Below are 72,089 nucleotides of genomic sequence, written 5' to 3' on the forward strand. Positions count from 1 at the left end.
TACAGCTGTGGTTTAGAGTGGCTCCAGCTGCGGTTTAGGGTGGCTACAGCTGTGGTTTAGAGAGGCTACAGCTGTGGTTTAGAGAGGCTACCGCTGTGGTGTCAATGGCCTGAAATAGTGTCTACCGCTGTGGTTTAGAGTGGCTACAGCTGTGGTTTAGAGAGACTACAGCTGTGGTTTAGAGTGGCTACAGCTGTGGTTTAGAGTGGCTACAGCTGTGGTTTAGAGTGGCTACCGCTGTGGTTTAGAGTGGCTACAGCTGTGGTTTAGAGTGGCTCCATCTGCGGTTTAGAGTGGATACAGCTGTGGTTTAGAGTGGCTCCAGCTGCGGTTTAGAGTGGCTACAGCTGTGGTTTAGAGAGGCTACAGCTGTGGTTTAGAGAGGCTACCGCTGTGGTGTCAATGGCCTGAAATAGTGTCTACCGCTGTGGTTTAGAGTGGCTACAGCTGTGGTTTAGAGAGACTACAGCTGTGGTTTAGAGTGGCTACAGCTGTGGTGTCAATGGCCTGAAATAGTGTCTACAGCTGTGGTTTAGAGTGGCTACAGCTGTGGTTTAGAGAGGCTACAGCTGTGGTGTCAATGGCCTGAAATAGTGTCTACAGCTGTGGTTTAGAGTGGCTACAGCTGTGGTTTAGAGTGGCTACAGCTGTGGTTTAGAGAGGCTACAGCTGTGGTTTAGAGTGGCTACAGTTAAGGTTTAGAGAGGCTACAGCTGTGGTTTAGAGAGGCTACAGCTGTGGTTTAGAGAGGCTACAGCTGTGGTGTCAATGGCCTGAAATAGTGTCTACAGCTGTGGTTTAGAGTGGCTACAGCTGTGGTTTAGAGAGGCTACAGCTGTGGTTTAGAGAGGCTACAGCTGTGGTTTAGAGAGGCTACAGGTGTGGTTTAGAGAGCCTACAGCTGTGGTTTAGAGGGGCTACAGCTGTGGTTTAGAGTGGCTCCAGCTGCGGTTTAGAGAGGCTACAGCTGTGGTTTAGGGAGGCTACAGCTGTGGTTTAGAGTGGCTACAGCTGTGGTTTAGAGTGGATACAGCTGTGGTTTAGGGAGGCTACAGCTGTGGTTTAGAGTGGCTACAGCTGTGGTTTAGAGTGGATACAGCTGTGGTGTCAATGGCCTGAAATAGTGTCTACAGCTGTGGTTTAGAGTGGCTACAGCTGTGGTTTAGAGAGGCTACAGCTGTGGTTTAGAGAGGCTACAGCTGTGGTTTAGAGAGGCTACAGGTGTGGTTTAGAGAGCCTACAGCTGTGGTTTAGAGGGGCTACAGCTGTGGTTTAGAGTGTCTACAGCTATGGTTTAGAGAGGCTACAGCTGTGGTTTAGGGAGGCTACAGCTGTGGTTTAGAGTGGCTACAGCTGTGGTTTAGAGTGGATACAGCTGTGGTGTCAATGGCCTGAAATAGTGTCTACAGCTGTGGTTTAGAGTGGCTACAGCTGTGGTTTAGAGTGGCTACCGCTGTGGTTTAGAGAGGCTACAGCTGTGGTTTAGAGTGGCTCCAGCTGCGGTTTAGAGAGCCTACAGCTGTGGTTTAGAGTGGATACAGCTGTTGTTTAGAGTGTCTACAGCTGTGTTTTTTTGTGGCTACAGCTGTGGTTTAGAGAGGCTACAGCTTTGGTTTAGAGAGGCTACAGCTGTGGTTTAGAGTGGCTACAGCTTCGGTGTCAATGGCCTGAAAGAGTGTCTACAGCTGTGGTTTAGAGTGGCTACAGCTGTGGTTTAGAGTGTCTACAGCTGTGGTTTACAGTGGCTACAGCTGTGGTTTAGAGTGGCTCCAGCTGTGGTTTAGAGAGGCTCCAGCTGTGGTTCAGAGAGGCTACAGCTGTGGTTTAGAGTGGCTACAGCTGTGGTTTAGAGTGGCTACAGCTGTGGTTTAGAGTGGCTACAGCTGTGGTTTAGAGTGGCTACAGCTTTGGTGTCAATGGCCTGAAATAGTGTCTACAGCTGTGGTTTACAGTGGCTACAGCTGTGGTTTAGAGTGGCTACAGCTGTGGTTTAGAGAGGCTACAGCTGTGGTTTAGAGTGTCTACAGCTGTGGTTTAGAGTGTCTACAGCTTTGGTTTAGAGAGGCTACAGCTGTGGTTTAGAGTGGCTACAGCTGTGGTTTAGAGAGGCTACAGCTGTGGTTTAGAGTTGCTACAGCTGTGGTTTAGAGTGGCTACCGCTGTAGTTTAGAGTGGCTACCGCTGTGGTTTAGAGTGGCTACAGCTGTGGTTTAGAGTGGCTCCAGCTGCGGTTTAGAGTGGATACAGCTGTGGTTTAGAGTGGCTCCAGCTGCGGTTTAGGGTGGCTACAGCTGTGGTTTAGAGAGGCTACAGCTGTGGTTTAGAGAGGCTACCGCTGTGGTGTCAATGGCCTGAAATAGTGTCTACCGCTGTGGTTTAGAGTGGCTACAGCTGTGGTTTAGAGAGGCTACAGCTGTGGTTTAGAGTGGCTACAGCTTCGGTGTCAATGGCCTGAAAGAGTGTCTACAGCTGTGGTTTAGAGTGGCTACAGCTGTGGTTTAGAGTGTCTACAGCTGTGGTTTACAGTGGCTACAGCTGTGGTTTAGAGTGGCTCCAGCTGTGGTTTAGAGAGGCTCCAGCTGTGGTTCAGAGAGGCTACAGCTGTGGTTTAGAGTGGCTACAGCTGTGGTTTAGAGTGGCTACAGCTGTGGTTTAGAGTGGCTACAGCTGTGGTTTAGAGTGGCTACAGCTTTGGTGTCAATGGCCTGAAATAGTGTCTACAGCTGTGGTTTACAGTGGCTACAGCTGTGGTTTAGAGTGGCTACAGCTGTGGTTTAGAGAGGCTACAGCTGTGGTTTAGAGTGTCTACAGCTGTGGTTTAGAGTGTCTACAGCTTTGGTTTAGAGAGGCTACAGCTGTGGTTTAGAGTGGCTACAGCTGTGGTTTAGAGAGGCTACAGCTGTGGTTTAGAGTTGCTACAGCTGTGGTTTAGAGTGGCTACCGCTGTAGTTTAGAGTGGCTACCGCTGTGGTTTAGAGTGGCTACAGCTGTGGTTTAGAGTGGCTCCAGCTGCGGTTTAGAGTGGATACAGCTGTGGTTTAGAGTGGCTCCAGCTGCGGTTTAGGGTGGCTACAGCTGTGGTTTAGAGAGGCTACAGCTGTGGTGTCAATGGCCTGAAATAGTGTCTACCGCTGTGGTTTAGAGTGGCTACAGCTGTGGTTTAGAGAGACTACAGCTATTGTTTAGAGTGGCTACAGCTGTGGTGTCAATGGCCTGAAATAGTGTCTACAGCTGTGGTTTAGAGTGGCTACAGCTGTGGTTTAGAGAGGCTACAGCTGTGGTGTCAATGGCCTGAAATAGTGTCTACAGCTGTGGTTTAGAGTGGCTACAGCTGTGGTTCAGAGAGGCTACAGCTGTGGTTTAGAGTGGCTACAGCTGTGGTTTAGAGTGGCTACAGCTGTGGTTTAGAGTGGCTACCGCTGTGGTTTAGAGTGGCTACAGCTGTGGTTTAGAGTGGCTCCAGCTGCGGTTTAGAGTGGATACAGCTGTGGTTTAGAGTGGCTCCAGCTGCGGTTTAGAGTGGCTACAGCTGTGGTTTAGAGAGGCTACAGCTGTGGTTTAGAGAGGCTACCGCTGTGGTGTCAATGGCCTGAAATAGTGTCTACCGCTGTGGTTTAGAGTGGCTACAGCTGTGGTTTAGAGAGACTACAGCTGTGGTTTAGAGTGGCTACAGCTGTGGTGTCAATGGCCTGAAATAGTGTCTACAGCTGTGGTTTAGAGTGGCTACAGCTGTGGTTTAGAGAGGCTACAGCTGTGGTGTCAATGGCCTGAAATAGTGTCTACAGCTGTGGTTTAGAGTGGCTACAGCTGTGGTTTAGAGTGGCTACAGCTGTGGTTTAGAGAGGCTACAGCTGTGGTTTAGAGTGGCTACAGTTGCGGTTTAGAGAGGCTACAGCTGTGGTTTAGAGAGGCTACAGCTGTGGTTTAGAGAGGCTACAGCTGGTGTGTCAATGGCCTGAAATAGTGTCTACAGCTGTGGTTTAGAGTGGCTACAGCTGTGGTTTAGAGAGGCTACAGCTGTGGTTTAGAGAGGCTACAGCTGTGGTTTAGAGAGGCTACAGGTGTGGTTTAGAGAGCCTACAGCTGTGGTTTAGAGGGGCTACAGCTGTGGTTTAGAGTGGCTCCAGCTGCGGTTTAGAGAGGCTACAGCTGTGTTTTAGAGTGGATACAGCTGTGTATTAGAGAGGCTACAGCTGTGGTTTAGAGTGTCTACAGCTGTGGTTTAGAGTGGCTGCAACTGTGGTTTAGAGTGTCTACAGCTATGGTTTAGAGAGGCTACAGCTGTGGTTTAGAGAGGCTACAGCTGTGGTTTAGAGTGGCTACAGCTGTGGTGTCAATGGCCTGAAATAGTGTCTACAGCTGTGGTTTAGAGTGGCTACAGCTGTGGTTTAGAGTGGCTACCGCTGTGGTTTAGAGAGGCTACAGCTGTGGTTTAGAGTGGCTCCAGCTGCGGTTTAGAGATTCTACAGCTGTGGTTTAGAGTGGATACAGCTGTGGTTTAGAGAGGCTACAGCTGTGGTTTAGAGAGGCTCCAGCTGCGGTTTAGAGTGGATACAGCTGTGGTTTAGAGTGGCTCCAGCTGTGGTTTAGAGAGGCTACAGCTGTGGTTTAGAGTGGCTACAGCTGTGGTTTAGAGTGGCTCCAGCTGCGGTTTAGAGTGGCTACAGCTGCGGTTTAGAGTGGCTACAGCTGTGGTTTTTAGTGGCTACAGCTGTGTTTTAGAGAGGCTAAAGCTTTGGTTTAGAGAGGCTACAGCTGTGGTTTAGAGTGGCTACAGCTTTGGTGTCAATGGCCTGAAAGAGTGTCTACAGCTGTGGTTTAGAGTGGCTACAGCTGTGGTTTAGAGTGTCTACAGCTGTGGTTTACAGTGGCTACAGCTGTGGTTTAGAGTGGCTCCAGCTGTGGTTTAGAGAGGCTCCAGCTGTGGTTCAGAGGGGCTACAGCTGTGGTTTAGAGTGTCTACAGCTGTGGTTTAGAGTGGCTACAGCTGTGGTTTAGAGTGGCTACAGCTTTGGTGTCAATGGCCTGAAATAGTGTCTACAGCTGTGGTTTACAGTGGCTACAGCTGTGGTTTAGAGTGGCTACAGCTTTGGTTTAGAGAGGCTACAGCTGTGGTTTAGAGTGTCTACAGCTTTGGTTTAGAGAGGCTACAGCTGTGGTTTAGAGTTGCTACAGCTGTGGTTTAGAGTGGCTACCGCTGTGGTTTAGAGTGGCTACCGCTGTGGTTTAGAGTGGCTACAGCTGTGGTTTAGAGTGGCTCCAGCTGTGGTTTAGAGTGGATACAGCTGTGGTTTAGAGTGGCTCCAGCTGCGGTTTAGAGTGGCTACAGCTGTGGTTTAGATTGGCTACAGCTGTGGTTTAGAGAGGCTACCGCTGTGGTGTCAATGGCCTGAAATAGTGTCTACCGCTGTGGTTTAGAGTGGCTACAGCTGTGGTTTAGAGAGGCTAAAGCTGTGGTTTAGTGTGGCTACAGCTGTGGTTTAGAGAGGCTACAGCTGTGGTTTAGAGTGGCTCCAGCTGCGGTTTAGAGAGGATACAGCTGTGGTGTAGAGTGGCTCCAGCTGCGGTTTAGAGTGGCTACAGCTGTGGTTTAGAGAGGCTACAGCTGTGGTTTAGAGAGGCTACCGCTGTGGTGTCAATGGCCTGAAATAGTGTCTACCGCTGTGGTTTAGAGTGGCTACAGCTGTGGTTTAGAGAGGCTAAAGCTGTGGTTTAGTGTGGCTACAGCTGTGGTTTAGAGAGGCTACAGCTGTGGTTTAGAGTGGCTATAGCTGTGGTTTTGAGTGGCTACCACTGTGGTTTAGAGTGGATACAGCTGTGGTTTAGAGTGGCTACAGCTGTGGTTTTTAGTGGCTACAGCTGTGGTTTAGAGAGGCTACAGCTGTGGTTTAGAGTGGATACAGCTGTGGTTTAGAGTGGCTACAGCTGTGGTTTAGAGAGGCTACAGCTGTGGTTTAGAGTGGCTACAGCTGTGGTTTAGAGTGGCTACCGCTGTGGTTTAGAGTGGCTACCGCTGTGGTTTAGAGTGGCTACAGCTGTGGTTTAGAGTGGCTCCAGCTGCGGTTTAGAGTGGATACAGCTGTGGTTTAGAGTGGCTCCAGCTGCGGTTTAGAGTGGATACAGCTGTGGTTTAGAGTGTCTACAGCTGTGGTTTTTAGTGGCTACAGCTGTGGTTTAGATTGGCTACAGCTGTGGTTTAGAGAGGCTACAGCTGTGGTGTCAATGGCCTGAAATAGTGTCTACTGCTGTGGTTTAGTGTGGCTACAGCTGTGGTTTAGAGTGGCTACAGCTGTGGTTTAGAGAGGCTACAGCTGTGGTTTAGAGTGGCTACCACTGTGGTTTAGAGAGGCTACAGCTGTGGTTCAGAGTGGCTACACCTGTGGTTTAGAGTGGCTACAGCTGTGGTTTAGAGTGTCTACAGCTGTGGTTTAGAGAGGCTACAGCTGTGGTTTAGAGTTGCTACAGCTGTGGTTTAGAGTGGCTACCGCTGTGGTTTAGAGAGGCTACAGCTGTGGTTTAGAGAGGCTACCGCTGTGGTTTAGAGTGGCTACAGCTGTGGTTTAGAGTGGCTACAGCTGTGGTTTAGAGAGGCTACACGTGTGGTTTAGAGTGGCTACAGCTGTGGTTTAGAGTGGCTACAGCTGTGGTTTAGAGTGTCTACAGCTGTGGTTTAGAGTGGCTACAGCTGTGGTTTAGAGTGGCTACAGCTGTGGTTTAGAGAGGCTACAGCTGTGGTTTAGAGTGACTACAGCTGTGGTTTAGAGTTTCTACAGCTGTGGTTTAGAGAGGCTACAGCTGTGGTTTAGAGAGGCTACAGCTGTGGTTTAGAGTGGCTACAGCTGTGGTTTAGAGTGGCTACCGCTGTGGTTTAGAGTGGCTACAGCTGTGGTTTAGAGTGGCTCCAGCTGCGGTTTAGAGTGGCTACCGCTGTGGTTTAGAGTGGCTACAGCTGTGGTTTAGAGTGGCTCCAGCTACGGTTTAGAGTGGCTACAGCTGTGGTTTTTAGTGTCTACAGCTGTGGTTTAGATTGGCTACAGCTGTGGTTTCAATGGCCTGTATGACGACAGTAGCCATGTTTTTGTTAACTTGTCCAGGGATATTTTGTCGACATTTAGAAAGTTTGCATAAAAAATAGATACGACAATATCCTGCTAGGGTGTGTTTCCATTTAACTATCTTGTGTTGATAAAAACAGCTGGACGTTACAATGTCACAACAAACAAACAAATCTCAAAAAACCTAGTGTCTAATAAAAATGAAGTGGTTGAACTGTTTCCATTACCCAGTTAGGCAAATTATACATTAATAAATTGGGGACAGTCTGTATGCCAACCGACCATCTAATTCATGTTTCAGGTAGCCCGCAAAAGCCAGCATGGATGGAATGCAATAACTTTTCTGCAAAAAAATAGATTTAGAGTTAGATCAACTTGGACCAATAATGGTTACTACCATCTACAACATAACCTTCACTTTAAATCAAAACTCCAATCTTACAACCTGGATTTTGGACAACATTACCTGGTGTCACACCCTGATCTGTTGCACCTGTCTTGTGCTTGTGTCCACCCCCCACCAGGTGTCTCCCATCTTCCCCATTATCCCCTGTGTATTTATACCTGCATTTTCTGTTGGTCTGTTGCCAGTTCGTCTTGTCCTGTCAAGTCCTACCAGCTTGTTTTCCTGTTTTCAAATTTTTCTAGTTTTCCTGGTTCTGACCATTCTGCCTGCCGTTCTGTACCTGTTTAAAGCCGCCTTGGATTACTGACCTCTGCCTGCCCTGACCCTGAGCCTGCCTGCCGTTCTGTACCTTATTGACTCTGCCCTGGATTACTGACCTCTGCCTGCCCTGACCTGTCGTTTGCCTGCCCCCAGTTTTGTAATAAACATCTGTGATTCGAACTGTCTGCATCTGGGTCTTATCCTGAGTCCTAATACCTGGAAGGATTCTACTACCAAGGACTATTCAGGACAATCCAGAAAAATGTATAGTAAACCAACATCCAGCAGAAGAAACACAGCAGAAACCTCCAAATACCATCCAACCTGGAACTGAGTGAGTAATGTTCAATCTGAAGCTACTTCTACAGCCAAGAAGTAAAAGACATTACAATAATTGCTAGATATTTTACTTTATAAAGACTTAATGATAAATTAGGGCTACAGAGCTACCAAGCTTGCTAGGACAGAACATACCTGGCTGCAACTTCAATTAGCACTGAAGTGTGAAGTGAGAGGTGTGAAAGCCCTTGAACCCAACAATTGCAACAGAGAATCACAACTGCCCCCACCCAAATGCAGAGGCCTCTGAGCCCCCCTTCCCCATGGATTCCTTAAACCCTGTGCAGAGGCTATCATAGTACAGTTCCCCTCAGAAATTAAAAAATGACTGCACAAAAAGACTACAAACAGAAGCTCCTTAGGGACAGTCCAGAGACACTATTTGTGGACTGTTACAAGACTGAGAACACAGTGCTATAAGAGCACACTATCCCTCTGTCGAGAGAGGGTATTGGCCCAGGGTGGAAACAGAATACTGGAAAACGAGGACCCTGAGACTGAGACGGCCTCTGTCAATTTGTACAAGGTTGGAACAGTGGTGGTGCAGGGATACTTCAAAGAGGACCTTTACAGAATCAAAGAGAGCACAGCAGGAGAAACTCTCTTGGTGACGACTCTCACACATTGAAATTAGTGATACATTCTCCCAGCTGGAGGTAAGGCAGGTGGAGCAGGAACAGCAGGTCAACACACTCCAATCAGCACAGATCCAGACAACAGTTCAGCACAACACCCCCTCAACTAGACCCAAAGAGCTGGAGGGGGAGAGAGATGTGTCTGCACTCTGGACTTTTTCAACAGGAAAAAGAGGAGGAGCGGAAGGAGGAGGCCCAGCTGAAGGAGAAGATGAGAGCAGTAGAGAAGGAGGAGAAAAAGCTGAAGGAGAAGATGAGGAAGAGAGACATTCTTAAAAGGAAGCAATGCCAACACATTCAACCACAAAGCCCTCTCCTACAGAGAGATTAACCAAGAGAAGAGTCCCCTCAGCCAGCTGGTTCTGGGGCTCTGTTCACAAACACAAACAGGACCCACAGAGCCCCAGGACAGCAACACAATTAGACACAACCAAATTCTGAGAAAGCAAAAAGGTAACTATTTGACACACTGAAAATAACCAATCCAAAAAACAGAGAGTACACAGTGGCAGAATACCTTGACTATGTACAGACTCAGTGAGCATAGCCTTGCTATTGAGAGAGGCCACCATAGGCATGTGCTCACTGCCCACAAAATGAGTTGGAAATTGAGCTGCACTTCCTAACCTCTTGCCAAATGTATGACCACGTTGGAAATACATATTTCCCACAGATCACACAGACCCACAAAGAATTTGAAAACAAATCGAACATTGATAAACTCCCATATCTGTTAGGCGAAAAACCGTAGTATGCAATCACAGCAGCAAGATTTGTTTCCTGTTACCATGAGAAAAGGGCAACCAGTGTAGCATAAACATCATTGTAAATATCAGCAATATGTATATGTTTATTTATCTTCCCCTACTATTCGTACTACAACTATTTGCACATTGCTAAAACACTGTACATAGCTGATAATATAACACTTGAAATGTCTTTATCGTTTTGAAACTTTTTTGAGTGCAATATATTAACTGTTAAATTCTAATTGTTTTTTGTTGATTGTTGTTTTGTCTTCTCACTTTTGTTAATTTTTTATTTCACTTGCTTTGGCAATGTAAACACGTTTCCCCTGCCAATAAAGCCCCTTTGAATGGAATTGAATATAGAGTGGTGAGGAGGAGGATGAGCTCCGCGGACCCTTAGTGTCCGGAAGTAATTTAGCCATTTATTGTAGTCATTGTGATCTGTAGAGTTGCTATTTTCTCGAGTTTTCTTGTGTCAATTAACTTGTGACATTCCTGGATTACTCATTATATTAATAAAGTCCGATTTAATCAACAAATACAATAGTCAGTTGAAAAAAGGTTAAGGATACAAGACTGTGTGTATATATATCTGGCTATGTTGGCAAAATCCCTACATTCCTCATTGAGCCAAGCGGGGAGAGGCTGCCCATTGTCACAGTTCCAAGACCAGTCAGAAACATCCAGCTAACCCTACGCCAATGACGCTGGTGGATCTCAAAACTGAACTTGGATCTGCGTTAAGTAGCAATGATATCCTCAAACCAGTCATTACTATTCAACAAAACAATTCAACAATAAATAATTTTCAAGTTTCTTTCCAACAAATGTCTTAGTTACATGACTGTATAAGTAGCAAATGAGTTTTGAAGTTGAGGGTGCAGTATTTATGAAGTTTGGCCAGCTAGTTTAGCCAGGGAAAACAAGCTCGGGTCTACTGCGCTTGTGTGCCAGCTGGGCGCACATGCGCATTAGGCTAATTCAGGAGACAGACTGTAGTTTTTATGCCCTGATATCAGGAGCTGGCGGCGAAAAGTTTGATTAAACAATTCAGAGGCTGAAACAAATGAATCAGATGACTTATATTTAAGGAGAGCAAATCGATATACAATCCCGAAATCAGCTGTAACTGTCAATAGTAAAACAAAGCTTAAAACAATGTTTGCGTAACCCCTGACAGAAAATCAATGGTAAAATTGCTTCCGGACACGGTAGACTCCTCCACCTCACCACCCTATTGGCCATATTGTCATGTACCAACGTATCGCCACAGTCCGTGCCATGGTGAAACTTGCATTCCTGTAGATCTGAAATAATTGGATGGTGAAACTTGCCAGCCAAAGGCAAAAGTCAGGACAATCCTTGTCCTGAAAAGAAACATTATTTTTATAGCTGAACAAATTGATTTTGCAAGCAGTAGGCATTTAGAATTAAATGTGGAGTGGAGCTTTGTAGTTACGTGATGACATCACGTGCCCCGCGTACCATCAAAATTATTCGGCAATCATCATTTATTCTAAAAACACAGTTTCCAACATCATTTGTCGCAATAAAGAAAGTTTGACAAAATAGAAATCCACCCGTTGAACGAATAAAATGTTTGTCGATCTTTAGAAAATGTCTCCTGTATCTGCTGTTTCCATTACACATGTTGAAATATTTTTTGGCGTGACCTGCCTAGTGACAGTGGCTCATTACCTATACTTTGTCATCCTCCTTGTGAACAAAGGACAGTGTCACTTGTCTATCTACACCTGGGCCAGCTATGACCAACATAATTCATTTTACTTAACATAATGGACCATGTCATGGGGCTAAGCTATAGAGTAAGAAGTACACTAAATAATAAGTCTATCTCAGTTGCATCATGAAGGCACACATCCGTTAACATGTTTGTAATACACTGAGTGTACAAATAATTAAGAACACCTGCTCTTTCCATGACATAGACTGACCACTTGAATCCAGGTGAAAGCTATGATCCCTTATTGATGTCACTTGTTAAATTCACTTTAATCAGTGTACAGTAGATGAAGGGGAGGAGACAGGTTAAAGAAGGATTTTTAAGCCTTGAGGCAATTGAGACATGGACTGTGCATGTGTGCCATTCAGAGGGTGAATAGGCAAGACAAAATATTTACGTGCCTTTGAACAGGGTATGGTAGTAGGTGCCAGGCGCACCGGTTTGTGCCAAGAACTGCAATGCTGCTGGGTTTTTCATGCTCAATAGTTTCATGTGTGTATCAAGAATGGTCAACCACCCAAAGGACATCCAGTCAACTTAACACAGCTGTGGGAAGCACTGGAGGCAACATTGGCCAGCATCCCTGTGGAACGCTTTCGAACACCTTGTAGAGTCCATGCCCCGACAAATTGAGGCTGTTCTGAGGGCAAAAGGGGGGGTGCAACTCAATATTAGGAAGGTGTTCTTAATGTTTTGTACCCTCAGTGTATATCTCTATTGTTTGCGTTGCTCACATAATCCATGAATCTATGCACTTTATTTCATGGTCATTTTTGTAGCAGGCCTAGGCGATTTGTAGGCAGGAAAGGCCTACCGGCGCCTAATTAACTTAAAAACCTTCTACTGCAGTGGGTTAAATCAGGGTCACAGAGTGATTCTTGGTAGTCTTAAACAAAACAAAAGTATACACCTCACACACATGGTTATGGGCTTTTTTTTTAAACACCTGTACCATGTCAGATATAGAGTTTATATTTTTTCAATTGAAAAAAGTTTGCATCCCAAAATTACAATTACAAAACTGTTTGACATAGAAGCACCAGAATTTCATTGTAAAAAAAAATTAAAAGGATGTGAAAAATATTAATACAATTCCACCCATGAGGCCAAAGAGGGCACTTTTGGTCATTGACTGCAGGAAAGGGCTACACCAGAGATATGGATATAATGACAAAATACTTATGTCTCCGCCCTGTCAATGGGATTCGTTGTCCACAGAGCGGAACGGCAGGCTGTCAAGCTCCCGCCTATTCCTCTCTTTGGATTGGTGACTACATCTCCATATTTGAATAATTAGGGTGTTGACGTCAACCGCCTGTATTCAATAGAGAGTGAGATGCAATGCAAGCCTAGTGAATATGCATAGACTATCTCAACAGGGACAACGCCGATATAAAGTGTTTTTTCTCAAAGTTTCCGGGATGCCACGTGCATCACACATATCAGTACACTCGTAACATCCTAAGCATTACAAAACTTATATTAGATTAAATAAGCCTCACGTATCAAAACAGCAATTCATGTTGATCTTCACTAAATTCGACACTCTCTCATCACCCCCCCTCCCCCCCCCCCCCAAACACCCCACCCCCCCATACAGGGTGGAGGGCCAGGAAAGAAGTAAGGTGTGTATATATATATATGTATTTATATGTATGTATGTGTATGTAAATATATGTATATGTGTATATGTGTGTATATATATATACAGTTGAAGTCGGAAGTTTACATACACAGCCAAATACATTTAAACTCAGTTTTTCACAATTCCTGACATTTAATCCTATTAAAAATATCCCTGTCTTAGGTCAGTTGCAGTGCTATGGAAAAGCATTTGCTCCCTTTATAATTTTCTCTACTTTTGTATATTTGTGATACTGAATGTTATCAGATCTGTGGAATGCAGAGTTTGGTTTTCGCCAGGCATTACTGGAACCATGTCGTCCAAAAAGTTATACTTTTGAATCATCTGTCCATAGAACGTTCTTCCAAGAGTCTTGATGATCATCCAGGTGCTTTTTGGCAAACTTGAGTCAACCTTTTGGACGAGATGGGTCCCATTATGCCTGGCGAAAACCAAACACTGCATTCCACAGTAAGAACATCATACCAAAGGTCAAGCATGGTGGTGGTGGTGTGATGGTTTGGGGATGCTTTGCTGCCTCAGGACCTGGACGACTTGCCTTAATAGAAGGAACCATGCTCTGTATCAGAGAATTCTACAGGAGAATGTCAGACCATCTGTCTGTGAGCTGAAGCTGAAGCGCAGCTGGGTCATGCAGCAAGACAATGATCCAAAACACACAATCAAGTCTACATGAAAATTGCTAAAAAGCAACAAATTGAACGTTTTGGAATGGCCTAATCAAAGTCCAGACCTAATCCAATTGATATGTTGTGGCAGGACTTGAAACGAGCAGTTCATGCTTGAAAACCCACACGTCACTAAGTTAAAGCAGTTCTGCATGGAAGAGTGGGCCAAAATTCCTCCACAGCGACGTGAGAGACTGATCAACAACTACAGGAAGCATTTGGTTGGAGTCATTGCAGCTAAAGGTGGCACAACCAGTTATTGAGTGTAAGGGGGCAATTCCTTTTTCACACAGGGGAATTGGGTGTTGCATGACTTTGTTTATGAAATAAATATGTAATTGTTGTGTTATTTGTTCACTTATGTTCCCTTTATCTAATATTAGATTTTGGTTGAAGATCTGATAACATTCAGTATCACAAATATGCAAAAGTAGGGAAAATTAGAAAGGGGGCAAATACTTTTTCATAGCACTGTAGGATCACCACTTTATTTTAAGAATGTGAAATGTCAGAATAATAGTAGAGAGAATGATTTATTTCAGCTTTTCTTTCTTTCATCACATTCCCAGTGGGTCAGAAGTTTACATACACTCAATTAGTATTTGGTAGTATTGCCTTTAAGTTGTTTAACTTGTGTCAAATATTTCGGGCAACCTTCCACAAGCTTCCCACAAGAAGTTGGGTGAATTTTGGCCCATTCCTTCTGACAGAGCTGGGGTAACTGAGTCAGGTTTGTAGGCCTCCTTGCTCGCACACGTTTTTTCAGTTCTGCCCAAAAATGTTCTATAGGATTGAGGTCAGGGCTTTGTGATGGCCACTCCAATACCTGGACTTTGTTGTCCTTAAGCCATTTTGCCACAACGTTGGAAGAACTTGTCCATTTGGAAGACCCATTTGCGACCAAGCTTTAACTTCCTGACTGATGTCTTGAGATGTTGCTTCAATATATCCACATAATTTTCCTTCCTCATGATGCCATCTATTATGTGAAGTGCACCAGTCCCTACTGCAGCAAAGCACCCCCACAGCATGATGCTGCCACCCCCATGCTTCACGGTTGGGATGGTGTTCTTCGGCTTGCAAGCCTACCCCCTTTTTCCTCCAAAAATAACGAGGTCATTATGGCCAAACAGTTCTATTTTTGTTTCATCAGACCAGAGGACAATTCTCCAAAAAGTAAGATCTTTGTCCCCATGTGCAGTTGCAAACCGTAGTCTGGCTTTTTTATGGCGGTTTTGGAGCAGTGGCTTCTTCCTTGCTGAGCGGCCTTTCAGGTTTTGTCGATATAGGACTTGTTTTACTGTGGATATATATACTTTTGTACCTGTTTCCTCCAGCATCTTCACAAGGTCCTTTGCTGTTGTTCTGGGATTGATTTGCACTTTTCACACCAAAGTACGTTCATCTTTAGGAGACAGAACGCGTCTCCTTCCTGAGCGGTATGACGGCTGTATGGTCCCATGGTGTTTATACTTGCGTACTATTGTTTGTACAGATGAACATGGTACCTTCAGGTGTTTGGAAATTGCACCCAAGGATGAACCAGCCTTGTGGAGGTCTAAAAAAAAATTTCTGAGGTCTTGGCTGATTTCTTTTTATTTTCCCATGATGTCAAGCAAAGAGGCATTGAGTTTGAAAGTAGGCCTTGAAATACATCCACAGGTACACCTCCAATTGACTCAAATGATGTCAATTAGCCTATCAGAAGCTTCTAAAGCCATGACATCATTTTCTGGAATGTTCCAAGCTGTTTAAAGGCACAGTCAACTTAGTGTATGTAAACTTCTGACCCACTGGAATTGTGATACAGTGAATTATAAGTGAAATAATCTGTCTGTAAACAATTGTTGGAAAAATTACTTGTGTCATGCACAAAGTAGATGTCCTAACCGACTTGCCAAAACTATAGTTTGTTAACAAGACATTTTGTGGAGTGGTTGAAAAATGAGTTTTAATGACTCCAACCTAAGTGTATCTAAACTTCCGACTTCAACTGTGTATATATATATATATACACTGCTCAAAAAAATAAAGGGAACACTTAAACAACACAATGTAACTCCAAGTCAATCACACTTCTGTGAAATCAAACTGTCCACTTAGGAAGCAACACTGATTGACAATACATTTCACATGCTGTTGTGCAAATGGAATAGACAACAGGTGGAAATTATAGGCAATTAGCAAGACACCCCCAATAAAGAAGTGGTTCTGCAGGTGGTGACCACAGACCACTTCTCAGTTCCTATGCTTCCTGGCTGATGTTTTGGTCACTTTTGAATGCTGGCGGTGCTTTCACTCTAGTGGTAGCATGAGACGGAGTCTACAACCCACACAAGTGGCTCAGGTAGTGCAGCTCATTCAGGATGGAACATCAATGTGAGCTGTGGCAAGAAGGTTTGCTGTGTCTGTCAGCGTAGTGTCCAGAGCATGAAGGCGCTACCAGGAGACAGGCCAATACATCAGGAGACGTGGAGGAGGCCGTAGGAGGGCAACAACCCAGCAGCAGGACCGCTACCTCCGCCTTTGTGCAAGGAAGAGCAGGAGGAGCACTGACAGAGCCCTGCAAAATGACCTCCAGCAGGCCACAAATGTGCATGTGTCTGCTCAAACGGTCAGAAAAAGACTCCATGAGGGTGGTATGAGGGCCCGACATCCACAGGTGGGGGTTGTGCTTACAGCCCAACACCGTGCAGGACGTTTGGCATTTGCCAGAGAACACCAAGATTGGCAAATTCGCCACTGGCGCCCTGTGCCGCACAGCCCTCCATGTGCTTGCCAGAGGTAGCCTGACTGCCATTAGGTACCGAGATGAGATCCTCAGACCCCTTGTGAGACCATATGCTGGTGCGGTTGGCCCTGGGTTTCTCCTAATGCAAGACAATGCTAGACCTCATGTGGCTGGAGTGTGTCAGCAGTTCCTGCAAGAGGAAGGCATTGATGCTATGGACTGATGCCGTTCCCCAGACCTGAATCCAATTGAGCACATCTGGGACATCATGTCTCGCTCCATCCACCAACGCCACGTTGCACCACAGACTGTCCAGGAGTTGGCGGATGCTTTAGTCCAGGTCTGGGAGGAGATCCCTCAGGAGACCATCCGCCACCTCATCAGGAGCATGCCCAGGCATGGTAGGGAGGTCATACAGGCACGTGGAGGCCACACACACTACTGAGCCTCATTTTGACATGTTTTAAGAACATTACATCAAAGTTGGATCAGCCTGTAGTGTGGTTTTCCACTTTAATTTTGAGGGTGACTCCAAATCCAGACCTCCATGGGTTGATAAATTTGATTTCCATTGATAATTTTTGTGTGATTTTGTTGTCAGCACATTCAACTATGTAAAGAAAAAAGTATTTCATAAGATTATTTCATTCATTCAGATCTAGGATGTGTTGTTTAAGTGTTCCCTTAATTTTTTTGAGCAGTGTACATATATATATATATATATATATATATATATATATATATATATATATATATATTTGCGAGAGAAAAAAAAAAAGGGAAATTGGAAGTGATGCAGACAATTACATTGATGGAAGTTACAATCTATCTGCATTATTAAAGCTGATCTACCACCCCCCCCCCCCCCCCCCCAAAAAAAAAGAAAAAAAGAATAGAAGAAGTAAGCTAATGTGGTGTGGGGATTTTAATGCCTACAACACGCTTTGGGGGGAAAACGGATGGATGGAAATGGCGAAGTGATGGAACATCAGATAGAAAAGAAAGATCTGGTGTGCCTGAATGATGGCCGAGGGACCAGGATTGATGTAGCCACAGGGAAAGAGTCTGCCTTTGACCTCACTCTGGTATCTAGTACGATGGCAGGAATATGTGGGTGGGAGGTATGGGAGGAGTCGACAGTAGGGAGTGATCATTACCCCATAGTATGTACAGTAGGCTGAAGGGAGGAGGTGTCAGTGGATGGAGTAGGCAGGTGGGTGTTTGGAAGGGCAAAGTGGGATCAGTTTCAGGAGCTGAGTGAGTAGATGATGGCTCTGGTGGATATGAGAGGGGATGTGGATAGTATGAATAACTGGGTGAGAACAGCATTAGTGGGGGCAGCTACTGAGGCTATACCTAAGAGTTCAGGGAGGAGGAGGAGGAAAGCAGTCCCATGGTGGACGGAGGAATGTGGGGCAATGGTGAGGAACAGGGCATTTAGAGTACTGAAAAGGACGCATAACTTCCAACATCTGATTCAGTATAAGCAGGCCCAGGCCCTTGTGAGGAGAACTATCCGTCAGGCAAAGAGGTCATGTTGTCATCGGTTCTATGACACCATTGGAAGGGCGACACCTGTGGGAGAAGGGTGGGGGATGATTAAGTATATTACTTTATACTATTCCAGGTATTCCTTAAAGAGGTAGGGTTTCAAGTGTCTCCGGAAGGTGGTCAGTGACTCCGCTGTCCTGGCATCATGGGGGAGCTTGTTCCACCATTGGGGTGCCAGAGCAGCAAATAGCTTTGACTGGGCTGAGCGGGAACTGTGCTTCCGTAGAGGTAGGGGAGCTAGCAGGCCAGAGGTGGATGAACGCAGTGCCCTCGTTTGGGTGTAGGGTCTGATCAAAGCCTGAAGGTAAGGAGGTGCTGTTCCCCTCACAGCTCCATAGGCAATCACCATGGTCTTGTAGTAGATGTGAGCCTCAACTGGAAGCCAGTGGAGTGTGTGGAGGAGCGGGGTGACACGAGAGAACTTGGGAAGGTCGAACACCAGACGGGCTGCAGCGTCCTGGATAAATTGTAGGGGTTTAATGGCACAGGCATGGAGCCCAGCCAACAGTGAGTTGCAGTAATCCAGACGGGAGATGACAAGTGCCTGGATTAGGACCTGTGCCGCTTTCTGTGTAAGGTAGGGTCATACTCTGCGAATGTTGTAGAGCATGAACCTGCAGGATCGGGTCACCGCTTTGATGTTGGCGGAGAAGGACAGGGTGTTGTCCAGGGTCACGTCAAGGTTCTTTGCACTCTGAGAGGAGGACACAATGGAGTTGTCAACTGTGATGGCGAGATCATGGAGCGGGCAGTCCTTCCCCGGGAGGAAGAGCAGCTCCGTCTTGCCGAGATTCAGCTTGAGGTGGTGATCCGACATCCACACTGATATGTCTGCCAGACATGCAGAGTGATGTGTATTTTTTAATGGATTAGGAGATAGAACTGGGTTAATCACGAACATTGAGTTAGAATTATTTGTTAGTGGGCAAAGAATTTAATTGGGGCATTTCACTGTGTGTGTGGGGGAGTAGAGAGGAAATCTGCCCTAGGGTCAAATTGCTTGCTCTTACTTCAATCCATGGCTGTCTTATCCGATGAGAGACTGAAACTAGCTTGTGGCCTTTTGTCTCTCTCTTCAAACACCATGAAGGGCGCGGCACCCGGGTTGAATGGAGTTTGGGCTAGACCTTTGTCTCCTTGGTATCTTCTTGATTGATTACAGCATGATGTGGTGAGGTTTGTGTATGTTAGGGCCTTGTCATGTTTAAACTAAACATGAGTGTGTGTGCAAGACAGGGGAGTGAGTGATTGGTTGGAGTATTATGTGCATAATAAAAGTCGAGTTTAGCCGCCCTCATAGACAAAGGAAGTGGGCGTGGAGTGATAAAGAGCGGGAAACTGAAGAGGGAGGGATTTAGAGCTAGGAGAGTTGGGGATGATGGTATATAATGTGACGTGAGAGAGAAAGAACGGGGTGCCACTCTGCAGACTGGTATCGGCTTTGTTGAAACTTTAATAAAGTCATTTCTTGATGCAACAAAAACTCTGTAAGACCTTATTTGTAATAAAGTATAGTGGTTATTTTCCACAACAAGCGATGCGATTCCCCACCTGGTTATCAGAAGGGTGAAAGGAGAAAATTAATTGTGTGTGGTCTGTGTAGCAATGATAGGAGAGACCATGTGAGGATATGACAGAGCCAAGTGACTTGGTGTATAGAGAGAATAGGAGAGGGCCTAGAACTGAGCCCTGGGGGACACCAGTGGTGAGAGCACGTGGTGCGGAGACAGATTCTCACCACGCTACCTGATAGGAGCGACCTGTCAGGTAGGACGCAATCCAAGAGTGAGCAGCGCCGGAGATGCCCAACTCGGAGAGGGTGGAGAGGAGGATCTGATGGTTCACAGTATCAAAGGCAGCAGATAGGTCTAGAAGGATAAGAGCAGAGGAGAGAGAGTTAGCTTTAGCAGTGCGGAGAGCCTCCGTGACACAGAGAAGAGCAGTCTCAGTTGAATGACCAGTCTTGAAACCTGACTGGTTTGGATCAAGAAGGTCATTCTGAGAGAGATAGCAGGAGAGTTGGCTAGAGACGGCACGCTCAAGAGTTTTGGAGAGAAAAGAAAGAAGGGATACTGGTCTGTAGTTGTTGACATCGGAGGGATCGAGTGTAGGTTTTTTGAGGAGGGGTGCAACTCTCGCTCTCTTGAAGACGGAAGGGACATGGCCAGCGGTCAAGGATGAGTTGATGAGCGAGGTGAGATAAGGGAGAAGGTCTCCGGAAATGGTCTGGAGAAGAGAGGAGGGGATAGGATCAAGCGGGCAGGTTGTTGGGCGGCCGGCCGTCACAAGTCGCAAGATTTCATCTGGAGAGAGAGGGGAGAAAGAAGTCAAAGCATAGGGTAGGGCAGTGTGAGCAGGACCAGCGGTGTCATTTGACTTAGTAAATGAGGATCGGATGTCGTCAACCTTCTTTTCAAAATGGTTGACAAAGTCATCCACAGAGAGGGAGGAGGGAGGGGGAGGAGGAGGAGGATTCAGCAGGGAGGAGAAGGTGGCAAAGAGCTTCCTAGGGTTAGAGGCAGAGGCTTGAAATTTAGAGTGGTAGAAAGTGGCTTTGGCAGCGGAAAGAGAGGAAGAGAATGTAGAGAGGAGGGAGTGAAAAGATGACAGATCCGCAGGGAGTCTAGTTTTCCTCAATTTCCGCTCGGCTGCCCGGAGCCCTCTTCTGTGAGCTCGCAATGAGTCGTCAAGCCACGGAGCAGGAGGGGAGGACCGAGCCGGCCGGGAGGATAGGGGACATAGAGAGTCAAAAGGTGCAGAAAGGGAGGAGAGGAGGGTTGAGGAGGCAGAATCAGGAGATCGGAGGGAGAAGGATTTAGCAGAGGGAAGAGATGATAGGATGGAAGAGGAGAGAATATGGAAGATTATGGAACATATGATTACGAAGAGGCTAACTTACTTCATGTAGAGCAGAGGGCTAGTATTGCCACATCAGAGTGGGTTCAGGAAGGGTAGGGGAACTATGGATCCAGTGCTCTGCTTAGAAGCAGAGGTCAGGAAGGCTCAGGTGAACAAGGAGACTGTTGTAGCTGTCTTTTTTGATGTGGATAAGGTGTATGATATGATGTAGAAGGAGGGGTTGTTAATCAAGCTTGATATTATGGGGGTAGGAGGAAGAACGTACAACTGGATAAAGGATTTCCTGTTTGGAAGGTCTATCCAGGTGAGGGTGGGGAAGTCTTTATCAGGTAGCTACCTGGTGGATAACGGTACACCACAGGGGAGCGTGATTAGTCCTCTTTTGTTCTCAATCATGATCAATGATGTTTACTCTCAGGTACAGCTGGATATAGGGAGGTTGTTATTTGCAGATGATGGGGCCTTATGGAAGAGGGGAAGAAATGTGCCACACATAGTCAGGAAGGTACAGGAAGCAATTGATGAGGTAGAGTGGTGGGCATTAATGTAGGGATTCAGGTTCTCTGTAGAGAAAACTCAAACAGTGTTCTTTACCAGGAGGAAGGTGGGAGATGAGGTATGCTTGAGGTTATATGGGAGAAACTTGGAGAGGTTGGGGGCCTTCAGGTTCCTTGGGGTATACTTTGACACTAGACTGACCTGGGCAGAACACATTGAGAGAGTGGTGGGAAAATGTAAGAAGGTGCTAAATGTGATGCACTGTCTGACGGGGAAGGAGTGGGGGGCTGGGTGTTCCTCATTGAATGTATGTTACATTGATCCGATCTGTAATAGACTATGGCAGTATAGCATATGGTTCGGCAGCCCGGACCTCATTGGAAAGGCTAGATGTCATACAGGGGCAAGGACTCCGAATATTCAGTGGGGCGTTTCGGACATCCCCAGTGGCTGCACTACAGGTGGAGATGGGGGATATGCCATTGCAGATTAGGAGACAGCAGCTGGCAATTAATTATTGGGTCAACCTACAAGGACATCGGGTGTCTCATCCTGGGAAAGCGATTTTACAGGCATGCTGGGAACATGAGTGAAGACAGAACATGAGCTTTGTGTGGGTGGGTAATACCCAGGCGAAGGAGATGGGACTGTATGGAAGGGAGTTTAGTCCAATGGTAGCTATTTCTGTAAATCCACCATGGCTACTCCCGCCTCCAGTAGTTGATCTAGAAGTGTTGGAGAGACTACATAAAGATAGAGTGAGTGTTGATCCATCTGATTTGTTTAAGAGACGTCTGGATACTGTGTATCAGGATTATGTGTCCATTTACACAGATGGTTCAAAAGATCCAAGGACAGGACGTACTGGGTCAGCATTTGTGGTGCAGGAATGTGGGGTGGAAGTCAGGAAACGTATTACAGATCATCTGGCTGTATATACAGCGGAGCTGATGGCCATACTGTTGGCCCTGCAGTGGGTGGAGGAAGTCAAACCAGACAGAGTAGTTATTTGCTCTGATTCATGTGCAGTGTTAATGAGTCTTCAGTCCTTTAGCTCACGTAGCAGACAAGACCTGCTTTATGATGTACTACAAACCCATGGCAGGATTAGACAGATGGGTATACAGATAAGATTTACTTGGGTCCCAGTCCATGTGGGGGTGGAGGGGAATGAGGCAGTAGATGTACTGGCTAAACAAGCACTTAGTAGTGGGGATGTTGACGTTGAAGTTTCAATGAGCAAGGCAGAGGCAAAAAGACTGATATATACAGTGATGGTGCAGAGATGGCAGGAGCAGTGGAATAGAAATAATAAGGGAAGGCATTTATTTTAAGTACAGGGGAAAGTCTGGGAGGGAAGGATGGCAGGAAGGGACAGAAGAGAGGAGGCTATTTTTACAAGACTAAGGTTGGGACACAGCCAGTTGAATAAGACATTAAATGTGATAGGAAAGCATCCAACAGGAAAGTGTTATTATTGTCAGGAAACAGAGACCGTGGAGCATGTATTGCTACAGTGTGGGCAGTATCAGAGGGAAAGAGAGAGGATGAGATCTAGTATGAGGGAGAAGGGGATACAGGAAATTAGTTTAAAGAGTATATTGAGTAGAACGTCATTAGATATAGTCTCAAATATTGTATCTTTTTTAAGAGCAACGGGGCTGGTAGGTAGGATTTAGATTCTCCCTGTCTCTGGCCCACACTCCAGTACAGTAGGTGGAGGTAATGCACAATGACGTTGGATGCCAACCGCCGATAAACCCCACTGAAGAAGAAGAAAGAAGGGAAATGGTTCCAATAGTTTTTCCACCATTCCCTTTTCCCATAGGGGATTTTAGAAACACTTAAAATAAGGGCTTTATTGATAAAAGTCACCTTGTCCGAGAGAGATTTACATGGTTATCAAAATGTCACGCCAGGGTAAGGCTACATGAAACACAGGCCTTATTTTAAGTGTTTCTAAAACGATTGGAACCATTTCCCTGTTTGACCACTAGGTTTTGTTGGTATTATGACACCTCCAATGTGGGGCTCTATTGTCTTCATCATTCTAAACAGGAAGTAGCAACCCTGAGTTGGTCGATTCTAAGCATATAATTAGAATTAAGCATATAATTAGATAATATAATTATTAATTAGAATACATTAGGAATTAGAAGAAATTTGAATAGTAATTTAATAAGCTCTCTATTATTCTATGGACATTGGTAAATGTTAATGCTATCCGGGCTCCTTGGGACGTCCCTACCCTAACCCTAACCCTTACCTAACCTGTACCTTAACCTTTTTATATTTAAACGGGTAGGGATGTCCCAAGGATCCCTGAGAGAAAATACCATTTGTAAAGTGGCACCCTCAGTGGAGTAGAATTTTCAGGGGAAAAGTAGAAATTAAGTGAAGCCTGAAAATCTGTTTCTTCTGGCTGCTTTTGGTTTTCTTCCACCCCACTCAGGCGTTTATTTTATGCCTGCTATGTTCCAGAGGATTATACCACAGTGTTTATCAACCCAGAGGCGCAACATCGCGAGACTTCCGGGAACGCTTGCAAAACAGACCAAGCAGACAAGGCCGGGGTTTGAGAAGTCAATGAGAGAAGTGAAAAATGATTCCTTAGTTGTTCATTTTCTCTAAATCTAAAATGCACAACCTAGATTCGAGCCAATGTCGTAAGTGGTTGAACATGTTATTACTCCAACCTTGTGAAAGTGAAAACTGACACGTTTTAATTTGAGTAAAAAACTGCTTTATATCGAAGGAATGCTATTGATTTGACGGCCTGCACATGCCCAGTTCCGTTCGAGACGACCATTAGACCGGATGATGTTTCTGAGCATGTGCTTAGCTAGCCAATGTAGCCATGACATCGCCTACAATTGTGATCAGGATTTCTATTGGAGAAGCAGTTTCTGCCTATATTCATCCTGTAATGTCTGTCTTTGATTATACTATACAAGCATCACTAGCCTAGCCAGCTAAAAAAGTAGTGCTATGCATTATGGTGAGCTTCAATTGGTCACTCGCGTAGATTTGAATAATGTTGCTTTCCCCAACTTTAGTCCCACCCTCTTCAGCTCCCTGGCCCATGTTCACATTGCTCAAGGGTCTACTGCTTCTATTGTTTTCATTTAATTTGAAAGTGTAGTATGGAGCCAGATAGCTGCCAAAAGGTTGAACGGATGTATCATTAGGATCGTAAGAAAATACATACGTGAATTGTTAGGATCTTAAGAAAAGACATGCGTGAAACATGAAACGTAAACATGAAATTTAATCTGTAAACATACAAACACCATGTAACGATTACGGTCTAACATTTTAGGCTTGAGCAAATCTTGTGTTGCAATTCTGACGTACAATAATACCTTCAGAGTTTTGGCAGTTTCATCTCACCAACAAACAAAAAATGTACACCAAACGGCCTGTGAGGACTGCTACGCTAACAAGCATAACACAGTATTTAAAAAAAACAGAAGTCAGGGAAACCGAAAGAGGTATCCTGCACGTTTTCAAGTTAAAAGTCTCCATTCTCTACATTTTTTACATTTTAGTCATTTAGCAGATGCTCTTATCCAGAGCGACTTACAGTTAGTGCATACATTATTTTTGTTATTATTATTATTTTATTTATTTATTTATTACTCCTCAGTTGAGTTTACTTCCCATTTAGGTAGTGAATGTAATGGATTTGTTTGCCAGCGCAAGTCTAGATAGCACTAGCTGTATTATGCCTTCAACAGTGAAGTTTCAGTCCGCTAGGTGTATCTCTAAAGCATGGGCATATCTCTGGGTCACATGGACATCCCCATGCATGCACCTTATCAAAATATGACTAATTCAATATTGCACCATCCCATTCTCTGGGCTCTGTCTGCAATCATAACCAGTAGTATATACCAGGAATAATGAAACATAGAATAATAATAATAGATGTTTGTGAATCTATGAATTATGTATGACCACTGGAGTCTTTGCCACTCACAATATTTTTGAAATGTATTTTATCACTCAAAATCTTGCCAAAGCATATTCTGTAAAAGGGGTTAATATGAATTTAAAATAATTTGACATGATTTATATGAATCGGGTCATGAACATATGGACTTTGAAATGAACAAGGGAGAGGTTAAATGTAGGCTAAGCTTATTCCGACACTTTACAATAACTCTGTTGAAGTGGTCTTAGGTAGTCTCCATATAGGCTATTCCCTCCATCGCAACACTGCTGCCCAGTTGAAGAGCTTGTGATCTCCATGCAGCGCCACAGCACCATGCGCCTTCGGAAAAGCACCTCTCAGCCTCAGAAGATGCCCTTCTGGAGGCATGCAGCCATAGAATCATTATACCTTTATTTAGGCCTATTTGCCTACTAGCCAAATAATGTGCAGAGCATGCATGATGCGTGCAACTCATCTTTCCAACATATTTGAACATTTAATTAATCCTTCATTCAGTTCAGTCAATCAGTATGTCATCCATTCTGTCATTTACAGTTGCAATAGGAACTAAATCAAACACAATAGAACAGTCTTATCCATTTGTTTATTAAATACATGTGTGCATTCAAAATTATGTAAATTCTCCAAAGTTCTTTAGCCTATCACTTTAATAATGCAATGTTTAATTTAGGCCTATCCAAATAAAAAAAATTGGCCTTCAACTTGTAGGCATTACAATTTAGGCTATCATTTTGGGTGTCTTACGGAATACTTGTTGAACTCTATTTGTGTTTTATAACTGTTTTTATTATAGGCCTTCCCTTAAAGAGACCCTAGCTCACAGGCCTCTAAATATAACCTCTAAATATATTTTTAACAAAATAGTTTAAGCACATACAGTGGCTGATAGGGAAAACAGATCTGGCAATAAGAATAGGCTGTAGATAGTCGTGACCATTTGGGACTCCTTGGCTATTTACAGTGGCTTGCAAAAGTATTCACCCCCCTTGGCATTTTTCCTATTTTGTTGCCTTACAACCTGTAATTAAAATGGATTTTTGGGGGGTTTGTATCATTTGATTTACACAACATGCCGACCACTTTGAAGATGCAAAATATGTTTTATTGTGAAATAAACAACAAATAAGACAAGAAAACAGAAAACTTGAGCGTGCATAACTATTCACCCCCCAAAGTCAATACTTTGTAGAGCCACCTTTTGCAGCAATTACAGCTGCAAGTATTTTGGGGTATGTGTCTATAAACTTGGCACATCTAGCCACTGGGATTTTTGCCCATTCTTCAAGGCAAAACTGCTCCAGCTCCTTCAAGTTGGATGGGTTCCGCTGGTGTACAGCAATCTTTAAGTCATACCACAGATTCTCAATTGGATTGAGGTCTAGGCTTTGACTAGGCCATTCCAAGATATTTAAATGTTTCCCCTTAAACCACTCAAGTGTTGCTTTAGCAGTATGCTTAGGGTCATTGTCCTGCTGGAAGGTGAACCTCTGTCCCAGTCTCAAATCTCTGGAAGACTGAAACAGTTTTCCCTCAAGAATTTCTCTGTATTTAGCGCCATCCATCATTCCTTCAATTCTGACCAGTTTCCCAGTTCCTGCCGATGAAAAACATCCCCACAGCATGATGCTGCCACCACCATGCTTCACTGTGGGGATGGTGTTCTCGGGGTGATGAGAGGTGTTGGTTTTGCACCAGACATAGCGTTTTCCTTGATGGCCAAAAAGATAAATGTTTGTTTCATCTGACCAGAGAACATTCTTCCATATGTTTGGGGAGTCTCCCACATGCCTTTTTGGCAAACACTTATTTTTTTATTTTTAAGCAATGGCTTTTTTCTGGCCACACTTCCATAAAGCCCAGCTCTGTGGAGTGTACGGCTTAAAGTGGTCCTATGGACAGATACTCCAATCTCCGCTGTGGAGCTTTGCAGCTCCTTCAGGGTTATCTTTGGTCTCTTTGTTTCCTCTCTGATTAATGCCCTCCTTGCCTGGTCTGTGAGATTTGGTGGGCGGCCCTCTCTTGGCAGGTTTGTTGTAGTGCCATATTCTTTCCATTTTTTAATAATGGATTTAATGGTGCTCTGTGGGATGTTCAAAGTTTCTGATATTTTTTTAGAACGCAACCCTGATCTGTACTTCTCCACAACTTTGTCCCTGACCTGTTTGGAGAGCTCCTTGGTCTTCGTGGTGCTGCTTGCTTGGTGGTGCCCCTTGCTTAGTGGTGTTGCAGACTCTGGGGCCTTTCAGAACAGGTGTATATATACTGAGATCATGTAACACTTAGATTGCACACAGGTGGACTTTATTTAACTAATTATGTGACTTCTGAAGGTAATTGGTTGCACCAGATCTTATTTAGGGGCTTCATAGCAAAGAGGGTGAATACATATACACGCACCACTTTTCCGTTATTGAATTTTTTGAAACAAGTAATTTTTTTCATTTCACTTCACCAATTTGGACTATTTTGTGTATGTCCATTACATGAAATCCAAATAAAAAAAGGGGGATGAATACTTTTGCAAGGCACTGTAGCTCAGGACAGGTTATAGCCAAGACTTAATCAATATTTTGTTTTGTCTCATTTCTTGATATGGATATAGCCTCTGCGTGATGGGGTTGTGCAACGGAAATGGCTATAACAAGCCTACACACAGAGTGGAATTCGCAAATACAACAGTCAAAATGCCTAATATAAGGCCTACAGTCCGTGTTCCCAAATACTGGAAAAAGTGTGATTCATTAGGTTACATGATCACCACAGTAGTCCCACGCGGCTATAAAGATAAATTATGCAATTATATGGTCATTAAATAACATGGCATATTTAGATAGTGTGATAGGCCTAGCCTAAATCATATTTACTTTCTATTTTGCAGCTCAGGAGGTTATTCTAGACTCTCTCTTTATAGTATAATTATCACACAAATAATTTGCTGAAGGCCCAAGCCTATACTACGCATCTACTGGTATAACGTCATTATCGAATGCCGTTCTAAAACAAGCTCTAGACTTTTATTTTGGAAATGAAACCGGAAGCTGCAAAGCAACTCTAACGTCTGGGCTAGAGTTGCTTGATTGACTAGCTACGTTCGGTTCATGTCCTTTGCAGATGCCACATTCCTGACAAAAGTTTGTATGTATAAAAAATATCTGTAAAGGGAGATGTAAAGTAAAAATTGAACATGTAGATCGGAGAGGTTGAGGGTAGAGGAAGTTCAGGAGTAAAAACAAACAAAACAGAATTCTTGTAAAAATTGACTGTGTCCATAAAATGTATATAGTATGTATAAGCTGGAAGTAGAGGCCTAAAGCATTGTTGTTCACTACTTTACTCCAATTAGGGAAGGGGTGGTGGGGTTGGAAAGTAATAAAGGGAAATATATATATTTTTAAGAAATGTTTATGTGTATATATATATTTATTTGCGAGAAGAAAAAAAAACATATGGGGGATTGGAAGTGATGCAGACAATTACATTGATGGAAGTTACAATCTATCTGCAATATTAAAGCTGATCTACCCCCTAAAAAAAAGTATTTAAACATAGGGTTTGTACATTTACAGATCTAATCTAATGGTTACGTTTAATGTTTCACGCATGGCTTTTCTTAAGATGATAACAATTTACATATGGATTTTCTTATGATACTAACGATATGTACATTCAACCCTTTGGCAGCTATCTGGCTCCATAGTGTAAGGCCCTGTTCGAGATTATCAAACCCGTAATGTATAACGGGTGAATTGTGACTGACTGATCTACAAATAATAATGAGTAGTTTATGATAATTCATGATGCCAGGTTTTTTGTAGATCAGTCAGTCTGCAGTCGCCTGCACTGTTGGCTGCAATGTCGAACACACCAAATGGCTCCCGATGTTTTACCACGCGATGCCGCTTCCTAGTGTACAGGCCGTAGGTTAGTAAAAGGGCTCCACCCCTAGGGTTCAGATCATTTTGGAATCTTATTTTTTAGGCCAAGGACATTTTTTAGCAGGGAAGAAATTACCACTAGATGTCCGCATAGTACAGGCTTCTGCCATCAACCTACTGAAATTGGGGCACATATAGATTAGGTCAAGTTTCAACTTTATTTACCAGGCGAAATCAATACATTGGAAAAGTTACTGACCCGACATCTAAAAAAGAAAAACAATAGTCTACTATGCACTGCACTGAGGTGACGCCAGATTAGACTGGCGAACCTGTTCTTAGAAAAGGGACATGTAATTGAGGGTTCAAAGAAGTACAACAAGAAGATAATTATGATGTGACGAGTGGAGGATGTTTACTAGTCTGAAACATATTTTTATCCCCCAGTCATTAGGACCCACCAATCGGCCATGCAGTATCCTGCTATCCCTGGAATAGAAGTGTCCAGCCCTGTGTATGGAAATAGCAAGTTATTTATGTGGCCTGTTGTAAAATGTTTTGTGAACAGTAGACAATTTTGTGAAATGAAATACTCAAGTAAAAAATTAGTTATTGTCACGGATATAGTTTTTTAAAATGAAAAACTACAAGTCATCATAATGATGACTCAACTGGTAATGAATCCAGTTCTGTAGCATTCCTTCTTAGCCGAATTCCAATGTTACATTTACATTACATTTTAGTCATTTAGCAGACGCTCTTAACCAGAGCGACTTACAGGAGCAATTAGGGTTAAGTGCCTTGCTCAAGGGCACATTAACATGTTATCAACTCAGACTTCATGTCTGAATGTTTCACATTCGTACGGAATCAACTAGTTCAAAAGTAGTATCCTCAATACTTATGTATTCCTTGTTGCCCCTGAAATATTTGTGTCAGTTAGTTGAACTGTTCCTCTGTGAATATCTGACAAATTCCATTACCCTCAAGATAAACATTTACTGTAAACTATGCGTTGCACTGACGTGACGTCAGCCTGGACTGGCCAACCTGTTCTTAGAAAAGGGACATGTGATTGAGGATTTGAAGAAGAACAACAAGACGTCAAGGTGCGCGTGTGTTTAGTGACAGTGCCGCCTCAGGAGACTAACATCTACACTCTATAAAGCTATGTGATCTCTATTAAATATTGTAATTTTTTTATTATTAAAATATTCTTTCATCCCCTTGGATAAGGGAAACTTTGAGTTCTCTGTTTGCGCACTGACCTTGTAGTTGGAGCACCACATCTTGTGCTCGAGGAGAAGCTGCTGTTGCTTCAAAGCCAAAGGTCTGTTTCTCTGATCTATATTTAATGTGACTAAGTATCGAACTAGGCTATTACTTATTGCACTGTGTTGTAATGAAACATCATACCATGTTTCCAATCTATCACTGATCTATGTACACTTTTGTAAAATAAATTGTGAATTTATTAGAGCCAGTCTACTGCTGTAATAATTATACTGCTACAGGCTACTACTGTACTACATCTAGTACAATCTGTAGAGTTAGTAGGCTAGTAGTAGGCCCACCGTACTACTACAATATTCTACTGTACGTTGAACTGGGCCATGACCTACAGTAAGAAAGGAAGATAATTATGATGTGAAGAGTGGAGGATGTTTACTAGTCTGAAACATATTTTTATCCCCCAGTCATTAGATTCCACCCATCCGCCATGCAGTTTCCTGCTATCCCTGGAATCCAAGTGTCCACCCCTCTGTATGGAAAGAGTAAGTTATTTATGTTGCTTGTTGTTAAATGTTTTGTGAACAGTAGACCATTTTGTGAAATGAAATACTCAAGTAAAAAAAAACAATTATTGTCACAGATATCGTTTTTTATTTAAAACGACATGTCATCATAATGATGACTCAGCTGGTAATGAATCCAGTTCTGCAGCATTCCTTAGCCCAATTCCAATGTCATCAACTCAGATATCACGTCTGAATGTTTCACATTCCTACGGTATCAACCAGTTAAAAAGTAGTATCCTCAATACTTATTTGTTCCTTGTTGCCCCTGAAATATGTGTCAGTTAGTTGATTTGTTCCTCTGTAAGTATCTGACAAATTCCATTACCCTCAAGATAAACATTTTACTGTAAACTCCATATGATTTTGTTGTCTTGTGCTGAGACATCCACACAAAGGACACGTCTAAATTATTACCCATGGAAAATCATTACAATTACCTGGGCGGCAATTGCCATTGAATTCCCTTGGAGCTTTTGTTTCCTGTGAGAAAACATCAGTCAGCGTGGTGCTGTGTCTCCACTGGCGGGCCAGCCTGTTTTTTTAAATCGGGGCCAGCCAACGAGCTTCTGCCTGAGCAGGCATCACTTCCTTTTTACAGGCTGCTGCATTCAATCAGCAGATTCAGGACAGAGAGAGGCTGTGCCTTCTCTGGCCTCCACACTGCTATAGCCTATCACCTCCTCCCTGCCTCCACCCTTTCCCCCTAACAAACAGCCCAGCTGACCCTCCCATCCCCCCACAAGCCTCCACTCACACACCCATGCCACATGAAGCCTAGCTCTTAGTGAGTGAGTGGAAAAAGTTACATCAGTCTTTCTGTGTGTTGGCCAGGCACTCGACTGCATCAGTAGTAGCAGCACACTCCACTGGCCCACAAGCTGAGCAGCGTCTGATCCCAGTCCTCTACTCAAGGTATTGATGTGCTTTAATGTTTTCTGCTGTCACTCACTGAGAACCTTCTATTTTCAGCCTGAGGTGAAGTTGTTGTTGCTCGGTGCTACTATTCTTTTTAATTTGATTTTTAAACTAGTCATCCAGAGACCTGGGTTGTTATGGTGTTGTCCTTTTTATCCACCTCATTAATTTACATGTTTATTATGACTCATTAGATACAGATAACTTTGTTTTGGTAACTTTTGTTCAGTTGTAAATCACAGCCAAGCCACACTTAAAAGTACAATTAATGCTGAAGTCACTGCCGGTGACTGTCCCTCCACATGTTTTTAGTCACTATTCCTATGGCATAATGAGTCAAACACAGCATCTGCATTTTAAACAGCTAAACATTATTACATTTGATTGAAATCTGCTAAAAAGTTAAATAGCTTCAGCGGCAACAGCTTTTTAAGAGTAGGACCATCTCGTTTGAACACATGGTGTCTCCTCATGTCACCTATAAGCCATTCAACCCCACTATAATAACCCTGCCACGGGCTGCTACTGCTGGGTGGGATATAGACATCAGGCTCACATGGAGCTAACCCCCTTTTTCTCCAACAGACAGACCCAGCATGGAGAGCCCCTTGACGGCAGAGTCAGCTCCCCCAACCCCAGCTCCCCGAAACCATACTCCTTCTCCAAGTCCCAGAGCTGAGGCCCAAGAGGTGAGAATGGAGGAGAAAGAGGGAACAGTGGAGGAGGGTGAGACAGCGGACACAGAGGAGGACCCTATATATCTCTCTCTATCAGAGGTGTCAGTGTTTGTGGAGGAGCCAGCAGAGGATGCATCAGAGAAGGCTGTGGCTGAAGAGGCTGCGGCCGAGGAGAGGGCTGAGAGAGAGGCTCAGAGGCAGCTCCTGGCCACAGAGGAGCTGGTCTACACAGAGAGGAACTACCTGAGACTCCTCCAGGTCTGCACCTGCACCATCAGGAGCAACCTGCAGAAACACCAGGTACTGTACTGCACCGCTGCATAGGGCTAGGAGGGTTTCCTGAACATGGGAAAACTCTGGGCCCTACTGGGTCTTCCTCTCTAAGGAATGGTTATCTTGAAGCACCATGCTTTATTTCCTTTCACGTCTCTGAAGGTTTTTCAATGACCATATAATCGAATGTCTTTGATTACAAGGCCACGCTGAAAACGGGTGTCTCGTAAAAACAGGATGGAATCCCATTTTATGGGGTGGAAGACAGGCCTGTCTATGCATCAGCCAGTGGTAATGATGGAGGGGCTAATGTAATTGTATGTGGGAGAGAGGAAAGAGAGGAGGAGGGGATAGTTTAGTGGTAGGTGACTGATGCCCTTTGTTGAGCATTTAAGTCAGTCTATACCTTCTCCTCCACCACAGCCTCAGCTGACTAACCTGGACAGCATGTTCCTGTACATAGAGGAGGTGATCGACGTGTCAGGCCGCCTCCTCAGCCTCCTGGACCAGAAGCAATTGACGCCCCATGATCCTCTCTTCCTGGAGACTCTATGTAAGTAGTAAGAATATTGCAATGCTGTATCAGGACAGTTCCCTTGGCTGGGCTATTCACACCTCCCATATACACCATCACACCTTGTGATTCTCACTCCCAGGTAGCTACTAATATATATTCACACCTGCACTACCACACCTGCTAATCCTACGGGGGCTATCATGAATAGGCTCATGTCCACCCCCTCTGTTTCACAGGGCTATTGATACCAGCTGCTTGTCATGATGTGTTCTACATGGCTGTGTGTATTAAAGTCCTATGAGCACATTTCCCACCATGGTGTTAGACAACACTTACACATACAGTCCCCCTTTGCAGTCAAGCTGCTTGGATGGGTCAGCTAGATAATGAAAAACTAAAACTCCCTCTCTGTGGCAACCATGTTAGCCCTGCTATATTTCATTGTGGAGCAAACAACAGTGCCAAGTTCATTTTTTCCATTATTTAGTTGACCTTGCTCAGCACCTGGACTGCTAGGTGTCTCCATTATTTAGTTGACCTTGCTCAGCACCTGGACTGCTAGGTGTTTCCATGATTTAGTTGACCTTGCTCAGCACCTGGACTGCTAGGTGTTTCTGCTAGGTGTCTCCATTATTAAGTTGACCTTGCTCAGCACCTGGACTGCTAGGTGTTTCCATGATTTAGTTGACCTTGCTCAGCACCTGGACTGCTAGGTGTTTCCATGATTTAGTTGACCTTGCTCAGCACCTGGACTGCTAGTTGTTTCCATGATTTAGTTGACCTTGCTCAACACCTGGACTGCTAGATGTTTCTGCTAGGTGTCTCCATTATTTAGTTGACCTTGCTCAGCACCTGGACTGCTAGGTGTTCAAACATTGATCTGTCCTGCAGAGATCAAACCTGCAAGAATGACTAGAGAGACTCTGAAAAAGATATTCAGTACATAACAGCAACAAAATGAAACGCCTTTATATAGTCAGTTGTATCACCTTAGCAACGTTCCATGGGACGGATAAAGGACAACACGGGAGGCATACATGTACATTTATATCACATCATGAATACTTGATTCATATTCCCTTCAGGTGAGGCCTTCCTCAGTCTATCAACAGACATAGAGTCGGCGTACAAGGAGTACCTGGCCAACTACAACAACGTCACAGCGCTAGAGAACAGCTACAAGCAGAAAGAAGCCCTGTGGACTGAGATAGTGAAAGTCATCAAGTCCTCAGCGTATGTTCATATCTCCCTCTCTGCATTCCTGTTCCTACCATTGTTTGTCTCTAATGTCTCATTGAGATCCACTACTAAAACTGGCCTTGATATCACACCCCATCTCTATTGTGTTATGAACTTCCATGTACAGTTTTCTCACTACAAGTCCAGGAAGTATGACAAAGTGAGACTGTTGTGTACAGGCCAGAGGTGAATGCTGCCTCTCTGAGCTTCTTCCTGGTGATGCCAGTCCAGAGGATCGCCCGCTACCCTCTTCTCTTCCAGACCGTCATGAAACACACAGAGCCTGGGCACCCAGCCTACTCTCTCCTGGAGCAGACTGCCCACACCGCCATAGCCCTCAACTGCAGGATCAACGAGTACAAACGCTTCAGGGAAGTCGGTGAGAACATGAGCTAGCTATCACCATCTAGTAATCATTCCCTGTGATTGGTTCTAGTGTTCAGACAGGGATGAGGAATTGATAGATTGGGGACCTTGCCTTCACTTATTCCTGAACACCCATATTAGAATTTGTTGTCTTGTCGTCACAGCCGACAAATACAAGAAGACGGAGACCCTGACGATAAGGGATAAGATGAATCGACTGAACAGCCACAGCATCGCAAAGAAGACTGCCAGACTGAGTCAGTTCATCAAACATGAGACGGGGATTGCACCAAAGGTAAGGTTCTGTCTGTGCCTGTCCTTGTTAAGATCACTCAGCCATAAAATGAAGCTACACTTTCTACAGGGAATGGAAACTGAGGTGAGAGAACAAATGATATGACTAGTGTTTACCTGCTGTATTCAAACCTTGCTTCACACCTCTGAGGAGCATTTGTTAGATAAAGTATGTAGAGAGTCGTTGAATACAATGACTCATGCTATTGTGGAGGAATCTCACATGGTTATGAGTATTCCCTTGTGGACATTTTTAGACATATTATTCATCAAGTCACAAACTGAAGCTCTGGGTCTCTTTTTAGCAATGGATGGTAGAACTACTAGAATGTTCTTATTTTAATCTCTGTAAAGATTTGTTGAATTTGCTGTTAAAGGGATACTTTGGGAGTTTGGCAATGAGGCCCCTTATCTACTTCCCCATATTCAGATTAATTGTAGATACTATTGTTGTCTGTGTATCCAGTATGAAGGAAGTTAGAGGTAGTTTCTAGAGCCAATGCTAACTACCATGCTAACAGATACCGATAGACTTCCAGTCATTGCGCTAACGCTAGTTAACATTGGCTCCCGAAACTACCTCTAACTTCCTTCCTACTGGACACAGAGACATACAAATGGTATCCATGAGTTCATCTGACTCTGGGGAAGTAGATAAATGGCCTCGTTGCCAAACTCCCCAAATATCCCTTTAATAACTTCCCTCTGTTCAATTCCAGCTGGTAGATGAGGAGTTTGATGCCTTGGAGGGCTTTTTCTATCTCCTTGAAAATGGTATCACCGTGCTACATGAAAATGTGGAGACATATCTAGACCATCTACAGGTGAGCTTTTGTTGACCCTAGCCTTTTGCTATGGAGACCAGAGTAAGATCACCATGACAACACTGGAATCATTTTGTTTATTTTTTTACATTACATTTTTAGTCATTTAGCAGACGCTCTTATCCAGAGCGACTTACAGTTAGTGAATACCTTTTTTTTATTTATTTTTTATACTGGCCCCCCGTGGGAAACAAACCCACAACCCTGGCGTTGCAAACGCCATGCTCTATCAACTGAGCTACATCCCTGCCGGCCATTCCCTCCCCTACCCTGGACGACACTGGGCCAATTGTGCGCCGCCCATGAGTCTCCCGGTCGCGGCCGGCTGCGACAGAGCCTGGATTCGAACCAGGATCTCTAGTGGCACAGTTAGCACTGCGATGCAGTGCCTTAGACCACTGCGCCACTCAGGATGTGTTTATGTGTGGCTTTCCACTCAACATATAATTAGTGCACAATCCCTTAGCATTCACTTCTGGCTTGGCATCCTCTTCTCACTAAATAATGGGCTACAGCTCTGATCTGATGGATTTTCTTTTTCCAGTGGTGAGCAGTTGACAATTTAGAGGCAATGTAACTGTAAGAAAATCAGTTTAAAGTATTCAGCCTGCTACTCATTGCCCCACCTAATATGTGAATGCAGTCCCTCCCTGCTGCCAACAACCACAGCCAGCACTGTCGCTCATAAACCATGCATTACTGACCACTGCCACACAGATTTGGGTTTACGTTTCCCCGTGTCTAATTCTAGTTCATGTTGAAACTTTCCTTCCATCGTTATATTCCAGAGGTTTCTCAGCTATCGACCGGAGGAGTTTGATCTTGACATGGACAGTGAGAAGCCTGTTATATGCTACAAGGAAATCACAACAGCACTGAGACAATGGATACTTCCTACATTTGTAAGTTAAGCTACAGTACCATTTTGTTATGTTATAAAAATAGGCATCAGAAAAAAAGAATTATGCATATGGACGCGTTTCACTTTCCCTCTTGTCAGCCCCGTCCTTCACGTTTCAGATTACACTGTCTGTGCCTCACACTTTTATCTCCCCTCCCCCCTCCCCCACTCATTCCTCTATCCCAATCCCCCCCCTCTCTCTCTCCAGGAGAAGAGGATGAGGACTTTGGTCCACAAGCCTCTCTGTGCCCTAAAAGAGCTCCTGGCGGGGCCTCATAACCTGATCAGTAAGCGTCTGGACAAGCTGCTAGACTACGAGCTGATCGAAGAGAAGCCCAGTCTGAGCTACGATGAGCAGGCGGTGGCTAACACCTATAAGACCATCAACACCCTGCTCCTCAACGAGCTGCCCCAGTTCAACGGCCTGGCCCTCAACCTGCTCTGGGGCATGCTGGGGGCCTTCAGCTGCCTGCACAAGGACCTGGCTGCAGACATGGAGCAGCTCTTCCAGGGATTCACCCAACAGGTACACAATAATACAGTACTGGAGTTGAGGGGATGACTAGCATGTTTGTTGTGTGGATACAGACAAATGCCTATTTTCTCTATGATCCAAAAGGCTACATTAGCTAAGTAGCAGGTTGCTCATGTATTTGTTACTACATTTAGAATGAGATTTTATGGGAGCTATACCTAAAGCAGAGATGCAGTTGAGCTTGACAATTTTTCTCATCTTATTTTGTTTAACATGTCTTTTTGCAGCTCCCTCCCGGTTCCCTGGAGCCTAATGCATTCTGGGAGTGGGCGGAGTGTTCGGTGCTGGAGGGTGCGAGGAGGCTGGAGAGTCTGTGTTGGAATGTGAAGGACCAACTCAATGATTCCATTGTCCAGGTCAGTCTCAGCAGAAGCTGCACTATAATCTGTTGTTTGGTGGCGATGGGACTTGTCGGGTAACATTGCCAGGGACAGTGTGTGTACACATCTACAGCCCCACAGGACTTGTTGTCAAATAGCAGCAGGATGATTCATACTGTCAATGTTATTATGCCGCATTATGTGTTTGTAATAACCTGAATTGGATCATGATAGCTATTTCTACAAGCCTTGGGGTTGTGGTGTTACCTGTTGAGGGTTCTGAGAAAGGTGGTCGCCTGAAGGTACTGTAACTAAACACAAGCCTTTTGTCAAAACTAACACACTAGAACACGTCATGTCACAACACGAACCTGTATTTCCTGTAATAAATACTGGAAATTCCATTACCTTTTTCCCCAAGTCGGAACAGAAACCACCATTCATTTTGCTTGGTCATAATACAGCAATAACCTTACTCTAGCCACCTCATGGCTCCTATCATCACCACACCACTACTCATTACTTTAACTGATGAGAATGTGAAGCTGCCGAGAGGAGAGGGGAGAGAGATGGTGTAGTTTAATCTTCCAGACTAATCTAGACATCTCACAGTCCATGTTATAAGCTGTACTTTATGTCTGTCTGTCTGCAGTGTGCAGGAGCAGCTCTCCTGGCTGTAGGCCTCACAGAACCGATGAACAGCATCCCAAATGGCACCCTATTCCCTATATAGTTCACCAGCCCTGCTCAGAAGTAGTGCACTATATAGGGAATAGGGTGCCATTTGGGACATTACCAGAGAGGGTAGCTATATGATAGTAATGAGACTCAGCCTGTCAGGTCTACAGGAATACATGACAGCACTAGGGAGGATGGGCAGCTCATCTGTGGCTAGAGAGAAACATCTACAGTACTAGAAAGAAACAGGATCGCTTCATTAGCTACTCTTAGATGACATAGTGAAGCCATTTAAACTCTAGAAGTCACCCTGGGTGGAAGCTAAGCAGGTGAACACCAGTGATGATGAACATGGCGAATGACTAGCTGTCAAAGCCATTGCTCTACTATGTTCCTGATGGTTCCCTATCGGTTCCAATAACTCTACCAGGGTCGTGTTAATTAGGGCACACCGTAGCAAAACGTTTAATAACCTTTTGCAACTGAAAGTAAAACATTGACATTTCTTATTGAACAAATGCAGGTCATCCCTCCCTATTTCAGTCTTCTCTTCCATTTGGTGTGTAATGAACACAACGCTGTCCTCCCAGCCTCTCAGCCCTGGCTCCCAGAATCGTCTGAAGGTCCTGACAGACAAGCACGGCTCAGGGAAGATCTACCAGCTGACAGGTCATGTGGTGGGGACCAGAGACCTGGACCTGAGCCTGAACAGAGGAGAGCTGGTGGCCATCATCAGTGAGATGGACACACGGGGGGACAAACGACGCTGGCTGGTCGACGCTGGGGGTAAGACCGCCAAAACATCTTGCCTTTTCACAAGAGGGGCTTATCTTTAAAATAGCAAACGGCTTTACTTTCTAAAAGGAAAGTCAGTCCTTTGGTCTGTCAATGTAGCAGTGAATACCAAACTAAAATGAGTAGAATGCCGCTTCAGCCACCACCAGTTAAAGTGGAGACATCTAATGGTTGTTTACTGTTACTGCTGCCTGGTTACCTTTAAAAAAATCTAAGACGGTGAGATCTATCAATCCAAATAGATTTGATTAATTATAGGATAACATGTGGTTTATATATGGTACATCTCATCAGATTATAATTACTTATGAATTCATGTCTTCCAATCATCTACACCAATCCCCCTGTGTCCAGGTCCAAGAGGATACGTCCCCTCCTCCAAGTTGGTGCGTTACCACCAGGTAACCATGGACCCTCCCCCGTCCCCTCATCTGACAGTCACTACCATGGATTGCGCTGGGGGGGTCAGAAGACACTCCTACCACCCTGACGTCAGGCGACTCTCCTACACCCCTGATACACCCCAGCCCCAGCTCGTGAGGGCTATGTCCGTTCACTGCTTCCAGGTCAGTGACACTCTGTTCGGGGGGGGGCTTGTCAGCAGTGTTGAAATGCAGAGCGCCCCAAACCTTCTCCTGAGTGCTTTATCCATTTATTTGTTTTAGTCCTTCAAACATCATCATACATTGTTGGAGTCTCTCTCTCACACACACACGCACGCACACATGCACGTGGAGGAAGTGTTGAGGCACATAATTGTATCTGGGTTCGGTCTGTCTGTGGCTGAGCTGTCGAAATACACCTCTCCTGGTTGTTAAAGTGAGTGATTCTCCTTGTGACCTTTGGGAGGCATTTATCATACTCTTCAAGCCAGCCCTCTTCATGCACCGCTGGCAGTATGATCACTAATCATCCTGCTAAGGCTTTGATTCTTCAACTTGGGTGGTCCATTTTAGTCTGTTCTTTCTGTCCAACGTCCTTGCCATGGCTGAGTATGTGTCAGAGCAGAGGAGACCAGGGTTGGGCTCAATTCAGAATTCCAATTGAATGCTTACATTTGTATTGAATTTGAATTGAAGCAGTAAACAGGACACAGAATTACAATTTGAATGAAAGGAAATATAATTGAATTCAGTAAAATTCTATGAAATTCAAATGCCTCTTCTATATTAGGTGTAGTCTATACAAATATACACTGAGTGTACAAAACATTAGGAACACCTGCTCTTTTCATGACAGACTGACCAGGTGAATCCAGTTGAAAGCTATGATCCCTTATTGATGTCACCTGTTAAATCCACTTCAATCAGTCTAGATGAAGAGACAGGTAAAAAAAAAAAGATTTTTAAGCCTTGAGACAATTGAGACATGGTTTGGGTATGTGTGCCATTCAGAGGGTGAATGGGCAAGACAAAATATTTAAGAGCCTTTGAACAGGGTATGGTAGTAGGTGCCAGGCGCACCGGTTTGTGTGTCAAGAACTGCAACGCTGCTGGGTTTTTCACGCACAACAGTTTCCTGTGTGTATCAAGAATGGTCCAACACCCAAAGGACATCCAGCCAATTTGACACAACTGTGGGAAGCATTGGAGTCAACATGGGCCAGTATCCCTGTGGAACGCTTTCGACACCTTGTAGAGTCCATGCCCTGAAGAATTTAGGCTGTTATGAGGGCAAAAGGGAGTGCAAGTCAATATTAGGAAGATGTTCCTAGTGTTTGGTATACTCTGTGTATAACTTAGGGTCTAATATAACTGCATTGTTTGTTGAGAAAATATTATTGGCTATTCTAAGCACTAAGGTTAAAAGAGTAATGGGGGAATTCCGACCTGAGTGAAGCGTGCGTAAATGGAACGTAATTCCAGTTTTATGCCATCTTCTACTCATATTCTGACCTTGAACCTAAGCATGACAACATCATGCTATTCACCGCTATTCATTTGGGGTGGAGATCTAAGAAATGAAGGTTTGGCGGAGGTGTGTCTACAGATACGCTGTATTCTGACCTTGAATAAATGCCGTAATAATTCCACCACCTTTACATGTGAGGAAACCATGAATAAGGTCGAGCGAACCTACAGGTTCCAAGTGGAAAAAGCATCTACTTTCTTTTTTTTTTTTATAGAAAAGTGATATATTCTTTGGTATCTGGAAGTGTGACCTGTCGGATTCAATGAAACTCATCTTCTATGACTGAGTGGAATTTCTTTGAATTGCACTGAATTAAATTATACTTCCTGTCACTCAAACTCAAATCAAAGATTGTCTATTATATTGACAAGATAGTCAAGTGACCGCTCTACCAATAGAAATACATGTCTTCAAAGATGGAAGGCAGGCAGGAGGATGCAAGATCAGGCTGGACCATTCTAGCCAGTGAGAGGGCAGTTACGTGTGTGAACAACAGGCCATAGAGATGGATGACTCACCTTTGTATCTGTGTCATTATCGCGTCTGTGATGGCATGGCAACGCCAGTGAGGCTATCTCAGTTTTAAAGTAGTACATTGTATTCTTCATTGGCTGATTTGCTCCCAACAATAGGAATCCCTCAACGACAATGTCCATGCTAAAACAAATTATAGCCGTGATGAGTCCTCTATCTCTGACAACAGGCACAACTCAGATATAGTCAAAAAATATATATACGGTGCCGAAATGCCATGTGCGTCCACTTATATCCATGCATTCGTAACAACCTAACCATTGTTAAACTTATTTTTGATCAAGTAAGCCTCACACGTAGCAAATTAGCAATAACATTCCGACACCTCCATAAAGAAATTCCTCATTAGCTTATTTCTGCTTATTTTCATAAAACCTCTCACTTCGCCTCATCCTCTCTGTTTAAATACAAATTCTACATCCTGTGTGGTGTGACCAATTCGAATTCTGAATTGAGCCCAACCCTGGAGGAGACTGTTGGTGATTAGTAGTCCACTACCATCACAGGCCACATGGCGGCGCCATTAAGCTGCACTTACATGCCCTGCTGATAGCCAACTTTCTCAAGTTATGTTGTCCAGAGGTGAGCTGTGTTTTCTAATGCCATTGATCAGACCACCAAGCTAAATACAATCAATCTCTAGGGCATCATGCTCATTAATAAAGCCTTGTTTGCTCTGTCTGTTCTCTGACCTCTGCGGTGTCGTTGCAGGTGTTTGCAGGCTATGACTTCAGGGCGAGGAGCAGTCACGAGGTCTCTCTGAGGGCGGGGGAACCAATCAGAGTCCTGGAACCCCATGACAAGAAGGGTAGCTGTGACTGGAGCCTGGTGGAGGTGCGGGGGCAGAGGGGTTACGTGCCCTCCAACTACCTGGCAGTGATGCCCACATCCACCACGCCCACCGCCACCTACCGCTAGGGTTGCCCCCTACTGCGGGCATTTGTATGTAGAGTGCTCCAAGCCCTCAACTGCAGCTCTTGTTTAAGTATGTAAGTGGGAGGCCGCTTCCATCACCAGGAACCAGGGGTGCAACGCTGCTTTTTCCTGGAGAGACTGACTGACTGACAGGCAGGTAGAAATGCCTCCGCACACTAGAGCATAGCAGGCAGTCCATCAAGCTTATCTGTCTGTCTGGATTTCTCACTCATTCACTCTCTCACACACACACTCACTCTCACACACACACACACACACAAACTCACACACACACACACACACACACACATACGCTATGTAGTCTGGGTGCTGGCAGTTAAACAGAGGGAAATATGTACAAACTCCATTTTGATGTACCACTAGCACCGTCAGGTGACTTGGCCACTGACGTTGACAGTAATGCAGTTTATGCTCAGGCAAAATAGTTTTCTGATTTCTAGGAAGAATGAGGTCGGCAAACCTTAATGCTAGGTTACATGATAAAATAAGGAGAGAGAGTGGATAAGAGAACTTGTTGAAGTGGAGCTAGTTTGATTCCAGGCATCAAATGGCAGCAAAGGTGTGTTACTAAAGCAATTACATCATTAGGTTGATATGGCTTTAATAAGACAGTTGTTGTACTGCAGCTAGCAGGGCCTTCTCATTGGTTCAAATATCAGGGCAGAGTGAGAAAACAAGACATTACCTGGTGCTGTATCTGGGCTGACTGGACTAGACAGGCATAACTGTCTTCTCTCAGCTGGCCACAAGGGGGTGTACCACACCTGCGCTCACCTAACAGATGTCTGTAGGCTTTACCTTTTAGCATCTTCATTATTAGCTCAGTCGGTAGTGATGCTAATCTTCTGGTGGATGTCACACAACCTAAACACGTTCATATCTTAACCGTATGGTCTTATCATTCATTTGACTGTCAAGATCTACTTCATAATATGATCTAAATAGAATGTTTGCTCTGTAAGCCCGCCGTCAAGATTAGCTGTCCTGTTTTTTAAATTGTATTTATTTAATTTATTTAACACAGCAGGACCCTGTGTCAGGCTTTTTATATGAAGGATGAAATCGCTCAGTGTTGCCAAAAAACAGTTTGAAAGGGAGCACAGCTCTGTCAGTGCAGCAGTGTCATTATGTCGATTGCTACAGAATAGTCACTGTGCCCTGGGTAATACAGCACTCAAGCTGGGTATGCAGGTCTTCAGATAGTCACCGCTATTTTACCATGTTGGCTAACAGGATTTGTATGAGGCTCTAAGATGGTGCAGTTTCTGAATTGTAGATATATTTGAAGGAAAGGCCACATAGATAGTGGCGGTCTATATGACAGTTATAATAACAGAGCTTTCACTGTGAGCACCAGAATGGAGAGTAATCAAGTGTAAATGGATTTTAATGTTGTACTTAACCAAACTACTGGGTGACACGTGTCGTCCTCCATATGACGTTTAAACGTGTGGCGTATTGGTGTTTGTGGACGTCCCTGCGTCAGCTAAGGACGGGTTGTCACCAGGACTGTGATGCAGTAACTCCCTGCAGCTACCACTAACCCTAGCATGACAGAAACCTACGCAGCTCTAAAAATAAACATTCTCTCATTCAATGGTTCTATAAATAGCCCACTGTCGGTATAGGATCTTCTGTTGGACCCTTGCCCCCCCCTGTTGGCCACTGTTGGAACAGCAGTTGTTTTCCTCCAGCTACCTCCTCTGGGTGGTACATTGCATAACCGCTACTGTTATACTACCTCTCTACAGTGTTTCTGGGCTGCTCCTGGCATAATGCCATAGGGGAGTATACAGAAAGCAATTAGATTGGTTTTACTTTTCGTCATAGATAATTGGGCTCCTGATTGTGAGGGTAATCCAGTACTTTAAGCAGGCAGGGCTGAAACAAGGCATCCATGTTGTTTCTGTCAGCCTCCGGCTCCAGTCAGAGTGTAGATCAGCTGCTACACAATAACACTGTCTGTTTATCTGGCTGTAGCCTCATATTTATGTGCTGGGCAGAATTTATTGTCCAATCAGGGGGGCACTATGGCAGGGCAGTCAAGAGAGAGAGCATCTGGGTGCCGGGGGGCATTTTTCCTGGAAGAGTCTTCCCCCCCCTGATTTGGGAGGAAGAGTTGAAGCACATTGTATGTGATAGGGGCTGATCCATCCAAGCTGCTCTAGGCTGGCCACAGAAATAGCAGAAGTGGGCCTGTCCTCGGCGCTTTAAGCCAGGGCTGTATTTGTTAACCATTTGGCAAAGTTCCTGATGCCTTGGCTTCTTTAAGGCCCTGTCAGCTGATCTCTCTGGCACAACCAATTTAGTTTTAACAATGGCTCATCCCCTGTACTGCTGGACTAGAATGGGAAAGTCTCCCCTGGCTTGTAGCTAATGACTGGGGTTTAGAAGGTAGTAGTGAGACTGAGGCGTGGACGGTGCAGGGTAGGGATGCACGTGACACTGCCCCCATGCAGCCAGGAAGCCCCTTTCTCCTGAGGTTCCCCTCGGGGACCTGGGGAGAGAGCCACTGACATGGTACGATCACCTCACCGTCCTCTGGCTGACTGTGTGTGTCAGTCGTGGAACAGAGTGTGTGTGTCAGTCGTGGAACAGAGTGTGAGTGAGCCACAGCAGTCAAGCTGAACAGATCTCCTAGTTGTCAGGGGGATTGACTTCGCTAAAAATTCACAAAAATCTACAACATCAGTTGTTTATTGCTTTCTCCTTCATCCTTCCAGACCTTCTGAATAAGACATACATAGAGATGGAACACTGATACATACAGTACCAGTCAAAGGTTTGGACACACCTACTCATTCAAGGGTTTTTCTTTATTTTTACAGTTTTCTACATTTTAGAATAATAGTGAAGACATCAAAACTATGAAATAACACATATGGACTCATGTAGTAACCAAAAAAGTGTTAAACAAATCAAAATATATTTTAGATTCTTCAAAGTAGCGACCCTTTCCCTTGATGACAGCTTTGCACACTCTTGGCATTCTCTCAACCCTTTTCATGAGGAATGCTTTTCCAACAGTCTTGAAGGAGTTCCCACATATGCTGAGCACTTGTTGGCTGCTTTTCCTTCACTCTGCGGTCCAACTCATCCCAAACCATCTCAATTGGGTTGAGGTCGGGTGATTGTGGAGGCCAGGTCATCTGATGCAGCACTCCATCACTCTCCTTCTTGGTCAAATAGCCCTTACACAGCCTGGAGGTGTGTTTTGGGTCATTGTCCTGTTGAAAAACAAATGATAGGTGCAAACCAGATGGGATGTCGTATTGCTGCAGAATCCTTTGGTAACCATGCTGGTTAAGTGTGCCTTGAATTCTAAATAAATCCAGCAAAGCACCATCACACCTCCTCCTCCATGCTTCACGGTGGGAACCACACATGCGGAGATCATCCGTTCACCTACTCTGTGTCTCACAAAGACACACCGGTTGGAAACAAAAATCGCAAATTTGGACTCATCAGACCAAAGGACAGATTGCTCGTGTTTCTTGGCCAAAGCAAGTCTCTTCTTCTTATTGGTGTCCTTTAGTAGTGGTTTCTTTGCAGCAATTCGACCATGAAGGCCTGACTCACACAGTCTCCTCTGAACAGTTAATGTTGAGATGTGTCTGTTACTTGAACTCTGTGAAGCATTTATTTGGGCTGCAATCTGAGGTGCAGTTAACTCTAATGAACTTATCCTCTGCAGCAGAGGTAACTCTGGGTCTTCCATTCCTGTGGCGGTCCTCATGGGAGCCAGTTTCATCATAGCGCTTGATGGTTTTTGCGACTGTCTTTTCTCTTTGCTTATTTGAGCTGTTCTTGCCATAATATGGACTTGGTCTTTTACCAAATAGGGCTATCTTCTGTATACCACCCCTACCTTGTCACAACACAACTGATTGGCTCAAACGCATAGATAGAGCTCTCTTCCTTCCCCTCTCCCCCTCTCCCTACTCTCTCTTGTAAACCGTCCTGGCCTAGAATGTCAGGGATGTAAACAGTCATCACAAGGGTGCAGGATAGCTTGCGATAGTTTGGCACTCAGAGACACGCGGAGGGGGAAGGAGGGTGGGGGAGGGGGGTGTTTATGTTCGATGTTAGAGAGGAGCCCATCCCGTTATCCAACCCGGGACAGACTATATGGCATGCCCCCCTCTGGCAACCCGATAAGGCACTTTATAACACTTCCATGACACTAAGCCTATAGGGTTTCACTTATTATAACACGTGGAGTTCAAATTCGTAGCCGCTGGACTGGATTTCTATGTTTAGCTGATGCTGTGGCGAGCTATCGAATGTTTGTTTTGATTAGATTTGGTACTACTATTTTAATCTCGCTCTTTAAACTGTCAATCATCTCATGTTCTCTTGTTGCTGTATTGTACAGTATGGACTATAGCTTACAGCCAAATGAAATGCTATATTGCTATAGTAGGAAGTAAATGTTTATTTTTGCAGTTGTACATATTTTGACAACATGTTTAACATTAAACATATATACAGTATCTCTGGGAGATGTGTAATGCTTATGTCCTGTTTTTGGTTTCTCATATTATTCTTCCCATGTACTGTTTCATTTTTCATGAAGTGGGAATGATCAATGATGAGAAACCTGTGCATTGAGGGGGAACATACAGGGAAGATAAGACGCAGGGATCTTCTTGTATGACACATTGGATCCTTTGACACACAGCCAGCAGCAAGCCTTGTCTCAGCCAATAGGATGTGTCCTGAATACAAATGTGCTATATATAGTAGGAGACATCCTATGCCTTACAACTACACTCTGGACCTCGATTCCAGTTCCACTGCTTTTATGCATTGTCCCCCTATAATCAGTGCCTGATTTAGACCTGGGACACTAGGTGGGTGCAATTCATTATCAGGTAGAACAGAACCAGTAGGGTAAGAGTTGAATACCCCTGCTATATAGCATGTCCACGCCCCTGTGTATTTGGCACCCGTGATCGGGGCCACGTGAAGCTGGCTCATGCCAAAGAAGACACTCCTTTGCTCACGCCTCACGTGGCAGCTAAATCGTTTGACCTTCCTCTGCTCGATTCACCCCAATCCACCAAATCCTTAAAGTTGTCATCGTTTATGGATCCTCTTTATGGATCCTATGTGGCTGTAAAATGAATAAGTGGTAATTTGTCTTTGGGGAGAGGGCACAGTTATGGAGACCATCACCCTCTGGAATGGAGTTATGGAGACCATCACCCTCTGGAATGGAGTTATGGAGACCATCACCCTCTGGAATGGGGTTGTGGGGACCATCACCCTCTGGAATGGAGTTGTGGGGACCATCACCCTCTGGAATGGGGTTGTGGGGACCATCACCCTCTGGAATGGGGTTGTGGGGACCATCACCCTCTGGAATGGGGTTGTGGGGACCATCACCCTCTGGAATGGGGTTGTGGGGACCATCACCCTCTGGAATGGAGTTGTGGGGACCATCACCCTCTGGAATGGGGTTGTGGGGACCATCACCCTCTGGAATGGGGTTGTGGGGACCATCACCCTCTGGAATGGAGTTATGGGGACCATCACCCTCTGGAATGGAGTTGTGGGGACCATCACCCTCTGGAATGGGGTTGTGGGGACCATCACCCTCTGGAATGGAGTTATGGGGACCATCACCCTCTGGAATGGAGTTGTGGGGATCATCACCCTCTGGAATGGGGTTGTGGGGACCATCACCCTCTGGAATGGGGTTGTGGGGACCATCACCCTCTGGAATGGAGTTATGGGGACCATCACCCTCTGGAATGGAGTTATGGGGACCATCACCCTCTGGAATGGAGTTATGGGGACCATCACCCTCTGGAATGGGGTTGTGGGGACCATCACCCTCTGGAATGGAGTTATGGAGACCATCACCCTCTGGAATGGAGTTGTGGGGACCATCACCCTCTGGAATGGGGTTGTGGGGACCATCACCCTCTGGAATGGGGTTGTGGGGACCATCACCCTCTGGAATGGAGTTGTGGGGACCATCACCCTCTGGAATGGAGTTGTGGGGACCATCACCCTCTGGAATGGAGTTGTGGGGACCATCACCCTCTGGAATGGAGTTGTGGGGACCATCACCCTCTGGAATGGAGTTGTGGGGACCATCACCCTCTGGAATAGAGTTGTGGGGACCATCACCCTCTGGAATAGAATTGCCACAGCAGACAATCTTTGCATCAGAGTGTGAAGAACATAGGCCTCGTCCTACAGGCTTGGCCTCGTCACACACACACACACACACACACACACACACACACACACACACACACACACACACACACACACACACACACACACACACACACAGAGACCCTTTCCTCATATACCCACCCAGCTTTTGCATAGATCCTTCCCTGCGATTCAGTGAACAGCTGAGCCACCTTCACACACTCTACCCCCTCTCTCTCCAGACTCTGTTATATGACCCACTGGGGAGCTCTGAAAGACCGCTGACTTACATGAATAAGCATGGTTTAATCATGGAAGGGTAAGTATGTGTGGTTAGTTAGGGGAGAGGGAACGGAGTGATTTGGCTGCATGGTGTTGATGGACTCCCTGTCTTATTTGTGAAACCGCCTGTGAGGAAGCCCAGGGCAGAGACTGGAGTGGATTGGAGACCGTGGGTTGAGATGAACAGAGAGCAGAGCAGACAAAACACACAACAGAGCCATGGAGACCAAATTCAGCCTTGCTGCCTCAGCCTGCTATGGCGACGGCTATTAGGAAAACAGACGATACACACAAAATGCTGTAGATAATTTTTTTGATTTCCAAATGTTCATCAATAGAAGAGTACACAGATGCAGTACAGTGAATGAACGCACTTAGAACATGTCATGGTGGATCTATGTAATCCTGTAATGGATTCCTCTATGCCTGTGTCTTGAAAGCCCTGTGCTTTTCCCTGTCCATATACCTCGCTCTCTTTTTCTCTTACTCTTTACCCCCCATCTTTCTACCCTTCTCTCTCCCACCTTGTATCTTTCATCTCTACTCCCCCCACCTTCTCCTCCTCATCGCCAGTGTGACTGCCGATGTAGCTGCCCCTCTCAGCCCCCCAGCCTCAGCCAGCCACTCAGTCAAGGTTGCCTTGGAGCTCAAGGTTGTCCATAATAACGCTGTCATCCAGGGAATACTACCACAGATAGAACAATAAAACATCTTTGATACTACTGTGATAAAACCATCATAAATCAGAGCAGCTAGGACAGGACCCAGAGCACTCAGGAGCCAAGGGAGGGGTCACACCAGAGGTCAGGAGGGTCAGGCATGCACAAGGCCCTGAATGACTGACATTTTAGGATTTCCTTTCTTGCAGACACCCACATCCCAGTCATGTCCCAGCCAACACCCATTCGTCCTAGCTCTAGCCCAGTTATCACTACAAGTGACACTTTAGAGAGTTCCGTACATTAATCTCAAACCGATTTGAGTTCTTTGGAGAATCTGTGTTCTCTTTTGAGGGTATGTTTATTGACTTGCAGAATATGCCATAAACACCTGTTTCACTTGCACTGTAATCCCTGTGCAGATGAAGGAATTTCAGGACCTAATCCTTGTATTAGGAGGCATTTGGTGGGACAGGTTCTCTGGATGCTGCCGGCCTGTTCTCTTGCTATCCACACAAATGCGCGCACACACACACATCACAGAGGAAGTTATAGTTATGACTCTTCTGTAATATGCTATATATGTTAACACCACCCTCAGTGCACCATGCTGCCTGCCTGGTGTGAACAGTGTTGTCACTGTAAACAGTCAACATGGTGGATCATGAGCACCCAAAACAGCATGGTTGTGATAGTCGACATGGTGGATCAGGAGCACCCAAAACAACACGGTTGTGATAGTCAATCCTGATAACAACAGATGCCTTGTGAATCTTTGCTATAAAGCAATGCATTTTTATAATGACCATGACTGCATTTACAACAAGTATTAGCTGTATGATGTAAACCCTACACTCATGTTTTTTCCAATCACCGTTGTGAAAGAGCATGGAAACAAGACCTTTTTGACAAAGGCACTACTGCTCAGCACACAGCATTCAATAAATATTTGGAAATCCTGACTTGCTTCTTCCCAAGCAAGTCCAAATACCTCTTCATGATTTGGTGGAACCCAAACGTTTCCTTGCTTGGCTTGTGAGCTCAGCCTTAGTTGGAAAGTGTGTGTGTTGTGTGTGTGTGCATGCTTCTCACATTAATTCAAATGTTATTTGTCACATGCTTTGTAAACAACAGGTGTAGACTAACATTTAATTGCTTACTTACGTGCCCCTCGCTACAACGCAGAGAGAGAAAGATAGAAATAATGTAAAACACAAGGAATAAATCCACAATGAGTAACTATAACTTGGCTATATACATGGGTTACCGAGTCGATGTGCAGGGGTACAATGTAATTGAGGTAGAACTGTACATATAGGTAGGGGTAAAGTGACTAGGCAACAGGATAGATAATAAACAGTAACATCAGCGTATGTGATGAGTCAAAAGTTAGTGGCCAACCAAGGACGACATACAGAGTTGACTGAGGACACCACTGCTGTTTCACTCCCTGGCCTGAGGACCTGCTGTCAATTAAGGTTGGTGTTACTGTCTGACAACCTAAGCTGGATTCCAAACAAGTCACTACCATCTGCCGCCACTAGGGAGAGTGTCGGGTTGTGTTTCTCGTTACCCTCCTGGAGAGAGTAACCTCAATAAACAATTTTGTGTTATGCAGTCCGTCAGTCTTCATATGAAAATACATTAATGGCCCTTAGGATTGCATCAATAGATGACTATAATAGTAACATCACATGGTTACAAGTTTACAACCACTGTAACCTCTGTCTGGTTAATTTTAGATTAGCATACTGTCTCATTAGAGAGCAGTTATGAAATGAAAAAAAAACAAACAGGATAGTTTTTTTCTGTTTGAGGACGTTTCAAGTCCCCATGCTCCTCCACTGACACTTCATTGTGTGTATCAGAGTACCATTTACGATTGTTCTGCAACAGATAAACATCAGACGACGCCCCCATATCTCACTTCTTTCTATTTCTGTCATTTCAAAAGGATGGAGAGAAACATGATTCTGCCCCTTCTGATGGGCTGTGGGCTGTCTGTGTAATCTAAATTTTAAGGGTGACCTGGCTGTCTTCCCTGTGGACCAACTGACCGCTCTGGACTGGGAGTTTGTGGAGATTACTGCCTTGCATGGGCACTTCTGTCACCCCCTCCCCCTCCCTACACACAGATCAGGTTGTAGTCTCCTGTCAGTCAGGTAGGCTCTCCTGTCTCCTGTCAGTCAGGTAGGCTCTCCTGTCAGTCAGGTAGGCTCTCCTGTCTCCTGTCAGTCAGGTAGGCTGTCCTGTCTCCTGTCAGTCAGGTAGGCTGTCCTGTCTCCTGTCAGTCAGGTAGGCTCTCCTGTCAGTCAGGTAGGCTCTCCTGTCTCCTGTCAGTCAGGTAGGCTGTCCTGTCTCCTGTCAGTTAGGTAGGCTGTCCTGTCTCCTGTCAGTCAGGTAGGCTCTCCTGTCAGTTAGGTAGGCTGTCCTGTCTCCTGTCAGTTAGGTAGGCTGTCCTGTCTCCTGTCAGTTAGGTAGGCTCTCCTGTCTCCTGTCAGTTAGGTAGGCTCTCCTGTCTCCTGTCAGTTAGGTAGGCTGTCCTGTCTCCTGTCAGTTAGGTAGGCTCTCCTGTCAGTCAGGTAGGCTCTCCTGTCAGTCAGGTAGGCTGTCCCGTCTCCTGTCAGTCAGGTAGGCTGTCCTGTCTCCTGTCAGTCAGGTAGGCTCTCCTGTCAGTCAGGTAGGCTCTCCTGTCAGTCAGGTAGGCTGTCCTGTCTCCTGTCAGTCAGGTAGGCTGTCCTGTCTCCTGTCAGTCAGGTAGGCTCTCCTGTCTCCTGTCAGTTAGGTAGGCTCTCCTGTCTCCTGTCAGTCAGGTAGGCTGTCCTGTCTCCTGTCAGTTAGGTAGGCTCTCCTGTCTCCTGTCAGTTAGGTAGGCTCTCCTGTCTCCTGTCAGTTAGGTAGGCTGTCCTGTCTCCTGTCAGTCAGGTAGGCTCTCCTGTCAGTTAGGTAGGCTCTCCTGTCTCCTGTCAGTCAGGTAGGCTGTCCTGTCTCCTGTCAGTTAGGTAGGCTCTCCTGTCTCCTGTCAGTTAGGTAGGCTCTCCTGTCAGTCAGGTAGGCTCTCCTGTCAGTTAGGTAGGCTCTCCTGTCAGTTAGGTAGGCTGTCCTGTCTCCTGTCAGTCAGGTAGGCTCTCCTGTCTCCTGTCAGTCAGGTAGGCTGTCCTGTCTCCTGTCAGTCAGGTAGGCTGTCCTGTCTCCTGTCAGTTAGGTAGGCTCTCCTGTCAGTCAGGTAGGCTCTCCTGTCTCCTGTCAGTCAGGTAGGCTGTCCTGTCTCCTGTCAGTCAGGTAGGCTCTCCTGTCTCCTGTCAGTCAGGTAGGCTGTCTTGTCTCCCACACACATGACAAAGCGTCCATTACGAGCCTTAAGCCTGATTTGATTACATCATGATCGCGAGCAATCAAGCTGCAGGGTTTTGTCCCTTCTCCTTCCTCAGCTGTCCATGTCCTCCTATACTCCCATGGCCATAACAATTTAGTGGTAGCGCTGTCTATGCTATGACAAGTTTGTTCAATTCATACTCAATGTATGGAAAGGGTTAAACTTTTGGGGCCTTCCATGACAACCCACTATAGAAAATAAAATGCAATGCATATTCATGATGTTATATCATAAAGTTGGTCCTTGATAAACTCTGTGGCATAACCCATCTTGTCGAGAGAGCCACAGGCTGTGTTTGTGCTGTCGGGGAGCAGGAGGGAGGCTACATGGGGTGTAGTACTTTCAGACTACATTTAGGCTGCTAGTCTCCTTCATTAAACATGAACCTGTGTCTGTATGTGGCTGTGAAAGCCCACTGTGAGTAGTAAGGCTTGTTTTCTCTGTCTCTGTTTGTCAGGGCTGGGCCACATACACCACATGTACAAAAGTATGTGGACAGCCCTTCAAATCAGTGGATTCCTCTATTTCAGCGACACCTGTTGCTGACAGGTGTATAAATCGAGCACACAGCCATGCAATCTCCATAGACAAACATTGGCAGTAGAATGGCCAATGAAGAGCTCAATGACTTTCAACATGGCACCGTCATAGGATGCCACCTTTCCAACAAGTCAGTTGGTCAAATTTCTACCCTGCTAGAGCTGCCCCAGTCAACTGTAAGTGCTGTTATTGTGAAGTGGAAAGTCTAGGAGCAACAACGGCTCAGCCGCGAAGTGGTAGGCCACACAAGCTCACAGAACGAGACTGCCGAGTGCTGTAGCGCGTAAAAAAACTACCGAGTTCCAAACTGCCTGGAAGCAACATCTCCACAAGAACTGTTCGTCGGGGGCTTCATGAAATGGGTTTCCATGCCCGAGCAGCCGCACACAAGCCTAAGATCACCATGCGCAATGCCAAGCGTTAGCTGGAGTGGTGTAAAGCTCGCCGCCATTGGACTATGGAGCAGTGGAAACACGTTCTCTGGAGTGATGAATCACGCTTCACCATCTGGCAGTCCGACGGACGAATCTGGGCTTGGCGGATGCCAGGAGAACGCTACCTGCCCCAATGCATAGTGCCAACTATAAAGTTTGGTGGAGGAGGAATAATGGTCTGGGGCTGTTTTTCATGGTTCGGGCTAGGCACCTTCGTTCCACTGAAGAGAAATCTTAACGCTACAGCATACAATGATGTTCTAGACCAGGGGTGTCAAACTCGTTTTAGCTCAGGGGCCACATGGAGGAAAATCTATTCCCAAGTGGGCCGGACCGGAAAAATCATGGTATATATAACTTAAAAACAACAACTTCAGATTGTTTTCTTTGTTTTAATACGATCAACATCCAACATAAAGCTGGAGCCTGAGGACAGTGTGTCCAAAATAGTACAAGCACAACATCACTATTAATCATAAAACACATCAAGTTTATTTGAAAATTCTAAAGAAAAAGAACACACAAACACACAATGCCTCAGTGATTAACAGAACTGTTTCACAGATCACAGAACTATATCAGGGTGTCATTTCTCAGGCAGAAATGTAGATAAAAATAATGAAATCCTGTTCCCAAAACAAGTGCAAGAACCACAGAGTCAAGAATAGGTTAAATATACAAATAAAATAAAATCAATTAAAAACAATAGCACATCAACATAAAAACATATAAACATAAAGCTGGAGCCTGAGGACAGTGTCCAAAAGCACAACATCACTATTAATCATAAAACAGCTCAAGTTATTTGAAAGTTCTGAGGACAAAGAACACACAAACACACAATGCCTCAGTGATTCACAGAAGTATATCACAGATCACAGAACTATATCAGGGTGTCATTTCTCAGGCAGAAATGTAGATAAAAATAATGAAATCCTGTTCCCCAAACAAGTGCAAGAACCACAGAGTCAAGAATAGGTTAAATATACAAATAAAATAAAAACAATTAAAAACAATAGCACATCAACATAAAAACATATACATAAATCTGAAAGCGTTGCTCAAACTCCCGTAACAGTCCCGTTATTTTATCTTTGAACCGCTTCATGTCTGCCACATGTTGGGTCGCACACACATTTTTCAGACAGGGGAAGTGAGCTGCATCACCACCGGCAAGTTGCGTCTCCCACAATGACAGCTTCAACTTGAAAGAACGTATGCTGTCATAATACCGCGTGACAACTTTGTTGCGCCCTTGCAGCTGTTTGTTCAAGTTATTCAGGTGCTCTGTAACATCCACCATAAATGCAAGGTCCGGCATCCATTCTGCGGAATGAAATTCTAACACTGGTTTGCCCTTTTCTTCCATGAACTGTTCAATTTCTTCTCGTAAATCAAAGAAATGCCTCAGCACAGCACCTCGGCTTAACCATCTTACCTCAGTGTGGTATGGCAGGCCATAGATGTGGTCTTTCTCTCTGAGAAGGCTGTCAAACTGACGGTGATTCAGGCTTCTGGATCGGATGAAATTAACAGTTTGGATGACCACCTTCATGACGTTATCCATCTTTAATGACTTGCAACACAAAGCCTCCTGGTGCAAAATACAGTGAAAAGTCAAAAAATCACGTCCTCCATTTGCAGATTGCACTTTCTCTCTGAACTTTGTCACAACGCCTGCTTTTTTCCCGATCATTGAGGGCGCACCATCTGTAGCCAGGCTGACAGCGCGGGACCAATCCACTCCGACCCTGTCCAGCGCGCCGACGAGTGCGGTAAAAATATCAGCTGCTGTCGTTGTATCTGTCATCGGCACCAACTCCACGAACTCCTCGGTGACGGTCAATGTGTCATCAACTCCGCGGATGAAAAAATGGCCAGTTGTGCAACATCTGTAATGTCCGTGCTTTCATCAATTGCAACCGAAAACGCAATAAATGACTTTACTTTTTGCTTCAACTGGCTGTCCAAATCCACTGAAAGATCGGAAATCCTGTCTGCAACTGTGTTTCTTGTCAGGCTGATATTTGCAAAAGCCTGCCGCTTTTCAGGGCACACAATCTCCGCTGCCTTCATCATGCATGTTTTTACAAATTCACCCTCACTAAATGGTTTTGAAGCCACTGCGATTTCATTAGCAATGAGGTAGCTAGCTTTCACTGCAGCGTCACTGATGTCTCGGCTGTGAGTAAACACAGACTGCTGTTTCTTCAGACCCGCCAACAGTTCATTCACCTTCTCTCATCTCCGCTGTCCTTGAAAGTTGTCATATTTGTCGGCATGAAGACTCACATGGTGGCGACGAAGGTTATATTCTTTCAGCACTGCAACATGCTCTGAACACACCAAACATACAGCTTTCCCATTCAATTCTGTGATTAAATAGGATGACCATTTTTCTTGGAACACTCTGCACTCTGTGTCCACTTTTCTCTTTTTTGACAGAGACATATTGGGGCAATGAGGGTGCCAAAGCACATAATGTTAAAAGTAGAAGCCGTAATAAATATCGCGGGCAAAACAAAGTAGCTCATTGGCTGCACGTGCTTGACCTACTTGCTCTGCCCCGGTATAAACAGTTTGCTTGCTTAACACAATTGCTATTGCGCCATCCAGTGGACGCAATTGGAACAGCAATTTATTTTATTGAATTTTCAAAATCATCTCGCGGGCCGGATTAAACCCGTTTGCGGGCCTGATCCGGCCCGCGGGCCGTACGTTTGACACCCCTGTTCTAGACGATTCTGTGCTTCCAACTTTGTGGCAACAGTTTAGGGAAGGCCCTCTCCTGTTTCAGCATGACAATGCCCACGTGCACAAAGCGAGGTCCATACAGAAATGATTTGTCGAGATCGGTGTGGAAGAACTTGACTGGCCAGCACAGAGCCCTGGCCTCAACCCCATAGAATAACTTTGGGATGAATCTGAACACCGACTGCGAGCCAGGCCTAATCGCCCAACATCAGTGCCCGACTTCACTAATGCTCTTGTGGCTGAAAGGAAGCAAGTCCCCACAGCAACGTTCCAACATCTAGTGGAAAGCCTTCCCAGAAGAGTGGAGGCTGTTATAGCCGCAAAGGAGGGACCAACTCCATATTAATGCCCATGATTTTGGAATGAGATGTTCGACGAGTAGGTGTCCACATACTTTTGGTCATGTAGTATTGTACAAGGTTCATATCGTCTGTGGTTTCAACAGGCTTCCCGTTGCGACGACCACAAAGATCCATCTGCTAGCCCCGGCCCGCTAGCACACGCAATCAATCAGCCGTGCTTCCTGCTCGCCTGTGCTGTAGCACCAATTCGAACTGCTCTCGGACCCACATATTGCTGTTTACTGGACCTTATGATCACTCAGCTGCACAGCTGATGCCTGCTGGACTGTTCCTTTACACGGTACCCTGTCCTGTTTATCTGTTTAGCCTCAGCCCAAACTTTCATCGCCATTACCAGTTGTTGTCTTAGCTCTCTCGAATAATACCTGTGATTGCTTTATGCCTCTCTCCCATGTCAATATGCCTTGCCTATCGCTGTTCCAGCTCAACCCAACGCTTAGGTTGACCTCCACTGTACTCATATCCTTCCATATCCTTGTCTGTACATAATGCCTTGAATCTATTCTACATCGCCCGGAAATCTGCCCCCTTTATTCTCTGTACCCAACGCACTAGAAGACCAGTTCTTAAAGCCTTTAGCCGTATCCTTATTCTAGTCCTCCTCTGTTCCTCTGGTGATGTAGAGGTTAACCCAGGCCCTGCAGCCCCCAGTATCACTCCTACTCCCCAGGCGCTATCATTTGTTGACTTCTGTAACCGTAAAAGCCTTGGTTTTTTGCATGTTAATATCAGAAGCCCCCTCCCTAAATTTGAGTTATTCACTGCGTTAGCACACTCCGCCAACCCTGATGTTCTAGCAGTGTCTGAATCCTGGCTTAGGAAGGCCACGAAAAATTCAGAAATGTCCATTCCCAACTACAACATTTTCCGTCTAGATAGAACTGCCAAAGGGGGTGGAGTTGCAATCTACTGCAGAGCTCTATCATACTATCCAGGTCTGTGCCCACACAGTTTGAGCTCCTACTTCTAAAAATCCACCTTTCCAGAAATAAGTCTCTCACTGTTGCCGCTTGCTACAGACCCCCTTCAGCCCCCAGCTGCGCCCTGGACACCATATGTGAATTGATTGCCCCCCATCTATCCTCAGAGTTTGTACTGCTTGGTGACCTAAACTGGGATATGCTTAACACCCCGGCCATCCTACAATCCAAACTAGATGCCCTCAATCTCACACAAATTATCAAGGAACCTACCAGGTACAACCCTAAATCCGTAAACATGGGCACCCTCATAGATATCATCCTGACTAACTTACCCTCTAAATACACCTCCACTGTCTTCAACCAGGATCTCAGCAATCACTGCCTTATTGCCTCCGTCCGTAACGGGTCCGCGGTCAAACGACCACCCCTCATCACTGTCAAACGCTCCCTAAAACACTTTAGCGAGCAGGCCTTCCTAATTGACCTGGCCCAGATATCATGGATGGATATCGATCTCATTCCGTCAGTAGAGGATGCCTGGTTGTTCTTTAAAAGTGCTTTCCTCTCAATCTTAAATAAGTATGCAACATTCAAAAAATTCAGAACGAAGAACAGATATAGCCCCTGGTTCTCCTCAGACTTGACTGCCCTTGACCAGCACAAAAACATCCTGTGGCGTACTGCATTAGCATCGAATAGCCCCCGCGATATGGAACTTTTCAGGGAAGTTAGGAACCAATATACACAAGCAGTTAGGAAAGCAAAGGCTAGCTTTTTCAAACAGAAATGTGCATCCTGTAGCACTAACTCCAAAAAGTTTTGGGACGCTGTAAAGTCCATGGAGAATAAGAGCACTTCCTCCCAGCTGCCCACTGCACTAAGGCTAGGAAACACTATCACCACCGATAAATCTACAATAATCGAGAATTTCAACAAGCATTTTGCTACGGCTGGCCATGCTTTCCACCTGGCTACCACTACCCCGGACACCAGCTCTGCACCCTCCGCTGCAACTTGCCCATATCATATTGTACTGTATTGTATTATCATAATGTACTTTATCATATTGTTCTGTACTGTATTGTACTGTACGGTATTGTATTATACTGTACTGTATTGTATTATACGGTATTGTATTGTATTATACTGTATTGTATTGTACTGTATTATCTATATAACCCAGCCTAAACAGGACTATCTCCCAGACCTATGTGGTCTATCTGTTTGGTCACAAAATGTCAACAAATAGTAGATGGGTCCTCTCAGCTCAAGCTATGGCTAGTGGCTGTCCCAGATTCCCATTAGATCAATATTAAATGACACGCCCTGGTGAATAGGGTATTCCCATCTGTTCTTCAATGTTATGGGAAGTGATGAGGGACTAATGACTTGAGCTAATGCTGACCTAAACTAATAACGCCTAGTTCACCTGGGGTTGTGTTATTGCTGCAGTGTTGTTGGCTCCTGGTTCAGTGGTGGTGAGTAAATGTTCTGAGCAGTTCTGATTGAGGTGACATCCCCTCTCTAGGGTCCCTACTCTGTGTCCTTAGGCTGTGCTGTCCTGTGTGAGAGCAGTAACTGGGAAGCGCTCATCAGCTCTGAGCTCCTAATCCCAGGAGATGGAGCGGGCTGTCCTCCGGACCTGAATAATGGATGGCTGGCCGGCCGCACTATGATCCACTCACAGGTCCCCTCCACAGAGCAATCAACCATAACCATCTCCACTGGGACACACACATCCCATCATTTCCTAATGTTAGTCACCTCACGTTGAAAGGATAAAAACAACTTGCCTAAGCAAGTAGACTTGCCTTGCTTACTCGGTCACACCTACGCTGATGAATGACCAGGTAGAGGTTAAAAGGATACACCTTGGCGTTTACTAAACCAAACCTCCTGCATGCAACAAAACAATGATAAACTAACCTCTCAAACCTACCACCGTTATTACATCTTTCAAACAGTGGTAAACACTAATCTGATGAGCAACTATGCAGATGTTTATCCTGCCTGCCTGGCTACCTGCCTGCCTTGGCTGATGTTCCTGTAGGCCTATCCTGTCCAGCTGACGACCAGTATAATCCCACACTGAGAGAGTCTATTCTGTCATGAAACCAGATAGCATCTCATCACTCATGCTATGAAACATTTGGCATGTTCCAGAGGGCAGTGTGATTTATACTGCTGTAAACCCCAACAGCAAGCCTGACGTTATCACCACTGTACGATTTCAGGCAAGAGGCAATATCCTTGGAAATGTGTAAACCATAAAGATGAGAGTTAATGTTTAAGCCCATACTGTTTTGCCTCTCTCTCCTCACTGTGTGACCCGTTTTACTCTTGCACGCCCTTCACGCCAATGGTTGTCAGTGTGAGCAGTTTAGTTGCTTACGGCTGCAATCTGGTGAAAGGCAAACCATTAACATGTTGGGAGGGAGGGTATGTTGTTAGGCCAGATAAAGCAACTACTTGTAATCCTTCCGACAAAATTTGATTATATCCTTGAGATAAGACTGACACCAAAGGATCAAAGTCAGAGACAAGGAGAGTAGTTTACCATTAGCACTCAATGGTGCTTTACTAACTCTAGAGAGTAGTTTCCTATTAGCCACTGGTGCTTTACTAATTCTATTTCCTGTTTTTATACCACCTGAGTTAAGTCTGCAGGTCTAGTTAGCATACAAACTAAGTTTGGGGAGCCTCACCAAAAATTTTTGTGCTCCTGTTTTTTGACCAGGGGCAGTTTTCTGCCAGAGCTATTGATGTGACGACCCCAGTCCCCTGAGCTGGCAGCCCATCTGCTCAATAATACATCAGATTGCGTTCAAGAGGAACGCTACACAAAATGTTGTGCTATGGGACACAGGTGGAAATTTGGTACTGGATGCATTTTTCAACACAGTCGTTTTGATGAGGGCTCCTTAGTGGCCCCATGAATCATCCAGATTTGGGGTTGGAGTGGTTCTGCTTTTTACACCGTGACTCAGTCTGTACAGCTATGTTCTGCCTAGGGGGAGAGAGAGAGAGAGAGAGAGGCCTAGGGAGAGAGAGAGAGAGAGAGAGGCCTAGGGGGAGAGAGAGAGAGAGGCCTAGGGGGAGAGAGAGAGAGAGAGAGAGAGCGAGAGGCCTAGGGGGAGAGAGAGAGAGAGAGAGAGAGAGAGGCCTAGGGAGAGAGAGAGAGAGAGGCCTAGGGGGAGAGAGAGAGAGAGAGAGGCCTAGGGGGAGAGAGAGAGAGAGAGGCCTAGGGAGAGAGAGAGAGAGAGAGAGGCCTAGGGAGAGAGAGAGAGAGAGAGAGGCCTAGGGGGAGAGAGAAAGAGAGAGGCCTAGGGAGAGAGAGAGAGAGAGAGAGAGGCATTGGGAGAGAGAGAGAGAGGCCTAGGGAGAGTACTCTGAGGGCAGAGGGGTGGAGAAGCTAAAGTATGAATCACAACTAAAACCACAGGACTGTCATGTCTGAGTTATTAGTAATTCACACATGCAGTTTAAGCCAGCCTGGAAAACATGAAGGGACATGGTCTAGTAAAGTGACTTATTGTGCATGCGTGCAGGCCATGGGTGATATAGGAGGAGGGGAAAGGAAGGTAGAGTGTGTGTGTGTACGAGCCGTAGCTACCCACTGAAATTACGTTGAACCAACGTCTGTGCCCAGGGGGTATGTACAGGATATAATAATAATAATAATATGCCACTTAGCAGACGCTTTTATCCAAAGCGACTTATGTGTCCTACTATGTGCCTGTGGATGATTGGATGACGGTTCCAGGTAGTGCAGATAAATATGTCCACAAGCCTGTTGTCATGACAAAGTGTTACATAAATGTGCAGTCTCTGTACCCTGCTAAGTTGTTGCTGTAGCTAGCTTTGAACTGTTTGTATTATGTACTGTCAATAATCAAGAGGCAAGGAGATTGCTAATGCCCTTTGGTCACTGAGCACGTGTGAGTAGAAATTACTGATGTGAAGTACATCTGTGTTAACTTTATGGGTCTGGATTGGTCGGCATTGCTTTTTATTGATTTATTTAACCTTTATTTAACTAGGCAAGTCAGTTAAGAAATTCTTATTTACAATGACGGCCTACCAAAAGGCAAAAGGCCTCCTGCGGGGATGGGGGCTGGGATAAAAAATAAAAATATAGGACAAAACACACATCACGACAAGAGAGACACCACAACACTACATAAAGAGAAACCTAAGACAACAACATAGCATGGCAGCAACACATGACATCACAGCATGGTAGCAACACCACATGACAACGACATATTGCGGCCAGAGACCCTCACAGTGGTCCCTTTGACTGACATGTGTCATGTACCCAATAAGACCCAAGGTCAAAGGCAGAGGTCGGCGGGTTCACAACATGTCCTGCCTGGCTGACTGTGACTTCAGTATTGTAAGCTGATGCAGGGGCACTGTGTTCTGCCTCCTGTTATGGGTAACCTGAAATACTACATGCTGTTGTCAGGACTCTGGTGGCACTCCAGTTAGTTCAGCTGTCTGTGGTGTGAATTGCTCCCTTAGGTGTGTGTTTCATATGTGTGTGTAAACATGCGACATGCGTGCTGAGCAGCAGTTTTGTGTGTGTGTGTGTTTCTTCTTCTGGACTAATATACTGAAGTGCACAGGGCTACTAAATCATTCAGAACCCCAAATCTATTCTTATCTCTAACCTTGCACCAAACTCTAGGCTATAGCTGCTCTCTCTCTCTCTCTCTCTCTCTCTCTCTCTCTCTCTATCCACCCCTCTCTCCCTCTGCCTCTCTCGCTCTCTCTTTTTCACTCACTTTCTCTTTCTCTCTCTCCCTCTCTCTCTTGCCCCTCTCTCTCCCCCTACCTCTCTCTCTCTCTCTCTCTCTGAGTGAAGAGAGATGGCCGGGGCGATATATTCTAGATCCTGGAATTATGCTGATTTAAAAAGGGGTTGAGGTTCCATACCACGGAGTGTTCTGGTATCCATTCCCCTTTTGTGACTTACACACAAAGCTATTTCAGGCCTATAATATAGTCTACCAGTCTACTGTCTATAATATAGTCTACCAGTCTACGGTCTATAATATAGTCTACCAGTTGACTGTCTATAATATAGTCTACCAGTCTACTGTCTATAATATAGTCTACCAGTCTACTGTCTATAATATAGTCTATGTCACGATCGTCGTAGGGAATAGACCAAGGCGCAGCATGATGAACGAACATGTTTAAACTTTATTATCTTTAGTGATAATAGACAACCATAAACAAAACAAGAAACGACTCGTGAAGTCCACGGTAACAATGACCGAACACGGAACAAGAACCCACAAACACAAAGGGAAAATAGACAGTATAAATATGGCTCCCAATCAGAGACAACCAACGACAGCTGACACTCGTTGCCTCTGATTGGGAGTCACTCTAGCCAACATAGAAATAAACACACCAGAATTACCAACATAGAAATAAACACATAGAATGAACACACCCTGGCTCAACATATAGAGTCCCAGAGCCAGGGTGTGACAGTCTACCAGTCTACTGTCTATAATATAGTCTACCAGTTGACTGTCTATAATATAGTCTACCAGTCTACTGTCTATAATATAGTCTACCAGTCTACTGTCTATAATATAGTCTACCAGTCTACGGTCTATAACATAGTCTACCAGTCTACTGTCTATAATATAGTCTACCAGTCTACTGTCTATAATATAGTCTACCAGTCTACGGTCTATAATATAGTATACCAGTCTACTGTCTATAATATAGTCTACCAGTCTACTGTCTATAATATAGTCTACCAGTCTACTGTCTATAATATAGTCTACCAGTCTACTGTCTATAATATAGTCTACTGTCTATAATATAGTCTACCAGTCTACTGTCTATAATATAGTCTACCAGTCTACTGTCTATAATATAGTCTACCAGTCTACTGTCTATAATATAGTCTACCAGTCTACTGTCTATAATATAGTATACCAGTCTACTGTCTATAATATAGTCTACCAGTCTACTGTCTATAATATAGTCTACCAGTCTACTGTCTATAATATAGTCTACCAGTTGACTGTCTATAATATAGTCTACCAGTCTACTGTCTATGATATAGTCTACCAGTCTACTGTCTATAATATAGTCTACCAGTCTACGGTCTATAATATAGTCTACCAGTCTACTGTCTATAATATAGTCTACCAGTCTACGGTCTATAATATAGTCTACCAGTCTACTGTCTATAATATAGTCTACCAGTCTACTGTCTATAATATAGTCTACCAGTCTACTGTCTATAATATAGTCTACCAGTCTACGGTCTATAATATAGTATACCAGTCTACTGTCTATAATATAGTCTACCAGTCTACTGTCTATAATATAGTCTACCAGTCTACTGTCTATAATATAGTCTACCAGTCTACTGTCTATAATATAGTCTACTGTCTATAATATAGTCTACCAGTCTACTGTCTATAATATAGCCTACCAGTCTACTGTCTATAATATAGTCTACCAGTCTACTGTCTATAATATAGTCTACCAGTCTACTGTCTATAATATAGTATACCAGTCTACTGTCTATAATATAGTCTACCAGTCTACTGTCTATAATATAGTCTACCAGTCTACAGTCTATAATATAGTCTACAAGTTGACTGTCTATAATATAGTCTACCAGTCTACTGTCTATAATATAGTCTACCAGTTGACTGTCTATAATATAGTCTACCAGTCTACTGTCTATAATATAGTCTACCAGTCTACTGTCTATAATATAGTCTACCAGTCTACTGTCTATAATATAGTCTACCAGTCTACGGTCTATAATATAGTCTACCAGTCTACTGTCTATAATATAGTCTACCAGTCTACGGTCTATAATATAGTCTACCAGTCTACTGTCTATAATATAGTCTACCAGTCTACTGTCTATAATATAGTCTACCAGTCTACTGTCTATAATATAGTCTACCAGTCTACTGTCTATAATATAGTATACCAGTCTACTGTCTATAATATAGTCTACCAGTCTACTGTCTATAATATAGTCTACCAGTCTACTGTCTATAATATAGTCTACCAGTCTACTGTCTATAATATAGTCTACCAGTCTACTGTCTATAATATAGTCTACCAGTCTACTGTCTATAATATAGTCTACCAGTCTACTGTCTATAATATAGTCTACTGTCTATAATATAGTCTACCAGTCTACAGTCTATAATATAGTCTACCAGTCTACTGTCTATAATATAGTCTACCAGTCTACTGTCTATAATATAGTCTACTGTCTATAATATAGTCTACCGGTCTACTGTCTATAATATAGTCTACTGTCTATAATATAGTCTACCAGTCTACTGTCTATAATATAGTCTACCAGTCTACTGTCTATAATATAGTCTACCAGTCTACTGTCTATAATATAGTCTACCAGTCTACTGTCTATAATATAGTCTACCAGTCTACTGTCTATAATATAGTCTACCAGTCTACTGTCTATAATATAGTCTACCGGTCTACTATCTATAATATAGTCTACTGTCTATAATATAGTCTACCGGTCTACTGTCTATAATATAGTCTACTGTCTATAATATAGTCTACTGTCTATAATATAGTCTACCAGTCTACTGTCTATAATATAGTCTACTGTCTATAATATAGTCTACCAGTCTACTGTCTATAATATAGTCCACCAGTCTACTGTCTATAATATAGTCTACTGTCTATAATATAGTCTACCAGTCTACAGTCTATAATATAGTCTACCGGTCTACTGTCTATAATATAGTCTACTGTCTATAATATAGTCTACCAGTCTACAGTCTATAATATAGTCTACCAGTCTACTGTCTATAATATAGTCTACCAGTCTACTGTCTATAATATAGTCTACCAGTCTACGGTCTATAATATAGTCTACCAGTCTACGGTCTATAATATAGTCTACCGGTCTACTGTCTATAATATAGTCTACCAGTCTACTGTCTATAATATAGTCTACCAGTCTACGGTCTATAATATAGTCTACCAGTCTACTGTCTATAATATAGTCTACCAGTCTACTGTCTATAATATAGTCTACCAGTCTACTGTCTATAATATAGTCTACCAGTCTACAGTCTATAATATAGTCTACCAGTCTACGGTCTATAATATAGTCTACCAGTCTACTGTCTATAATATAGTCTACCAGTCTACTGTCTATAATATAGTCTACCAGTCTACAGTCTATAATATAGTCTACCAGTCTACTGTCTATAATATAGTCTACCAGTCTACTGTCTATAATATAGTCTACCAGTCTACGGTCTATAATATAGTCTACCAGTCTACTGTCTATAATATAGTCTACCAGTCTACTGTCTATAATATAGTCTACCAGTCTACGGTCTATAATATAGTCTACCAGTCTACTGTCTATAATATAGTCTACCAGTCTACGGTCTATAATATAGTCTACCAGTCTACTGTCTATAATATAGTCTACCAGTCTACTGTCTATAATATAGTCTACCAGTCTACTGTCTATAATATAGATATTTCAGATCTCATGTCAATATGCCATGGTGTTCCCCCTGGTCGGTCGCTGTGGGTCAGTTTGTCAGTGTGTTTAACTGTAGCCAGGCAGGCCGGAGCCTCACTAACATGCACTTCACTGTGTTTAAACGTTAAACAAATACCGCTTGCATGGAGTGATGTGTGTGGGTGTGTGTGAAAGGTTGGGTCCATTGAGGTCTGTATACAACAGAATGCTTACCAGATGAGGGCTTGGATCAGAGAGGACAGTAAAAGGAAATAATGGAGAGCACTAGTCCCTGCTAGGTAAAGGACTGTCCACACTGCCAGGTTCAGGCCCCAGGGCCCCGAGCCCTCACATGACTCACTGTCCTCCTTGAGCCCAGCCTGCATAGAGGGTCGGCACACTGACCCAACAGGGGCCCCCTGGTCCCCTCACAGCCCCCTCAGACCAAGGCCCCAGCCCTACCCAGCCCACCACACCTAGAAAGGGTTAAAAGTGGTGGGAGGACCTTTTGTTTATCGTTAATCAAGAAAAGCCAAGCTCTTGTTTTGAATTCCTCTCCAACTGTCCAAATGTTCCTGAAATAATGCAGTGACCTAGAGTCCTAGACAGTAGTGGTGTTTGATAGGAAAACTAACCCAAACCTCCTGCCACCAGCCCCCATGGGAGGTAGTAGTGATCCTGGATCTGCTTCAGCTGGGTTAGGGATAGCGATAGGGAGCGGAGCGGGATTCACTTCCTCCAGCCAGCATTCACTTCCACTCCCAGTCTCCTTCAAGCGTAGTAAAGTCATGCAGCGGGCTTCCCTCCATGCTTTCGTGCTGCTGTGTTAAAATGTAAATGATGCCTGGAGGTCACTCTCCCCTCCACCCTCTACCAGGCAGCTGACTCTTAGATATGGAGCGACACTCCTGGAATGTTGGAACAAGCCACTCATGTGGAACCAACCTTCCTCCAGTTGCAGTTGTCCTTGAGAGAGAGAGAGAGAATACGGCTGCTGACAGATGCTTTTCTGGCTGGGCTGTAGGAACCTGCTGGCTGACCCCTGACCTCCTACAGCCCTGGAGGATTACTAAATGAATAAAGAGGAATAAACCTGTCTGTCTCTCTCAAGCCTGGATTAAACCGTTACCACGTCTGAGAGGATCTGACACAAGTCATTTGGTGACATGGTAAAAACCAGTCCAGCTGTTTGATTCTAATAAAACAATACACAGTCCAGTTGTTTGGTTCTAATAAAACAATACACAGTCCAGCTGTTTGGTTCTAATAAAACAATACACCGTCCGGCTGTTTGGTTCTAATTAAACAATACACAGTCCTGCTGTTTGGTTCTAATTAAACAATACACAGTCCGGCTGTTTGGTTCTAATTAAACAATACACAGTCCGGCTGTTTGGTTCTAATTAAACAATACACAGTCCAGCTGTTTGGTTCTACTAAAACAATACACAGTCCAGCTGTTTGGTTCTAATTAAACAATACACAGTCCTGCTGTTTGGTTCTAATTAAACAATACACAGTCCTGCTGTTTGGTTCTAATTAAACAATACACAGTCCGGCTGTTTGGTTCTAATTAAACAATACACAGTCCAGCTGTTTGGTTCTACTAAAACAATACACAGTCCAGCTGTTTGGTTCTAATAAAACAATACACCGTCCGGCTGTTTGGTTCTAATTAAACAATACACAGTCCAGCTGTTTGGTTCTACTAAAACAATACACAGTCCAGCTGTTTGGTTCTAATAAAACAATACACCGTCCGGCTGTTTGGTTCTAATTAAACAATACACAGTCCTGCTGTTTGGTTCTAATTAAACAATACACAGTCCTGCTGTTTGGTTCTAATTAAACAATACACAGTCCGGCTGTTTGGTTCTAATTAAACAATACACAGTCCTGCTGTTTGGTTCTAATTAAACAATACAGTCCGGCTGTTTGGTTCTAATTAAACAATACACAGTCCTGCTGTTTGGTTCTAATTAAACAATACACAGTCCTGCTGTTTGGTTCTAATTAAACAATACAGTCCTGCTGTTTGGTTCTAATTAAACAATACACAGTCCGGCTGTTTGGTTCTAATTAAACAATACACAGTCCGGCTGTTTGGTTCTAATTAAACAATACACAGTCCTGCTGTTTGGTTCTAATTAAACAATACACAGTCCTGCTGTTTGGTTCTAATTAAACAATACACAGTCCTGCTGTTTGGTTCTAATTAAACAATACAGTCCTGCTGTTTGGTTCTAATTAAACAATACACAGTCCGGCTGTTTGGTTCTACTAAAACAATACACAGTCCAGCTGGTGCTCTGTCCCTGTGGTATATGATTCATATTCGATCCATGTAGAGAATAGTACAGTTTAATATGGAAATAGAAGGCTATGCTGTATGTCCATGTTCTATCTATCCCAGTACACAAATATGATGATTTATTACAGAGTTTATGCTTACTTTCATTTTTACAATTTGTACAGCTCCTTAATGATCTCTACTTAACTCTAGCAAGGGATTAATCAAACACACAAGAAATCCTCTGACTGCAGACAAAGATCAGCTAGGGGGAAATCTGATTTTCAACATTTTGATGCTATATTTTTAATTCTATAAAATATATGCAATGAATTTTCCATCGACTGGTTTCTGTGCCAATGCCCCACACACAACCAGTAAGCAACAAATAACTGCATACCAATTACAGACTTCGAGCGCTTATCATCATGGTTTGCGTTTTCAACAACACAATCAAGTAGACTATGTCAATCTCGACAAACAGAAAATAGATCCCTCCCTACTCAGTATTGAAGGCTTCGTTGGCCAATCTCCGAATATCATTAAACTTTTTGTATTTTTTTGTAACAGATGTCTCTTTCCATTAATCAAATGGACTTTGCACAATTTGGATGCTGGAATTATATTAGAGTGGAAAGGATTAACATGCGCAGGTAACCTACCCGAGACTTTTGAAGAAGCCTAATCAGATTAAAACATTGTGACTAGTTGTGTTTATGCCACACAAAAAAAGGTAATCCATTAAAAAAGTTAAATGACAAATATTTTGGCTATATTGAAGCGTTAGGTTCTAGGTGAGGAATAACCGCTTGGATCGGAAAGGAGGAAGAACGGGTGTTAAGCTCTCCTGAATAACTGGGTATGTTGGGAGCATAGGCCTATGGACACACTATATAGGAGGACTTGGGAGAATGATGATCGGCAACAGACAGCACATCAGTATCAGAAGTAAAAAATAAAGCCAGACTGGGCTGCTTCTGTGCCTTTCTAGAATCTGTCCAGAATAGACCCACAACTGATCCAAATGGAATGAATGGAATGAAACATTCAAATAAAAGGGTTTTGCACCATTATTCAAATTACATTTAAACTGCAGTTTACAGCCTAGAGTAGAATTGTACTCAATAAACAATAATGCAATTGTTCAATACATTGTGGTGTTGTAGGCTAGTCTAGGTAAGATAATTGAATTGAGCTGCATGTCTCTGTTCTTTCATGCACAATGATGCAGCTGGCCTCTCAGCTGCCTATCAACTATTCCTCTATCTTGTGGATTTATATTGAACATTGGTACAGATTTGAATAATTTTATGTATGGTATGATTTATAGTGAACCTATTGCAGATCTGGACAAATTATTCACCTACCACTATTGGCACTATGGATAGAGAGCAGGGTAGACTGGTAGACTATATTATAGACAGTAGACTATATTATAAACAGTAGACTGGTAGACTATATTATAGACCGTAGACTTGTAGACTATATTATAGACTGGTAGACTATATTATAGACAGTAGACTGGTAGACTATATTATAGACAGTAGACTGGTAGACTATATTATAGACAGTAGACTGGTAGACTATATTATAGACAGTAGACTGGTAGACTATATTATAGACAGTAGACTGGTAGACTATATTATAGACAGTAGACTGGTAGACTATATTATAGACAGTAGACTGGTAGACTATATTATAGACTGGTAGACTATATTATAGACAGTAGACTGGTAGACTATATTATAGACCGTAGACTGGTAGACTATATTATAGACAGTAGACTGGTAGACTATATTATAGACAGTAGACTGGTAGACTATATTATAGACAGTAGACTGGTAGACTATATTATAGACAGTAGACTGGTAGACTATATTATAGACAGTAGACTGGTAGACTATATTATAGACTGGTAGACTATATTATAGACAGTAGACTGGTAGACTATATTATAGACCGTAGACTGGTAGACTATATTATAGACAGTAGACTGGTAGACTATATTATAGACAGTAGACTGGTAGACTATATTATAGACAGTAGACTGGTAGACTATATTATAGACAGTAGACTGGTAGACTATATTATAGACTGGTAGACTATATTATAGACAGTAGACTGGTAGACTATATTATAGACAGTAGACTGGTAGACTATATTATAGACAGTAGACCGGTAGACTATATTAGAGACAGTAGACTGGTAGACTATATTATAGACAGTCGACTGGTAGACTATATTATAGACAGTAGACTGGTAGACTATATTATAGACAGTAGACCGGTAGACTATATTATAGACCGTAGACTGGTAGACTATATTATAGACAGTAGACTGGTAGACTATATTATAGACTGGTAGACTATATTATAGACAGTAGACTGGTAGACTATATTATAGACAGTAGACCGGTAGACTATATTATAGACAGTAGACTGGTAGACTATATTATAGACTGTAGACTGGTAGACTATATTATAGACTGTAGACTATATTATAGACAGTAGACTGGTAGACTATATTATAGACCGTAGACTGGTAGACTATATTATAGACAGTCGACTGGTAGACTATATTATAGACAGTCAACTGGTAGACTATATTATAGACAGTCGACTGGTAGACTATATTATAGACCGTAACTGGTAGACAATATTATAGACAATCGACTGGTAGACTATATTATAGACCGTAGACTGGTAGACTATATTATAGACAGTCAACTGGTAGACTATATTATAGACCGTAGACTGGTAGACTATATTATAGACAGTCGACTGGTAGACTATATTATAGACTGTAGACTGGTAGACTATATTATGGACAGTAGACTGGTAGACTATATATACAGTGGGGAGAACAAATATTTGATACACTGCCGATTTTGCAGGTTTTCCTACTTACAAAGCATGTAGAGGTCTGTAATTTTTATCCAGAAGAAAAATAATCCAGAAAATCACATTGTATGATTTTTAAGTAATTAATTTGCATTTTATTGCATAAGTATTTGATCACCTACCAACCAGTAAGAATTCCGGCTCTCACAGAGCTGTTAGTTTTTCTTTAAGAAGCGCTCCTGTTCTCCACTCATTACCTGTATTAACCGCACCTGTTTGAACTCGTTACCTGTATAAAAGACACCTGTCCACACACTCAATCAAACAGACTCCAACCTCTCCACAATGGCCAAGACCAGAGAGTTGTGTAAGGACATCAGGGATAAAACTGTAGACCTGCACAAGGCTGGGATGGGCTACAGGACAATAGGCAAGCAGCTTGGTGAGAAGGCAACAACTGTTGGCGC

At 44.1% G+C, this 72,089-nt stretch overlaps 1 protein-coding gene across 1 annotated transcript; it reads left to right on the plus strand.

Annotated features, from left to right (window-relative positions):
• Positions 1–30,136: 30,136 nt before the first annotated feature.
• Positions 30,137–43,003, plus strand: LOC311104883 (rho guanine nucleotide exchange factor 37-like). The gene is made up of 15 exons (XM_084146848.1): positions 30,137–30,301; positions 30,669–30,746; positions 31,602–31,682; positions 32,271–32,662; positions 33,059–33,188; positions 34,238–34,385; positions 34,571–34,770; positions 34,922–35,052; positions 35,771–35,875; positions 36,664–36,777; positions 36,985–37,302; positions 37,539–37,667; positions 38,900–39,095; positions 39,459–39,670; positions 42,261–43,003. Exons 4-15 carry the CDS (start codon positions 32,282–32,284, stop codon positions 42,465–42,467), a joined length of 2,271 nt encoding a protein of 756 aa, XP_084002974.1. The 5' UTR covers positions 30,137–30,301; positions 30,669–30,746; positions 31,602–31,682; positions 32,271–32,281; the 3' UTR covers positions 42,468–43,003.
• Positions 43,004–72,089: the final 29,086 nt, after the last annotated feature.

This window comes from Coregonus lavaretus (genome assembly GCF_964263955.1).
Source record: "Coregonus lavaretus genome assembly, chromosome: 29".
NCBI lineage: Eukaryota > Metazoa > Chordata > Actinopteri > Salmoniformes > Salmonidae > Coregonus > Coregonus lavaretus.

Coding starts and splice junctions, on each gene's coding strand:
- LOC311104883 (XM_084146848.1), top strand. CDS start 32,282: ATGGAGAGCCCCTTGACGGCAGAGTCAGCTCCCCCAACCCCAGCTCCC. Junction 33,189..34,237: donor TCTCTTCCTGGAGACTCTAT/GTAAGTAGTAAG, acceptor TATTCCCTTCAG/GTGAGGCCTTCCTCAGTCTA. Junction 34,771..34,921: donor CAAACGCTTCAGGGAAGTCG/GTGAGAACATGA, acceptor TTGTCGTCACAG/CCGACAAATACAAGAAGACG.